Here is a 72089-nt window from a genome sequence, read left to right as displayed (position 1 = left end):
TTTTGTGTAGCTTTAGCTAGACCACATGGGGTCCATCTCCTTATCCTAATACAGGATAAAAGTTTGACACGTGAGCTGATCCCCTAGTTTGTACCTGGAAAATAAAAATACATGGAAAACTAGTCCAATTCAAAACTTGTATATCGACCCAATCAAAAATACATGACACGCTCAGTCGAGTGACGTCGACTTCTACGGGCCTATATAGTTGTAACCAATTATTTGATGTCAACATAAAAGATATATACAACTATGAGGTACATGTAGCCATGTTCTCTAAGGTAAATTTATATGGCTGGAAATAATTTTAAATATCAAGTACCCGCGTGTTGTACATGTAAACCTGTTACGGTGACGGTAATAACGAACGAGTATGCTCAAAATGAGCGAAAATCCATTTACAACGTGTTACAAAAATCTGATTGAAAGTTTCCATAGAATTAAACTTCGTTACAAAATACATCAGTGGTATTTGGGGCCAGATTATTTGTCACTTTACATTTGTATATCAGAGACATAAGTAGTATGAATGAAAAGCTACATGTATCTAAATTTTCTGCTTACATGAAATAAAATTATTTCAATTGAGTAAATTGATTAATTTACAGTGGACGATACCAATCTACAGGATGTATACAATGTACATTGATGCATCCATGGTAAAATGACGATGTAAGGTACAAAATCAACCAACCGTGAAATACACATCCGTGTCAATGGTTGTCGCATGCCATGTCCCCCTGAGGCGTTTACAGGTGTGAAGGCTACGTTACGTAATTTCACCGAGTCGAGAAGATGTGCAACATGAATCTAGAACTTATAAATCCTTAAATTAACACATATTATATTATTTATTCGGTTTGCCGAATATGCTCTCTAGAAAGATGCCGATATTTATTTTCTCTTTTTTTATGATCTGATGAAACGACCGCGGCTTATAAGTACATATGTGTGTAGGCTAGTGCATGAATCAAGAACTTATAAATCCATAACTTAACACATATTATATTCTTTTTTAAATTGCCAAGTACGTTCTCTATTTATAATTACAACATATATCTCAAGTCATCTCAAATACTTTTTTTAAATTTATATATATTGTATATAATAGACTCCCGTTGTATAAAAAGCATAGCGTACAGTATCGAGAATTCTAAAATACTTAAAAGTGTTGCTTAAAACTATGATGAAATGTACCTATCAACTGACTCTTTTGCATATCATAAAGAAAAATTCAAAAACATCTGACGAAAAAAACGTTGTTCAAAATACTAACTGTTTGCTTGCAAAATGGAGGAAATTTTAGATTTTAGACACTACATTTTGTATTTAATGGCTGCCGTTCACTTGGAATACTTACTACTAAGTAAGAATCGCACAGCATTATATTTTGGCGACTTGTTTACTTAATATGTTACGAAAAGCTATTATTTGTGTAATCCCCGACTGTACATCCATTCCGCGATGAGTTTTTATTATGAAATACATGAATATGCGAAATATATTTAGTAAGGACATAATCTCGACTATGCCCGTAACAAGTAAAATTTGAAGCTCAAACTTTTCAATGGTGGTAATGGTGTAAACTAAGTAACTTTTGTAACAGAAGAGAAATACTAAATCGTCTGCTCCTGTTTTTTGATGGTGAAAAAAATACTATTTGTCAGCGGTGGAGCATCTTTAGTCTTACGGCTTGTACAATATCAACAAACCGACGACCCTTGAACAATCACGTTTCTATTGTTGTTTGATGATACAATATATAAAACGCGGAGCCGTTTTTGAAACGTAAACATACTTTAATACACAAATAATGACATATGGTACAAAAAAAAACCTAGTGTACATGTACATGTCATGTTCAGATAAAATACAAAACAATGGATTTGAGTTCAGAAACGGGACGAAGATCGATCCGTGGTTTTAACACGTTGAGAAAGTGTACACAACTAGATATTTAATAGACTCCCGTTGTATGATTACCAACAAATCAACGTGACTTGGACCATCACGGTTATAATACAATAAAAACACGGAGTCGTTTTTTGAATGTTAGACAGAATTTAATATACAAAATTAATGAAATATGGTACACAAAAAAAACAGTGTAAATATGTCATGTTCAGATAAAATACAAAACGATTATTTGAGTTCAGAAACGGGGCGAAGATCGAACCGTGGTTTTGTGATTGGTAATCCCGTACCGTGTTTTACATTTACAACTCGCTGAGAAAGTGTACACAGGATTATAATAGGTCAACTAGATATTTAATAGACTCGCGTTATATGATTACCAACAAAACGACGTGACTTGGACCATCACGGTTATAATGTAATTAAAACACTGAGTCGTTTTTTAATATTATACATACTTTAATATACAATTAATGGAAATATCGTACACAAAAAAAAACAGTGTAAATATGTCATGTTCTGCTTCAGATAAACTACAAAACGATGTATTTGAGTTCAGAAACGGGGCTAAGATCGACTCGTGGTTTTGTGTTTGGTAATCATGTACCGTGTTTTACAATTACAACTCGCTGAGAAAGTGTACCACAGGATTATAATAGGTCAACTAGTTATTAAATAAACTCCCGTTATATGATTACCAACAATCCGACGTGAGTTAGACGATCACGGTTATAATATAATAAAAACACTGAGTCGATTTATGAATGTTAGACATACTTTAATACACAAGTAATGAAATATGGTATACAAAATACCCAGTGTAAATACGGTATGTCATGTTCAGATAAAATACAAAACAATGTATTTGAGTTCAGAAACGGGGCTAAGATCGACTCGTGGTTTTGTGTTTGGAAATCCCGTACCGTGTTTTAAATTACAACACGCTGAGAAAGTGTACACAGGCTTTTAATAGGTCAACTAGCTATTAAATAGACTCCCGTTATATGCCGACGTGACTTGGACGATCACGGTAATAATGTAATTAAAACACTGAGTCGTGTTTTAATATTAGACATACTTTAATATACAATTAATGAAATATGGTACACAACAAAACCCAGTGTAAATATGTCATGTTCAGATAAAATACAAAACGATGTATTTGAGTTCAGAAACGGGGCGAAGATCGACCCATGGTTTTGTGTTTGGTAATCCCGTACCCTGTTTTACAATTACAACTCGCTGAGAAAGTGTACACAGGATTATAAAAGGTCAACTAGATATTTAATAAACTCCCGTTATATGATTACCAACAAACCGACGTGACTTGGACCATCACGGTTATCATGTAATAAAAACACTGAGTCGTTTTATGAATGATAGACATACTTTAATACACAAGTGATGAAATATGGTACACAAAGTACCGATTGTAAATATGTCATGTTAAGGTAAATTACAAAACAATGTATTACGTTTAGAAACGGGGCGAAGATCGACCCGAGGTTTTTTGTTTGGCAATACCGTAGTACCGTCAGTGTTTTACATACAAGCTGATTTTACAACACGCTGAGAAAGTGTTCACAATATAAACAAGTAAACTAAATAGAGAGTTTGTGTAGATATTTAATACCAGTACGAAATTATCAGCAAAACCAATGTCACTTGTCACAATTTTGTTGGTTGATAATAATACATAAAATTGAATCGTTTTTAATCAAAAGATATTGTAACTGGATGATATATAGTTAAATAATTATATGTTGCTATTTATTAACACAAATCCACCGTTGCTTTCTTAAATCGATCGTACCAGTATATAGAAACAAAACGTACGGAGCGATATATTGTATATTGCAGTAGGCTAACTAGTGACCGTATAGCTGGGTCTCTGATTTGGCAGTCAGCCAGCCAGCCAGCCAGCTCCACAGGTAAATCTGGCGATGTGGGCGCTCAACCGTGACCTAGTTTGGTACGATTTTACTAATGACATGGTACGATTTTACTAACGACATGGTACGATTTTACTAACGACATGGTACGATTTTACTAATGACATGGTACGATTTTACTAAAACGGTACGATTTTACTAAAACGGTACGATTTTAAAACGTCATATACGATTTTACTAATACTGGTTCGATTTTACTAGCGCCAGTCCGATTTTAACTTGAAAGTACGATTTTTCCGGATCCGCGCTAGTAAAATCGTACTTTTATACTTCGTTATGACCATTTTGTGATATTGTATACTTCTCACGTTCGAATAGCTTTTCCCATTGTGTGTCTTTATAAAGATAACTCTATTTTCGAAAGTTTGGTTCCCCCTGTTATAATTCGGGCCGCTTCTGTTTGAGACATTTTCTAACCTATCAATTAAGTATTTTGGTATATTGTCCCAGATTACATCCGCATATTCTAAGATGGGTCTAATGAATGACATGTAAATGTGTTGTAAAGTGTCTCTATCAAGTGTAAATTTTAATTTTCTCAGTATGTTTAATCTTTTAGAGGCTGATTCTATAATATGGTCTATATGTATATTCCAAGAAAGATTTGAAGAGAACCAAACTCCAAGATGCTTATGATTGGTAACTTCAGAAACAAATTGTTATTTAAGTAAATGTCTCCGTGATCGGGTCCTAATAATTTCCGTGATATTATTAAACTTTCTCTGTTTTGTTTGGGTTAAAGGTCACCAACCACGTATCAGCCCATTTTTGAATGGTTTCAAGATCATTATTCAACATTGAATCTGGGCTACATTTGGATTAATGTGTGTTGGTTTGTGAAAGCCAAAGTCAATAAATGGTTTGGCCTGGTCATTAGCTGTGGCTGTTGGGGATTATCGGGGAGATGGGGGAGTTATATAGGGAATATACACCACAGCTATTTATAGATCGGCATATCTATACTCTGCCCAGCTCAGCTATGTAACACTTCCAGTCTTCCTCTTACACTCTGTACATCATCACTCTTATTTGTTTGTCAGACGAAGGATTCAGAAGTGCTTGTCCTTGGCAAAAGTATATCTGTTAATAATCTTTTCACAGCTGTAAGACCTACAACAAGCACGTAGCAACTCCTTACCGAACATATAATGCTATATTGTTAAATTCGCTCTAGTTAAAAAAAAGGATTGTGAAATGAAGAAATCTTTGATTCATTCTAAAGCTTGGCCTGCTGACCTGAATATAGCAGACAGATGTACCAGGGCCTATTGGGAGGGGTACCTACACATATATCTACAAATTTAATGGTTTATGAAATGGGTCGTGGTTCACATAGGTAAATAGGTTGGTGTGTAATGTCAATAGGAGGCTAGAAGTATGTTTGAGCTGTTGGGAGTTAGTGCCCATAAACTAGGGATAAAGATTACAGTATGGCTTCGATACCCCGACCCTGGATCATACAGTTGATATTACTTCTTTGACCTATGCAGAAAATGTCACTGCATGGTGACTTTTGTACCCTGATCATCCTAGATATTATCCTCTGGGTATACCAACAAAATTACTTCATTATGAATATAGTATTATATATATTCCCCTGATAAGCAATTTTATAAGCATAGTTTTGTCATATATACATAAACAAACATCTTCTTGAAAGCTTGATCATGATGAGTCGAATGAAAAAGACTACGTTAAAAATCAAAAAAATATTTGAAGAGATTCAAGGTATTTCTATATGCAAAATCTTTATTTGGATTTTATAGGGCTCGATTTAGATTTTAAGCTCACCTGGCCCGAAGGGCCGGTGAGCTTATGTCATGGCGCGTCGTCCGTCGTCCGTCCGTCGTCCGTCGTCCGTCCGTCAACATTTCCTTTAAATCGCTACTAGTCATAGAGTTCTGCATGGATTGTAACCAAATTTGGCCACAAACATCCTTGGGGGAAGGGGAACAGAACTTGTATAAAGTTTGGCTCTGACCCCCCGGGGGCAGGAGGGGCGGGGCCCAATAGGGGAAATAGAGGTAAATCCTATAAATCGCTACTTGTCCTAGAGTTCTGCATGGATTGTTACCAAATTTGGCCACAAACATCCTTGGGGGAAGGAGAACAGAACTTGTATAAAGTTTGGTTCTGACACCCCCGGGGGCAGGAGGGGCGGGCCCAATAGGGGAAATAGAGGCAAATCCTATAAATCGCTACTTGTCCTAGAGTTCTGCATGGATTGTAACCAAATTTGGCCACAAACATCCTTGGGGGAAGGGGAACAGAACTTGTATAAAGTTTGGTTCTTACCCCCCGGGGGCAGGAGGGGCGGGGCCCAATAGGGGAAATAGAGGTAAATCCTATAAATCGCTAATTGTCCTAGTGTTCTGCATGGATTGTAACCAAATTTGGCCACAAACATCCTTGGGGGTAGGGGAACAGAACTTGTCTAAAGTTAGGCTCTGACCCCCGGGGGCATGAGGGGCGGGGCCCAATAGGGGAAATAGAGGTAAATCCTATAAATCGCTAATTGTCCTACAGTTCTGCATGGATTGTAACCAAATTTGGCCACAAACATCCCTGGGGGAAGGGGAAGAGAACTTGTATAAAGTTTGGCTCTGACCCCCCGGGGGCAGGAGGGGCGGGGCCCAATAGGGGAAATAGAGGTAAATCCTATAAATCGCTACTTGTCCTAGAGTTCTGCATGGATTGTAACCAAATTTGGCCACAAACATCCTTGGGGGAAGGGGAACAGAACTTGTATAAAGTTTGGCTCTGACCCCCCGGGGGCAGGAGGGGCGGGGCCCAATAGGGGAAATAGAGGTAAATCCTATAAATCGCTACTTGTCCTAGAGTTCTGCATGGATTGTAACCAAATTTGGCCACAAACATCCTTGGGGGAAGGGGAACAGAACTTGTATAAATTTTGGCTCTGACCCCCTGGGGGCAGGAGGGACGGGGCCCAATAGGGGAAATAGAGGTAAATCCTATAAATCGCTACTTGTCCTAGAGTTCTGCATGGATTGTAACCAAATTTGGCCACAAACATCCTTGGGGGAAGGGGAACAGAACTTGTATAAAGTCAGGCTCTGACCCCCCGGGGGCAGGAGGGGCGGGGCCCAATAGGGGAAATAGAGGTAAATCCTATAAATCGCTACTTGTCCTAGAGTTCTGCATGGATTGTAACCAAATTTGGCCACAAACATCCTTGGGGGAAGGGGAATAGAACTTGTATAAAGTTTGGCTCTGACCCCCCGGGGGCAGGAGGGGCGGGGCCCAATAGGGGAAATAGAGGTAAATCCTATAAATCGCTACTTGTCCTAGAGTTCTGCATGGATTGTAACCAAATTTGGCCACAAACATCCTTGGGGGAAGGGGAACAGAACTTCTATAAATATTGGCTCTGACCCCCCGGGGGCAGGAGGGGTGGAGCCCAATAGGGGAAATAGAGGTAAATCCTATAAATCGCTACTTGTCCTAGAGTTCTGCATGGATTCTGACCAAATTTGGCCACAAACATCCATGGGGGAAGGGGAACAGAACTTCTATAAATGTTGGCTCTGACCCCCCGGGGGCAGGATGGGTAGGGCCCAGTAGGTGAATTAGAGGTAAATATTCGAATTCCTTCAGAAAAGAAACAATGATCCTGTATTTAGAACATTACTTGGCATTACAAACCAGGTGAGCGATACAGGCCCTCTGGGCCTCTTGTTTGTTTGTCATCAGTTTGAAAGGAGATCTTAATAAGATGAAATAAAATGGGGGATCTTTTTGTGGATGTATCTCCCATAAGAATGATTATGTATTGATAATCAGGGTAGTAGGGAATCTATAAGATAAATGTAAGTTAGTACATGTATGTAAGTCTGAGTCCGTGTGTTGTTTGTTTACAGTAAGTAATTTTTGCCAGATTGGTAGATATGTAATTTTACTTTAGAGAATTTACCTTCATTCCTGTAGATTCGTGAAGTAATAAACATGTACCTACTTTATTTGGAAGTAAGGCTAGAAACCTGATGTAGGACTCTGCTGACCTGGTCATTTAAACCTATTAGGGTCCACATAGAAATTTAAGAGGTGCTACTGGAGACAGGGTATTGTATGTGTTCCACCTCTATACATTCTACGATGACATCTTCTGATAAACATCGCCCTATTGAAGGATTTTAAGGATTTATAGAACCTTACAAATACCCTTTCTTGGCATATTTTTCCACCTGTCGTCAATCTGAATGCTTCAATAGAAAGTACAACAGATAATGAAAAACACTTTCTATTTAGTTGGAAAATAAAGACATTTGTAATAAAATGATTTCATTGTTATTCAAGAAATGTAGTAATAAACTTGTGTATTTAGGGATTTTGTGTTGGAAATATTCAACTCAGCACATCTGGAATATATAGGAGGTGGCCTAGATCTGACTCAGCTATAGTCCTTGATATATGGCTAAAGGGTTATATTCTCCTTTCTCAGTTATAATACGGAAGAGATTCATCCTCAAAATCTGTCCTGTAGGTTAAAGTTTACTGGCTTGGGAGACTGTAGTACCAGTTAACAAATTGGTAACTTATTGTACAGTGCACATCTGGTAGACTGTACTAAATGATTTACTCATCCCAACTGGCAAAGTGGCAGCCATCAACATACATGCAGAAATCATCCTTTTCACAGAAAGTTGAAAACCCATATTCTGTAAGAGACTGTCTACACATTTTAACAGAAATATTCAAGCATTTTTCAACCTTGAAAATTTTACCTTAAATACGATTCCAGCAATAGTTGCATTTTCTTTATATATAATAATTGATATTTTTGCCATAATTAAAACTTCAGAAATAAGTATGTTGAAAGTGTCTATTCTCATAAAAAAAATAGTTAAAATTTTAACTCATCCTCTTGTTTTGTTTAGATTTACCGTATATGAATGTTTGTGTAAATCGGGATTTCATTTCCTATAATTTCACCAAAGATAATCAGAAAATAAAAAAAGTGTGTGTACATTAGCGGTAAGAAATTCCCAAGAATAAGTTTTTTAGAGGATCTCATATTGAGTTTGTATGTCTATCTAACATGATGAAATGCACTTAAATTGTCTCTTCAGAAGACTGACATTTAGAATAACTATTGATTGTACTCTAGTTTTTACAACATTTTACACTCCCATAATATAGCTGGCCTATGAGCAGACAATGCAGGATTATGACCTTTTAAATTACAGCACAATGGAAACTTTACATTAATTCTGAATGGCAACTATTATAGATTGGAAAGAGGGAATGAATTTGTAATTATATATAGAAATAAAGCAATTGCAAATTATATATATAATTAATACTTGTGAAAATATTGCTTAAATCATCTTAGAAGATGAAAAAATGACATGTCATATATAAAATAATATACAGTCAAATCTGTCTTTAAAGATCTAGACCTGCACCCATTAGGGACAAAAGAAAAGTGGTATTATAATGTAAGGTCAAATTGTACATGTACTATATAAAAATGGCTATTTGGGACCCTAATGATATGAGGATTTGGGTTTTATTAATTTGACATCCTATCAACAGCCAGGGTCATGTAAGAATGTGCCAGGTTTGTTGGTGGAGGAAAGCCGGAGTACATGGAGAAAAACCACCAACCAGCAATCAGATTTGAATGATCTATATCAAGGTGGAGGGCTTGTGGTAATATGTCGAGGTATCTTAACACTCAGCCACTGCGGCCAGAGGGCCCTAGGAAAGTGGTTGACTTAGCTAATAAGTATCTGGTCTTTGTACAGGGGTGGCCACTAAAGACAGGTTTTTGCTGTTCTGTATCGCAATAGACATCATGTAGCTCTACAGATATCTTTAGGTCAAATTTTTTACCATCTGCAATGATATATTTGTTTACCATAAATATGATAAGGAATTTCCGGTTATCAAAGTTCAAGATTAAACGGATTGATTATGATATTGTATGATATACTCGGTATATTACACAAGTTATAAAACTTTATTATATTGATTAGTGTAAAGCAAATTAAAATTGATAGGTTTAGAATTGTCTATAATGCATAATAGGATTCATATGAAAGTCTCATGACAATTAATATAAATTGTCTTAAAAAGTAAATACAAAAATATCTAGTATATTTATATGGAGAGAATACAAAAAAAAGTAAATATAAAAATATCTTGTATACTTATATGGAGAGAAAACAAATGAATGTCATCATTATATATAATGCTGGCATACTTCACAATTCGCATGGTCAGTAAATTATTCCCATAATATATACACATACCAGGATAAAATATGTATGTTCTCAAAACAATAAAGTAAAAAAACAAGGCTAAATAATCACCAACAGAAACAGCTGAAATGTCAGTTATTTATACACATCCTGGATCGCCGACAAACATCCCGATAAGGGCTAACACGGAGGCCAAAACAACAGCAAAAAATTAACAGATGTCTGCACATTAATACACTTGTCAAAATATTTCTAGGTAAACTTATCACTGATTGTACAAAATTAATTAAATAGATGTTATATTTTGTCATATAATTAGTAAAAGTGTATACTCTGAATACCTTTGTGATAATAAACCTTTTATTTACGCTTAAAGAGGACTTTAAAGCCTGGATTTCTACGCCTATGAACATGACACCTGCCATAAGATTAAAATGGGGGAATTAATATTGTGTCAACCAAATAAATTTTGTCTTGTCTTTGTCCCATCCTGTCCCATCCTGTCTTATCCTGTCTTATCCCATCCCACCAACTCATCTCTTAATATTGATTATGATGTTAATGTTGTGCATTTCTGTTTTGCCCAAATTTATAAGTATACGTATAATAGTATACTGGTAAAAGCCTGTCTATAAAGGACACCAAAGGGTCAAAGAAAAATGGTCATTATAGATAGATTTTCTTTATACAGAGGTCAATTATAAAGTTAATTGCACCCAATGATGATGACGAGTCTGTCCTTTAAATGTAGACAGGTATCTTTGATATTGTGGTTTTCTACTGTACAACTGTTTTGTAAAAAATACAAAAAAAAATCTTCAAAATATTTTACGTAATAGAAGGTGAATCATAAAGTAAAACGATACTCCTTTAAAAACCCTATTTAGTCTGCAAAATTATTCACAATTTCATTTGTCCAACGTAGAATATTCGTGAAAACGCGCACATGTTAATAACTGGCGAGTATAAATTTAGGCGATTATAACCATGCCTGCCATCATTAATTGGTAGAACTCTCATTGTGGCATCTGGCTTGTATATGTTGCTGATGTAGAGAATGTGTGAGTAAAGCCTGCTGTTATAGAGACTGACTATTGGTGTGAGGATTCACATGGTGTCAAAGGTCACACGTCTGACACCCTAACAAGTCAAGGGTATTTCCTACTCTGTGTATTGGAGTTCCTCTAAGGTTAGCTCCCTTTGATCTTGTCACCTTGGATCAGTAGTCTATGGTATTACATCATGTAGTCTGTGGTACACACACCTTACTCATTAATTTGTAGGCGCCATACTTAATAGGTCAGACAACAAAAAACCAGGTAGGATTCACGGTCTCCTAGAAAGTCAAGGGAGATAATCTCTTCTGGTGGACACATGATTAAGGTGTTCTGACATACCTAGCCCTCCACATTAAGTCTGCCTGTATAAGATTTCTTGTGGACTGAGATTTAAAAGGATACTTATTTAAAAGGATACTTATTTAAATAAATAAACCTGCAGAATTTTTAATTTAAATGTATAATTTCAAAATATCTGCATTCAGTAGTTGACAAAATGTTAAATTTTGATCTGGAATTTGACATAATGATGACTAGCTATATACACTATGTTTTCCTCACTATTATTGGTTTTCCAAAATTATTATTGATAACTGGCAGTCCCCAAAAACCTATGTGTCAGGTCAGGGCAAGTTTGATTGAAATAAATGATTAGCCTATAGTCATAACAAAAAATAATGTGGCATTGGATGACATAGAGTTTAAGAATCAACTTCACTATAAAATTGATACCTGTAGTTTTGTGCTATCATGTGTTGATGACCAAACATACTAGCTTCTTTAGTCTGTAGTTACAGAGTTATCTGTCCTTGCAGGTAGTTATGGATTGTGACATCAAGATGTGTGTCAGAGAAAATTATATGAGTCGCCCTCAAAATAATGATGTCACAATGAATACCTACCGGTAAGGGAGATAACTCTACAATATGCAAAGATTGGATACAAACATGCTTTTGGGTGCCTTAACTAATTTACAAGAATATCATTAATCAGTTTTAAGTGAATCATTATTACTGCAACAAATAACATATCAATAGAAATCCTATGTCTGCTTCAAAGGAGATGAAGCAGTTGATATTTTATAATATCAGTGAATATTTAATAACACCAGTAATTTCTGTTACAGGTTATTTTCCGTGTACTGCCCCCATTCATTCCAGTCCGTGATCCTTACAGTGTAAATGTTCAGAACCTGCTCAAGTTAACAAACCTCCGAGTCAACTTTACAGAGCTTCACACACTTGGTGAGGAATTCATTGTGAAATATAGATAAAATTCAACAGGAAATGCTGATTGAATCAGCATAAGATATAGATATCTTCCCTTTGCCAATAAATTTTGACAATTAATCATTTTAATGAAGCTTTAATTAAGAATATAATCTAAAGCAGATTTGTAAAATGACTTTCTAATTGGTAATTATACAATCTCCATAGCAATTATCTTGATAAATCCATACATTTCTACTTTATTATTGTGAAAGAAAAAGATTTTGTTAGATTTTAATAAACTTTCGTCTGATCAGACTTTTAATCTGTCATGTAAACATTTGTTTTTTTCAGGTGACACCCTTTTGGACAGCCGTCGTGAAATCAAAGAGAAATATTACTATGCTATATATGATATGACTGTAAGAGGAAGCTGCAGTTGCTATGGTCACGCATCTAACTGTGTACCAGTACCCGGCTACAACAACCACTCGGGAATGGTAAGGGGGTAGAGATAACAACTTTTCACTATGATGCTCTTGGATACGCTCAAATACAAGATCTAACAACTCTTTGTTCGGGGTCACCTCAGCATGATCTCTGGCCAAGAATCAAAACATCTTAGGACTTTCTAATAGCCATTTATATTCAAGAGAGAATTTACCACACTGAAGATTTCATGGGCAACTCACTGATTGGTTAACTATAGGGGTCATGCTGAGATAACCCAGAACAGGGAGTTGTTAGTTCTTGTATTGGAGCGTATCGTAGAGCACTGTAGTGGAGCGGAATCACAAGTCTTATTTCAATCAGATTGAGGTACAAAGAAAAATCCTATTTACATTACAATTTTGAAACTTTTATTATCTTTTATTATTAATAAATGATTAAGTGATGAGAGCAGTTCCATAAATGTTTGTTAAGAGATGTCATTATTTGTAATATTACTGTATGTTTTGTGTAACAGGTGCATGGCCAGTGTGAATGTACACACAACACCATGGGCAGGAACTGTGAGTTATGTAAGACAGGATACAAAGATGTACCATGGCAGCCCGCCAGACATAACCAACCATTCGAGTGTCAGAGTAAGTCTGTCCTCTCAAGTGTTACACATGTCTGTCCTGTCCTGTACTGTCCTATTCTGTCCATTCTTGGCCTATCCTGTTGCATACCATTCCAATTTCATATGGAGGCTGCAGGCCAACTCGATTTGCACTCTTCCAAGAATAGAAGTGAATAGAAGTCTGCTCTAGATCTTAAACTTACAGATGGAAGAGCTTAAAGAAGCTGACGAGCTACAGATCAAGTGATCAGAAGCTATATTCTAGAAGTAGAAGAGGGCAAATCAGTTTAGGGACATTTGTGCCTTAAATATAATTCTAGTTTCTCAGAAAGCTTGTTGCAGTAAAACATGCCTATAACAAACAGGCTTACAATAAGATATCTACAATATGTGTATAACAAACTATACTTATAACCAATGTGATTTTGACGATCCGTAGAGGTTCATTTTAATCATGTTTTACTGTAAAGCAGCATGATAAAATGAGGATTCCAACCCACTTTAGATCTTTCAAAAGTTAAATCTATTAGTAAATTGTACATGAATTAACAATGATGTGTAACAGTGTCGTAGTGGTGTAGATAAATGAGATATCTTTTAGACAGCCAGAGAGTATCTTTATGGGATACCTTCTGCTTGTCTTTGGATAGTGAAAAACTGTTATTGTAACTTAGTTCTAAAGAAAATTAAAGAATATTTTTGTGTTTTTCAGAGTGTAAGTGTAACAACCATGCTGAAGACTGTAAGTTTGACCCGGCCGTGTATGTACAGTCGGGTAAGATCAGTGGTGGCGTGTGTATCGACTGTCAACACAATACCATGGGTAAAAACTGCCAGGAATGTCAGACGTTTTACTACCAAGACCCCAACAAGGACATCCGAGATCCAGACATCTGTCAACGTAAGTAGCAGGAATATATTATTCAAATTCCTTGAATTCTTGTAATATTTCTTCACTTTTACAAGAAACTGTAAGATAAAACTTCTTCATGCTTATCACTGTTGTATGATGGGATAGCAGTGTGAGAGTAGTCTTAAAGGATAAATAAAATAAATTTATTGTAATGATATATGTTATCCCAAAACCTGTAGGATGGGAAATCATCAATCCATCTTCATGTAACAATATTACTTCATATCCAATTAAGTTTTATACCAATCTTTTATTGATCAAATTTGGTAGGTGTTCCTGGCTGGAAAAGAAATCTAACTTTATGATCTTTTGATGATTATTTTATATTTTAACCTTGATTAATATTTGGTATTTTACCTGAGATGAATTTTTATAATTTTACCCTTAATATGTTGAAGATTTGGTATTTTAACCTTGGGTTAAATATTTGGTATTTTATTTCAACCTTGAGGTAATATTTGGTATTTTACCCTTGAGTTGAATATATGGTATTTTACATGAGTTAAATATTTGGTATTTAAACTTGAGTAGAACATTTGGTATTTTGACCTTGAGATGGGTATTAGGTTTCTTGAGGTGACTATTTGAACTTTGAGAGATATGTTTTGCTATTTTGACCTTCAGCCTGTGACTGTGACCCTGATGGATCCCAGTATGGTGGTAACTGTGATAGCCACACAGATCCTGCCTACGGACTGGAGGCCGGACGCTGTACATGTAAACAGTACGTCACTGGTAAACGTTGTGATGTCTGTAAGGATGGACACTTCAACCTGACTGCTAATAACCCTTATGGATGTGAAAGTAAGTATAGATAGCATCTGGGCCTTGTTGTTCTAAAGGTGATTAGTGAAATTTTCATTTCTTATTTGCTGCAACACCTGTGATTATATCTTCACCCAAAAATCAACATATAGCTCTTATTAAAAGAAATATTTTACCTTGATATGAAAATTGTAATGAAATTTTAATTAGCCTAATTACCTTTGAATATTCAGAGAAATATTTTACCTTGATATGAAAATTGTCATTATATTTTAATTAGCCTTATTACCTTTGAACATTTAGAGAAATATCTGACCTTGATATGAAAATAGTCAATAAACTTTAATAAGCCTAATTACCTTTGAACATTTAGAGAAATATTTTACCTTGATATGAAAATTGTCATTAAATTTTAATTAGCCTTATTACCTTTGAACATTTAGAGAAATATCTTACCTTGATATGAAAATAGTCATTAAACTTTAATAAGCCTAATTACCTGTGAACATTTAGAAAATATTTTACCTTGATATGAAAATTGTCATTAAATCTTAATTAGCCTAATTACCTTTGAACATTTAGAGAATGTTTGTATGTTACATAAGTAAGAGGTTATATAGAAAAATAAGAATGGTATTCACATTCAAAATATGCATGACATTATTGTATTTTTGATACCAAATTAAATTTTAAATTGTTAGTTTCCTATCTTGTGTGTAAGGCTATCAACATTTCATTGTTTATTTTATTACATCCGAACGAAATTTCTATTAATCAAATCAGTTATTGTTCAAAAGAATCTTATTTGTGAACATCGATGAAATATGGACTTTATATTTGACTTTGCTGTGTTTCAGCTTGTATTTGTAACACCCTTGGGACCATTGGAAACTACGGCTGTGATAAGGATTCTGGCCAATGCTTCTGTAAACGTTATGTTACTGGCATGAAATGTGACTCTTGTTATGTAAGTTCTTGATGTATTCAGTGGTAAAATAACAAAGGATAGAAACTTTGTGGTGCTTTTGAACAAGTTAAGATGATGATAGTGACAACATAGTGATATTACTTAAAATACATTGTATTCACATAAATTACAAAAATCAACAAAACAAGTCAAAATTTTTAAATTGTGCCGAGAACAATCAAATCTAAGTACAAATGGTAAGGCTAAAAATATTAAGATTCTAAAATAAGATTACTGTTTAAAAAGGTCGTTACAAGGTCAAGAAAGTCAAACATATATAATACATGATAAAAGTTATGTTTCTATTGTCCAGCTGTCAGGATTGACATATAAATCATTAAAATATAGATGTTAAATCATGAATTACTTTTATTGTTTCTCATACATCTTTTTTTGAATACATGAATGGCATCAAAGAACAAATAAGTAGCAATCTTCGCTCTTTCATGTAAAACTCAAATAATTTCTTAGCTCATATAAGCTAGAAGTATTTCTGGACGACTGTTGTCCTTGGTAACCCATTGTCAGAAATATTAATCATTTACCGATATGAACGATAGTGTATCTCCTAGTATACAGAGGATAGACGAGTGTAAACCTCCATGTTGCCTGTGTATAATCAGGATTATATTTGACGATATCAATTCCTTTCTGTTGTAGCCCGGTTTCTGGAACCTCAGCGGTGAGGTGACTGGCTGTTCCCCGTGTGACTGTGACTTGGGAGGGGCCGAGTCCGAGGTCTGTGACTCCCAGGACGGTCAGTGTATCTGTCGACCCAATATTGGTGGACGCCAGTGTAACAGGCCAAACACTGGCTACTATTTCTCACTACTGGATTACTTCAGATACGAAGCCGAAGATGCCAGGGGAATCGGGGTAAGAATTGTCATACCCTTTTTAATGGAATGGTGGTTACCTTTGATATTAATTAATGTCGTGACCTGAAATAGAATTTTCATTTAAAGCTGAAATGACTCCTCCCTTCAAAAACCAGACATGGTAGGAGTGGATGCTTTGGTCTTTCTTATACATTATCAAGCAAGAACCGAAATATTTTAGTGTATGATGGACTTTTTAAAGCAATGGCATTTGTATTCAATCAACATATGGAAAAATTCATAAAATCAGTGTTAGACCACCTGCTCAATTAGACCGCCAATGGTCAATTTCAACTCAATTTAACATGCATATAAACCTAGCTTTTAAGACAATTTTTTTCTTTTTGTCCCTTAGGTGGTCTTTATAAACAGATTTAAATGTTTGTTGTTAAGACGAAAGAGACTTTATTTTCTTTGTTTAAATTGTAGTTATTTATTACATTAGAGAACAAGACCTCATTTTCTTTGTTTAAACTGAAGTTATTTGTTACGACAGAGAACAAGACAATTTCTTTGTTTAAACTGCTGTTATTTGTTACGACAGAGAACAAGACAATTTCTTTGTTTAAACTGCTGTTATTTGTTACGACAGAGAACAAGACAATTTCTTTGTTTAAACTGAAGTTATTTGTTACGACAGAGAACAAGACAATTTCTTTGTTTAAACTGCTGTTATTTGTTACGACAGAGAACAAGACAATTTCTTTGTTTAAACTGCTGTTATTTGTTACGACAGAGAACAAAACAATTTCTTTGTTTAAACTGCTGTTATTTGTTACGACAGAGAACAATACCTCGTTTTCTTTGTTTAAACTGCTGTTATTTGTTACGACAGAGAAAAATACCTCGTTTTCTTTGTTTAAACTGCTGTTATTTGTTACGACAGAGAACAAGACAATTTCTTTGTTTAAACTGCTGTTATTTGTTACGACAGAGAACAAGACAATTTCTTTGTTTAAACTGCTGTTATTTGTTACGACAGAGAACAATACCTCGTTTTCTTTGTTTAAACTGCTGTTATTTGTTACGACAGAGAACAAGACAATTTCTTTGTTTAAACTGCTGTTATTTGTTACGACAGAGAACAAGACAATTTCTTTGTTTAAACTGCTGTTATTTGTTACGACAGAGAACAAGACAATTTCTTTGTTTAAACTGCTGTTATTTGTTACGACAGAGAACAAAAACAATTTCTTTGTTTAAACTGCTGTTATTTGTTACGACAGAGAACAAGACAATTTCTTTGTTTAAACTGCTGTTATTTGTTACGACAGAGAACAATACCTCGTTTTCTTTGTTTAAACTGCTGTTATTTGTTACGACAGAGAACAATACCTCGTTTTCTTTGTTTAAACTGCTGTTATTTGTTACGACAGAGAACAAGACAATTTCTTTGTTTAAACTGCTGTTATTTGTTACGACAGAGAACAAGACAATTTCTTTGTTTAAACTGCTGTTATTTGTTACGACAGAGAACAAGACAATTTCTTTGTTCAAACTGCTGTTATTTGTTACGACAGAGAACAAACAATTTCTTTGTTTAAACTGCTGTTATTTGTTACGACAGAGAACAATACCTCGTTTTCTTTGTTTAAACTGCTGTTATTTGTTACGACAGAGAAAAATACCTCGTTTTCTTTGTTTAAACTGCTGTTATTTGTTACGACAGAGAACAAGACAATTTCTTTGTTTAAACTGACGTTATTTGTTACGACAGAGAACAAGACAATTTCTTTGTTTAAACTGACGTTATTTGTTACGACAGAGAACAAGACAATTTCTTTGTTTAAACTGCTGTTATTTGTTACGACAGAGAACAAGACAATTTCTTTGTTTAAACTGCTGTTATTTGTTACGACAGAGAACAAGACAATTTCTTTGTTTAAACTGACGTTATTTGTTACGACAGAGAACAAGACAATTTCTTTGTTTAAACTGCTGTTATTTGTTACGACAGAGAACAAGACAATTTCTTTGTTTAAACTGCTGTTATTTGTTACGACAGAGAACAAAACAATTTCTTTGTTTAAACTGGTGTTATTTGTTACGACAGAGAACAAGACAATTTCTTTGTTTAAACTGCTGTTATTTGTTACGACAGAGAACAAGACTGTACACATTGCCGTCCTACAACTACTCCATCCTGCCCTGGAGACAACAGTGGACAGGACAGGGATTCATGAGGGTTACTGAAGGAGACAGCATCGAGTTCACCGTCAACAATATCGACTTCCCGATGGACTACGATATTGTCATCAGATACAATCCAGCGGTACATATCACAATTCAGTTTATAATATTTCATTATTGAAAACAAAATATTGTTACATATATCAGTGATATCCAAATGCTGTGAATAGTCTATGACATGATTCTGAAGAATAACTACAAAAGTTCCTTCTTTACATTTAAAAGAAAATTTGAAAGCATCTGTAAACCAACTTACTAATTAGTGTGCCATTAAATTTTGGTTATTTCACGAGAAATAAGAAGTCGCAAAAATTGATATTTAAAATATAACCATATATTTCTAAATCAGGCATTGAAAAAATGTCGCTAGGCATATAAAACGTGAAATTAAGTCGTAAAGAAAAAAAGTTGGTTTACAGTATATTATCAATATGGAAAGATTATTTATAGAAACAGGAACTGACGCTGATTATATTGATGACCTACATTTTAATCTTCTTTGTATGTAGTTGTGCGAATATTTAATCAAAAACTCTTACTATCTATCCTTAATGCACAAAGGAGTAGGGTAAGTAACTTGTCACTACGTGTTCTGTCAATCCTGGGTAGGCTACACACGAGTGGTCCCTGTAAGTGGCCTCTTTACATGGGCAATTCCTCAACCCATTCACCCCCTGAAGATATACTTAGATTCTTCTAGATCAAAGGCTGGAATAGTCCATTTTGTAATTTTCAGGGGTGAATGAGTAAGTGTTGGTTAAGTCCTCATCAGATTAAGTACAGCAGAACCTGACTTTATTGACACAGAAACTGTGTCAGATTTTACAGTGTGTCAGTAAACTCAGGTTTTGTTGTTAATCCCATTCTTTATTTTCTTATTTTTACTTTTATTTGTGTCCATTTTGGGTTTTCATTTATGTTGTGTTTTATTTTGAGTTCAGTATATTTCATTTTGTTAAATATGTTAAAAATAAATGATTTTGAAGAAGCTAAATGAAATCAATTTAGAAAAAAATATAATATTTGCTAAAAATTAATTGAAAACTCAACACCGCAACAATGATCACTACAGAATTACTTGGTAATTAATGGAATTTTGGCATTGTAAAGTTCAGTTTTGACACATTACAATTAAGAAAAACCTATAATTTTCATCCAGATGATGAAAGAGATCATATAAGATAATCATTTCATTAACGTTTTTGATTTCTATGTAACAGATGCAGGATATTTGGGAGGATGTCCGTGTGTACGTTGTCCGTCCCGGCCCAGTCAACGAGTTTGGACCATGTGCTAATCACATGCCTTCAGATGATGAAAAAGTCACCAACCTCATGACTAGTAAGTATCAGAGTTCATGTAAAAAACAGAGTGGTTTGAAGAAGCCCTGAATTTAATGGGCTGAAAATGTAGAGAGGATTAAAATCAGTGACTTTAACGGGCTGTAAAGGAAGTAGAGAGGGTTAAAAAGCCCTTTCTCTAAAAGGCTTTAAAATGTATAGAGTTAAAAAGCCTGGACTTTGATGGTGTAAAAAAGTAGAGAGGGTTAAAAAGTCCTGAGTTTAACACCTTCCTGTTCGGGTGTTTTTGATCTGCTAAATAAGTGAGATTAGCACTTTTTTGTATATCTTATATTCCAAACGTTGGCTGCATAGAACCATAAAGTGTTATGCATCATTGATTAGTATATCACCTGAATTTCATTTTCCTAAATATAGTTTTCACCTTTGACCTTTATGGTAGTAAAGGTCAAAGGTCAAAGATCACCAAAATCACCTTTTTATTGAAAAAAAATCACCATTTTGCTTTTCTGGATCATTTAACGGGCGGAACAACAACACAATCTGTATATTTGAAGATTCAATGTAAACTACAGATAATTCTGAAGATAATCCTATGAGATAGCCCATTAATTACGATCAACAAAGTTTTGGCAAAGAGATTATCAGTGTGACCTTTGAAGAAAATAGCAGCTAAAATGACAATAATGGCAGCAAAATCATGTATTGATTAAGTAAGTAGTTACACATAACATAGTAAAACCTTGGATTGATAAAGATATGAGTTACCTACGGTAATTGAAAAATCAAAGTAGTATAAAGAATAAAATACATGTATATAATATTAATATTATTATATATGTACATCGGCAAGACACAAGGGAGGTAATTAATATTCTTGCACACTACTCATTGTTTTGGAGGAAACGTTTGCATTTACTCCCAATTTGTCATGAACTTGGAACATGAAAGATGGTGTAACATCTTCGTCGCAAGACTTTGTTTCCATTCATATTACAGAGATGACATGTTTATTTTTACAAGTCGACATAAAATGTATATAGTATGTACATGTATATATTAAAACGGGAGATTACTTTTGGTATTAATTGAGAAGCAGAAGCAATAAAAGTTTTGTTGTAAGAACATTTTAATCCCGTGGGAACGTTGGAGATCTATGGTTACGACCAATTGTTATGTATATGTTTGCATGAGTATACACTTCAACATATATCATAAAATAAGCATTGTCAAAGCATTGCTGAATAGTATGTAGGCTTAACTCATACATACTACTAGAGTGGGTTACCGCTATTTCTCAGAAAGATCTAAGGGATCTTCTTTCAAATTTCATATGTAGGTTTCCCTAGGGCCCTAGCTGTGCATATTGCATTTTGGGACCGAACGGTCAACAAGATGGCCGACGGGCCGCCATCTTGGATTTTGATATCGAAAAGCAGCGAAAAAGATCCCTCTGCCATATGTCAGACAAAGACAATTTTTTGTGGGCGGCAAGATCCCTCTAGAATCATTTGTTTCTTTGTAGGAAAGGAAAACACGTGATTAAACAGTACCGACATTCTGATAACCAGTACCTACATATGTATATCGTTAGTTGACATCTTTGTGACCGACAGGTTTCTTATTATTGTGGTAAGAGCGAGATAATGCACGACCAGAACCGTTTCAAACCCGGGACCATCCGAACTCTTCCCGGATGCTCTACCAATTGAGCTGCTTGGTTGTCGGCTTTCGATCCGATCCAGAACCATTACATTAGTATTATCTCCTTCCTTTTCACTCATCGCCCCTCAAAGATTCAACATACTAACCGGGGTTTTTTATATTCGCCTTTTTAGATTCCGAGACACTCCAAACACTATCCTGATGCTCTACCAATTCAATTGAGCTATATAAATAATATATATATTTCAAACAGATGAGCCGAAGCTCAGCATAATAGAAAGCCGGAGCAAATGGGAAAAAAATACTCTTGTGTTATAGATTAAGAGGAAAACATTCTTTTTTATGCCATGATATATATATGATAAGCAACCAAGTCTGGTTCTGATTTTCTGTACATATATGAATTTGACTCAAATTCAATTCAAATCACTACATTTACGAATTAGTATCAATCAAGTGTTGTATTCATCTAGATCCAAGAGAAAACCGTATGTTTAAGAAAATAGCCGCTGCCCTTTGGTCAGTTCCTTAGAGCTGTGTAACCATTTATAATCACATGTACACATTAAACATTAAATCGTTTTATTTACTGTTAACCGTTTTCATATGGATGCTGTCGATCAATTGTGAGAAGCATTGTTGTAAATGATATCTATAAATATAAACCAAACTCTTTATATATTTCATTACAGGCTGTTATTGCGAAATAAGATTTGTAATCTGTTTTCTTTTTTTTTAAAAACTATGTAGCAGAGTCATCCATGATTTTTCATTTGGTTGTGTAAAATAGTGGAAATGACAGATCTGACTTGTAATCAGTATGACTTAATTATATGTTTATGGAGTTATGAACCACAAGATTTCTAGTATATAATCTATATTTTACATATGAACCACAAGACCACAGGGACCTGACAAGAACATTTTAACCAACAGTATACATATATATATTATAGATACTATAATATGTATGTACAGTTGGTTAAACATTTTCGTGCCAGGTCCCTGTGCACAAGACTACATTTTTTATACTGATTCTGATACTAGAGTCAACATTTTAAAGCAAACAGATTAAGAAAGCATTATAATGTATATGCATATGAACAATGTATATACATATAATTATAATGCACCGGTCGTCACTCACAAAAAAAGGCGATTTGATTTTACCGACCAAAACGTGTATTACAAATAGTTCGTATGTCAATCTATTACGAACAGTTCTATATTCATCCTATCCTAAGACTATTTCAAAACGGATCCAGAGCCCCTGTTAATTTGTGCACGAGGTCTACATGTACATGTACACGTACGTACAATAGAACTATGGCTATCACGACTTACCCGTCACAACAACGTACATGTACACTGTACACGTATTACCTACGTGTGCTGCACATGTACCTGCTACTAGTCCCGCTATTTCATATATTTAAGTAAACAAGTTGAAATCTATCCGTTTCATAAAATGTTTTGATTGAACTGGTTTCAACGACGTCTAAACCTAACATTAATTGCTAATGCTTCAAAAATTGATGAGAATTTATTATGCATCGTTTCTATGGACGCTCAAGGGACAATACTCTAGATTGATTTTTTTCTATACATGTACAAAATTTGAAGTACTTTCACAGACGCTTTAGCTTAAGGATTATTTACAGTGGTAATAATTACCTATAATTCCATCAAAAAGGAGTTTCCGGGGCCGCAACGTTGACCGTCCGAGGTCAGAATCACCGTAATCTCACATTTAACATCCCATAATATGAAGGCGATGATATTTTCAGATTAGTGTATTTTGAGTAGTTTCTTTAAATTCTATATCTGTAATCTTCAGCAGCATTACATATATATACCGGTATATCTATTTGATTTAGATAAACAATCATCCAATGTGCTTCTCCAGGATCATGATCATAACGTTACGATAAACGTAAATGAAACGTAACGTCATAATGTTACACATTTGTAAGTAACGTCGCGAATTTTAGTTTGAGTAGGGTAAAGTAAAATCGCGATAATTTCGTTTCAAGAAAACCAATTTTCAAATCTAAAGCTGATTTGTAAAGGAATTTGTCTGTGGCATTAACACACTGTATTTTCATGAAGTTATAATCTTAACTGATATATATATTCCAGCTCTGAATACATAAAAACGTTAATTTTTAACGAAAAACATCGCATATGTTTTTCATTTGAGAAAATTTTCTTTAAAATAATAAAATAAAGACATATGAATAACATCTTTTTCTTGCTTGCAATCTAAGCTTTTCAGTGATATATGTCATTTCAACACTGCAATATCTCATATTTACTTTCCGAGCGGTTTTTTCACGAATAACGCTGGCAAATTTAACGGCATTTTCGGCACTTTTTAACGGACGTTTTTTTGACGGAAACTTACAGCGCACTAATTCATTCTAGCAAACCAACTTGTGAAATTTATATGAACATAAAATAGAGAAATCACTGATTCCGTTGATATAAATATTTCGTTTCTACGAGGAATATAAAGGTTAATGTGACGCCTTCGAACTTGGTAGATGACGTTATCAAAGTCATATCGGTACAAATGTACCGATGCGAACGGGAAGGTGTTAATGGGCTGAAAATGTAGAGAGGATTAAAATCAGTGACTTTAACGGGCTGTAAAGGAAGTAGAGAGGGTTAAAAAAAACTTTCTCTAAAAGGCTTTAAAATGTACAGAGAGTTAAAAAGCCTGGACTTTGATAGTCTAAAAAAGAAGAGGTCTAAACACTGACTTTAACGGACCCTAAAGAAATTAGAGAGGGTTAAATAAATGGGCTATAGAGGAAGTAGCAAGGGTTAAAAAGCCCTTTTTCAAAAAGGCTTTAAAATGTACAGAGAGATAAAAAGCCTGGACTTTAATAGTCTAAAAAAGTAGAGAGGGTTAAAAAGTCCTAAAAGGCTTTAAAAAAATAACAGAGGTTTAAAACCATTGACTTTAATGGGCTTTAAAGGAAGTAAAGAAGGTTGAATAAGGCTATATAAAGGGAATGGAGAGGATTAAGAAGCCCTGACTTTAATAAGCTAAAAAATAGAAAGGGTTAAAACTCTGATTTGAAGGGTTTCAAGCAATTTTAAGCAAAGTAGGAAGGATTAAGAAGCCCTTACTTCAGCTTATCAAGGAAATTGAGAGCTTAAAAAAATCTGACGTTGATAGTAGGTTATTATCCCCCGCCCAACGAAGTTGGCGGGGGATATACAAATGGGTTCCGTCCGTCCGTCCGTCCGTCCGTCCGTCCGTCCGTCCGTCCGTCTGTCCGTCCGTCCGTACGAATGGTTTCCGGAGCATAACTCTAAAACCAGTAGAGATATTTCCACGAAACTTCATACACATATTGGTATTATGGTCTAGTAGTGCCTTTTGCTAATTTTAGGTTTTCAGTTTTTGCATTTTTTCCGTAACCATGGAAACATTGCTGAAAATATCATATTTTTGTACCAGGTTCGTTTCCGGAGCATAACTCTAAAACCAGAAGAGATATTTCCACGAAACTTCATAGACACATTGGTCTTATGGTCTAGTAGTGCCTTTTGCTATTTTAAGGTTTTCACTTTTTGTACTTTTTTCTGTAACCATGGAAACATTGCTGAAAATGGCAGATTTTTGTGTAAGAATCGTTTCCGGAGCACAACTCTAAAACCAGCAGAGATATTTCCATGAAACTTCATAGACACATTGTTCTTATGGTCTAGTAGTGCCTTTTTTGCTATTTTTAGGTTTTCATTTTTTGCACTTTTTCCGTAACCATGGAAACATTGCTGAAAATTTCATATTTTTGTACCAGGTTCATTTCCGCAGCATAACTGGAAAACCGGTTGAGATATATGCACGGAACTCCATAGGCACATTAGTCTTATGGTCTAGTAGTGCCTTTTGCTATTTTAAGGTTTTCACTTTTTGTACTTTTTTCTGTAACCATGGAAACATTGCTGAAAATGGTAGATTTTTGTGTAAGAATCGTTTCCGGAGCACAACTCTAAAACTAGCAGAGATATTTCCATGAAACTTCATAGACACATTGTTCTTATGGTCTAGTAGTGCCTTTTGCTATTTTTAGGTTTTTCCTGTTTTTTTTCATACACATAAGTCTCCACAATCAAACTTACTTCAGCTTTGATATCTCCATTGGCGGGGGATCTGAATGACTATGTCCTTGTATGGGTTTAAAAGGTTCTTATTCTGTCTGGAATCCTTACTTATTTATGAGGTATATATCTATTTTACTCCCAAGTAAGGCACAGTTGGTCTTCCAAATTTTCAAATTTTCTAAAAAAAAATCTGTATTTACTTTACATGTTTCCTTTGTTTATAGACCGTAGCTACACCATCGTTTCTCCTCCTACTTGTCTGGAGCCTGGCAAGGAGTATACTATCAGACTCGAGTTCCGCCGCTTTAAAACCAATGCTGAAACACCTGACGCAGCCCTCAATATTGATTCAGTAAGTCTTTGTAAATATGTGGAAAAATTAAGTTTTACGAAGTCACACCTTCAACGATTGTGACGTATTATTTTGATATGATTTTTGTGATGTCACATTCGCCAGAAGGTGGGACTAATTGACAGTAAATCACACTTTATCTACATCAAGTTGGTCAACACATTGTTCACATACAAATCAAACAGTATGTCTGTTTTAGAAGAGAATGCCTTTAAATGGGGAATAAGTAAACTGTTAAAAAAATCAACTTTTAGCTGTCTTTTTCATCTATTTTCATGTGAAAATCAAAACATTAAAACTGTATAACACAAATTTCTGATCTTCTGTTGTTAAATGACTATAATCAACATGTTTTAGTCGTGTCATATCTTGAGTAATTTATAGTGTACATTTTAAGTATTAGACTTTGATTACACTAATCAAAGTTTTACAATGCATTATATTACATTTGCACAGCATGTCTTTATGTCTTTTTGACCAAATTTTATATAAATATAATATATATTATATATAATAAATATGAAATGTTAACAAAATAAATCCAATGTGTGATAACATTTGTGTTACAGCTTGTCCTGATCCCTAACATGGATACTGTACCAATTTTCTATGGGCCTGGCTACCCCAGTTTCCTTAAGGAGGAGTTCATGCGATATGGATGTTACAACTCGCAGTTAAAGGCATTCCAGGAGGAACCGAGAGATTTATGTTACAACCTCACTTTTAGTATTTCTTCTGTACTTCACAACGGAGCCTTGGGTAAGGGCAGATTCACTTTTAACTCATTCACCCCTGAAATTTCATAATGGACTGGTCTAGTCTTTGATTTAGAAGAACCTAAATGTGTATTCAGGGGTGAATGTGTAAATTAACATGTCACTTCTCAAATCAATCCAAAAAAAATAATAGAAATTTTGCATTGTAATTTTGTGCAAAAGCAGAGAAGATATTTTTTCTCAGATATTTCATTAAATGTTGTCACAACAAATGTTAAAAAAAAAAAATTGATTTTATGGATTGAATTTACACAGAATAATACCTGCTAATAAAGATGACCAGTACTATACACATATTGCAAACATCTTATAAGAACCTTGACAGGGAATGAAAAGTACTATGTTATAGCTATGGATTTATAGTTGTAAGTATGTTCATTCTGAACATGTTTTACTCTAGTTGTCATTTGTACGTTTTACTTCTATGACAGAGTGTAACTGCGACTCAACGGGCTCAGAAAACCTTGAATGTAACGCTGCTGGTGGTCAGTGTCGTTGTAAGCCCAATGTCGTCGGCCGTCAATGTGACAGATGTGCACCAGGAACATACAACTTTGGACCTGATGGTTGCAAACGTGAGTCATTTGATTTAGCATCTAATTGATGTGCCTTAATAATATAATCCAGAGCTTTTTCTGCTCCAACCATGAAATGGAGACATTTAGTGTTACTCACGTCCATTCCGTTCTCTGTCCCATCCTATCTTGTTTATCTCTATGAAGCTGATTAGCAGTTACATTTCGCAGGGAGGTTATTTTTGCTATATTGATGTTTTCATTGAAATCACAGATGTACCAGATATTAAATATTCAGAAATACACATATGTACCTAAGAACAATAGTTAACAGAATCATAGGAAGTAGTAAAATTAACCTCTGAAAAATGTTCTGCAAAATTACTTTGATCTTACAGTATATATTCTGTAACTAGTTTTAGCTTTCCTGCTACAGCCAGTAAAATAGCCACTGTTTAATATTACGTTCAATAATCTTTTAAATCTACTGTTCCTTACAGCCTGTAACTGTGTTGGAGAAGGATCTCAGGACAACTACTGTGACAAACAGAGTGGACAGTGTCTCTGTCGACGTAACATTGGTGGTAGGATCTGTGACCGATGTGTCGATGGTTACTATGGTTACCCCAGCTGTCGGCCATGTCAGTGTAATGGTAATGCTGACATATGTACCAATGAAATTGGTGCCTGTATCCAATGTCGTGACAACACTATAGGAAACAACTGTGAATCGTAAGTCTGTTTTCAAAAATGTGTGAAAAGCGTATTTAGAATTTTTGAAATGTATCATATATTTAAATTTTCATAAATTCTTATTCTTTCATCGTTGTTCTAATCATAACTTAAAATGTTAACTTGGGGTCAGACAGGGAAAAAGGAAAGAGTGTTTTGAAATTAGGTATCATAAATGACAGTAGAAGAATTCTCTTTATAATGTGAGTTAGTGTATCTTTCCTGTATTATTACATTTATGAATTTCTCTCCTTTTCTATTATAAATAGCTGTGCCCCAGGTTACCATGGTGACCCCCGTATCAGTTACCGTATTCCCTGTGAGCCGTGTATGTGTCCAGGAGGACCAGACAGCCCTATACAACACGCTGACTCGTGTAGCGTTGACCCCTACAGTCGTAACCTACAGTGTAACTGTCGACCCGGATATCAAGGTTTGTTAGCGTTTACACAATTTGTGTAAATTTCTTGTATTGAAAGAAAATCAGTGTAATGGCTGCCTGCTTTTCTTGACTCATTCACCCCTAAAGATACATTTGGACTCTTCTTCTTTAAGAACTGGAAGAGTCCATTATGAAATTTCAGGGGTGAATGGCACATCAAAAAGTACACCAATGAATTATGACATCCTTCTGTTAATCTTGAATAACATGCAGAGCTGAAATACTTCTAAGCGTATAGTAAAAAACATTGACACTGTTTTATGAGAAAAAGAAAATCAATACTAAAAAAAATGTCTGTTTTAAAATTTTGCAATGTGACTAAAAATGTATTATGTATTTCATAAATTTTCTAGAAATTTTGTGAATTGAAATTTTGTTATGATAGCAATGTCCTGGTACACTTATAATGCATTGTACTTGAGCGCATAAAATATAATTCAAGTCATGTCATTATTTTTCTTTCCTTGAAAATATGCTGTCAGATAGACACTGTAACGAATCCAGATTAGATTATCTTTGTTTCTCATTCAGCTCCCAGATGTGACCGCTGTGCTGACAACTATTTTGGCCACCCCAGCAAGCTGAACGGTACCTGTGAGCCGTGTATCTGTAACAACAATATCGACCCCGACGTACCAGGAGGCTGTAATACCACCACGGGACAGTGTCTCCTCTGTCTCTTTAACACTGAGGGCTTTAACTGCGAGAGGTGTAAACCTGGTTACTATGGTGACGCTACTACACAAAGCTGTAAAGGTAAGATATTTTACATAGGAATACATTTCACTGGTGTTACTAACGGAAATTTTGATAAAATAAGTTATATGCTTTTCATGGGTCTTCAGGAAATATGATGCTTACAGTACTAACTATATCCATCCAATCCTGTCACAGAAAATTGTGGAGACAGTTTTGTCTCACTGGCAATTCAAGTAGAAAAGATTTCAAAATATATGTGGATGAATGGTGGATCCCTACCGTATATACATTTGTTTGTTCTGTTGAAAACTTTAAACATTGATTAGATCCTTGTTCTTACATTAAAGGAAGGATAAGATATTTGAATTCTCACTCTACTTTTAGATATCAAGATTAAAGACTATAAACATTGTTTGCTTCTGTTACAGAATGTGTGTGTGATATTTATGGTACGGATCGTAATAGCGGCCCATGTGACCGAGAGACTGGCCAGTGTCCTTGTCTGCCCAATGTGGAGGGTACTAGTTGTGACCGCTGTGCTGCTGGATTCTGGAACATCACCAGTGGGGAAGGTTGTTCGTCCTGTGGTTGTGACGTTGAAGGCTCTCTAGGCCCCGAGTGTAACCAGGTAGGATATTCATAATCTCATATATATGTATATATATATGATACTGTAAATCTCTTGGGGCTAATATATTTTCTAATTTCCAATTCAATACAAGTTTGCGAAAATCAACTTAAGCAGATAAAAAAAAATTCCTTGGAACTTCTGAAACTTCTGAAAATGTAAAATCATTTTAGAAATAATTTATACAGTTCATTGTAGAACAGGTTGTTCATGATTGTTGCTTCTAAAGCTGTATCTAAGTTTGACTTTGACTTGGTATAAGTTATGGGAGTAAATATCATGCTTCCTTCGTAACTTAGTCTGTGAATAATAATTTCCCTGTTTTGTTACAGTTTGATGGCCAGTGTCAGTGTAAAGATGGCCGCGGTGGTTTAGACTGTAGCGAGTGTCCAGCTAACTACTGGGGTGACCCGACTAGAGAGTGCTATCGTAAGTGTTTTATTACGTAGTGTCATTTAGCGATTCAAGCAAGATCAAAATATTGTTTTGTTTGAATATATACACATAGTGTATGTACCAACAAGTACTATTCAAACTTAATTTATTGACAATTACCTTATCATCTATCTACATAATCATGACATAGGATTAGTACTATAATCATGTAATTGATTGAAGGAGTCATCTGGAAAGCACATGGACACGGGGATGTCTTTTATGACAGAAGTAGAGTCACCAAAACTAAATATTTGGTGATTACATCTGTTTCTGATAGAGAGCTAGTCTAGCCAAATTTTTAATATAAATGTAAGAGTATCTGCGAACTCATTCACTCCTAAAAATTCATAATGAACTGTTCCAACATTTGAATTAGTAAAGTCAAATGCATGCGTCGCCATTGATGAATAAGTTGAAGCATTGTACATTATTTCATATATTTGTGTTACAGCTTGTGATTGTGATGGTCAGGGCTCCAGTCAGACCCAGTGTGACCGCCGCACTGGTCAGTGTATGTGTCTGACCGGTATCACTGGCTACAAATGTGACCGCTGTGCGAGAGGCACCACTGGAGAACTGCCCAACTGTAAACCATGTGGAGACTGCTTCGACAACTGGGACCGTATCATCCGCGATCTCTCTGGTAAATGTTTTACATGTGGTAGATGAAGAGGAGTTGGGTTAGTTGTTATCAATCATTCAATGAACGATTCTTATCAAAATCTCCAAATCAAGAAATATAATCATAATACCCTCCCTATGGACACAGATGGTTTCAAAATAAGGACATTTGGATCTACCATATGTACCAAACATAGGGTATTATATTTTGTACATCTAATAACTTTAGTAAACAATAGATTTTAATATTAATGTTGCAATTGGTGCAAATGAAAATCACAACAGTGAAGATCAAGTTAATAAAAAGTTTAAATTCAGAAGGAAAATGCCATATAATTAAGCCAAAATACTGAAGGATTCAGATTACACAAAAACTGGTTTTGACACGGTATTCTGTAATGGTTAATAAAACAAAAATCACTTCTCTTTCCCTTCACATTTAAATTATTTTAATGCTAATTTTTTCAGCTCAAACCTCCCAGCTGTTGGATGATGCTACAAGGATAAAAACTACAGGTGCTGAGAGGGCCTTCGACAAGGAGTTCAGACAGATGGAGCAAAACATGGACGAGATCCGACAGATCGTCAACAATGCCAGCGTAGCGTCTACCGATATGAAAGATCTCGACGATATTCTTCAGCAACTCAGGTATATAGCCTTAAAGTCTGACAGAGAGGAATTCAGGCAGGCTGATTGAAGTTGTACTCACACAAACTAGTATTTATAATGTTGGATGATATATCTTTGTATTATTTGCAGAACTTGAACAAGTATCAGATGTATGTTTCATCACATCTTCCACATGATAATCTAATTATCTTATAAATGTAGGCAAAAGGAAATTAATTTTGGTGAAAATTGGCTTGGTTGAAAAGCTGATGAAAAGCTATTACAATTTTCTTTGCATAATTCATTCATTCATGGTAACCAGAGTTAATTCATTCATTTATGGTAACCAGAGTTAATTCATTCATTCATGGTAACCAGAGTTAAATATGCTCAAGATATTCATGGTAAATGGAGTTAAATATGCTCAAGATATGAAAGTACTTTTCAGAATCTATGGTATACTGATTAGACCTGATGTAACATGGTCAGCAAGATTCATGTTGAATATGTTAATTGAAGTTCAATAAATGGTGGTTTATAGGAAGTTTAACAGTAAACGTGTATGCAATTATTGGCAACGTGTAAGCAATTATTGGCAAAAAACTGGCTTAGACAAGGCAAAAAAGGAGTATATTCATGTATGTACAGTAAGATATGATTATAACAATCTCTGTGGACCAACAAAATCACTTCGTTATAAGCATAGTTTATTATACACATATTGCAGACATCTTCTAGGAAACTTCGACGGGGAATGAAAATAACTATGTTAAACCATGAATTTGTCGTAACATATTTGTCATACCGTGACAAAAGCCCAAGGGCCTCTTGTTTGTTATTCATATTCAGATAGTGTATACTATTACACTTGTAGACAAAACTTTACACTGAGCATGGACAGATTGGACAGAACAGAACAAGGCCTGGACAACAGGATGGACAATATCCGACTGGGCAACAATAACATCCGGGCACTTCAGACACGCGTCAATGACCTCAAGTTAAAGGCTGACCAGCTCGTCAAAAACGCCTCGGCCATCCGTGCCAAGGATGTGGAAGGTTAGTACTCAGTGATAGAACAATCAGTGACTGTTACAGTTGAGATGTGATATCTAAAACACATGTTTGTCTTTTATGGAATTTCAGTTAATTGGCTTAATGCAACATTTAGTGAAGATATACTGTAAATATTACACATTTTGGTGCAAACCGAATTTTAGTACAAAATTGATTTGAAAATGCTTATTGCAGTGATTAATTTGTGCATTACTAATACATGTAATAGGTTTGTACCATATACTTATGTTATGTAGAGAATACAAACAGTTTTATATAGAATATGAATAGACTAGCACTAAAATAGAAAAATGAAAAAAAAAATCATAATCTATATGAAATATAAGCATCTAGTATTTTCTGATTAAAAGTCACATTGATTTTTGTATCACCTGTGACAATAATTCGCGAAGGCGATACTACGTTGTTACTTTTCCGGCAGCGGCGTTGTCGTAAACATTTCATTTTAAAGTTTTGTGTTTAGCTCTGTTTTTCAAAAACTATAAATCCAATCCTCATCAAACTTTAGATATAGCTGAATGACATCATCATCACCTCAACACACCTAATTATTGCAGGATTCATTTCAGGCCCAGGGATGCAGGAGCTGTTAAACTAAGTGATGCTAAACTATACTTTGCTCTTTTTCTCAAAAAGTATAAGTCTAATCCTAAACAATCTTTGAATATAGATAAAGGCAATTATTATCACCTCAACACACCTAATTGTTACAGTATTCATTTCAGGGTGTGGGATTCAGATGTTTTACTTTCATATGTTTTAAAAAATTCCATTATAGTTATGTAATAAATCGAGAATGCAGTAAGGGCGATACTTATAATAACATGTAATTCTTGGGGTTTTTTCAGGTGCCTTTAACATCACAAAAGAAGCTCAGCAACGCTCACAGATGGCACAGGCCAAAATCGATAGCACCGAAAACACCATGAGGGAATCTGAACGTATCCGCCAGGAGACGGAACAGCTGCTGGCCGACGGACAGGACAGGTTTGATAACCAGATCGAGGAAAACAGGAACAACCTGGCTAGCCTTGATGCCTCTGTCAGTGGTTTGTCTAACAGGATAGCCGATATCAATGAAATGGTGAGTTTAATGTGCTATGAGGGGTGGGACATTTAATCCTTCAATCAAAATTGGAAATACACAAGTCAAAACTCATGTGAGCCCATGGTAAATCTTCTAATGATCTGAGTATTCAGGTTAAGCATACTTGAATAAATAGTAAAACGTCTGTTTGTACCAATGAAGCACCTCGGATAAAACAAAGTATTGAAGTTTTAGACTTGTGTGGACTCATCCCCGATACTCCAGCAGCGTCATGTCCACCCCTGGTCTATCTCGTAGTAGAACTGAAGGCACATCGAAGGAATTGTACAACAGTACAGTCAGCTAGTTGATTGTGTTGCTTTAAAGTTGGGTGTTACTCTCTCTGTAAAATTGAAAGGAAGTCTCTGCAGGCCTGTAATTGGGTGGATATAACGTCAGTGATAGTAACCCCTGGAGTATCATGGATGGTGAAGACTAGGTGCATGTACAGGGGATGTATATTCCTAACAATGTAAAAGAATGATAAATCTGTTGCAGAAATGTCTCAGAAAAAGTGTTCTTTAAATTTTTCATAAAATATTTTGAATTAATAAGAAGCATAAGCATAGTAATACATTGTAGATCAAAAATCATAAATTTTATTTAATGTACCGGTAAGTGGATGTTAATCCACTGTCATTGTGATATGTAAAAATGATGTCAATTCATTAGCGATAAGGCCATACAAAACATAACAATTTGTAACGATATTCGGTACTGTTGTAGGTTTGTGACGGCCGTGGAGATCCCTGTGACGATATCTGTGGTGGAGGTGGTTGTGATAAATGTGGTGGTGTAGGATGTGACGATGGGGCTGTAACTAAGGCCGAGGATGCCATCAAACTGGCCAAGGATGCTGAGAGTCTGCTAGCCATGAAAGAAGAGGATGCTAACAACCTCCTGAGTAGTGTAAGCTAACATTATATTAAGCATGTAGTTTATAATGCAAAAATAATTTCAAAAAATAATCCACAGTACAAGTGTGGAGTGGAATAAGCTAACATTATACATATATATGTATATCTGTTACATTTACGTTCAGTTTGTAAAATAAATTTTCAAATATGTTTGCTTGATTTCTCAGGATAATAAGCCATGGCTCAATGTGAACATAACTATACTTTCCCTACATACACTACAGATTAACACTGTACAGCGTGGAGCTGAGGAAGCTAAGAACGAGGCGACAATGGCCTACAACGCTGCTCTCCGTGCCAAGAACGAGACCGAGTCAGCACGTCTGATGTTAGAGACGCTCCTTAATCAAGTAGCCGACTTTTTATCACCCTCGACTGGTACTCCGAAACAAATCAGACAGGTAAGTGGGTCTTTATTCACAGATTTCACCTTCAAGTGGATCATAAACTGAACAAATCAGGATGGCACTGTGTCTTCAAGCTCAATTCTGAAATGTTTTCTGCTTAACAAATGATTTTACGCTAAAACCAATCAGTGACAGTCAACCTATATCTTAGAAATCTTTGATTCTACCATTACTCAAATCTTAAATACCTCAAGCAACTATAAATTGCATATCAATATGTACTACATATCATTGATAGTACAATGGTAGGTGAAGTAGCTGACCTAATGCCATACCTTTTGTTGAAGAAAATAAATATGTATCAAAGATAGATTGGTTTACAGTAGTCTGAGAAAATGGAGTCATTTTTATCCATGAACTACTGTACTGATATTAAAATCAAAACCTAAGATCAGAAAACTATGATTGTGAAAAGCAGTACGAGTGGCACATGCATGTTGTTATGGCAGCACAGCAATTAAATGAACACTTGAATATTTGCTGTAGATTGCTGAGGAAGTACTGGCCATGAGTATCTCCCTGAATCCAGAACAGATCCAGGCTCTGGCTGATGAAATCAACAAAACCATCCAGGGACTACAAAATATAGATGTCATCCTTGATGCCACTAGTGACGACCTGAACAAGGCTCAGAAACTCAAAAATCAGGCTGAAATGGCAGAGTAAGTTTCAGTTTAAATAAAATAAAAATGAAGTTTTAAGATATTTTCATTTTCGGATCATGAAATTGGACAGGCTTGTAGTGTCTGTTCTGTGCCCTTCAATTTTGTCCCATTTTATTCTGATTTCCTGATGTTTGTATTTGGTCTTTCTCGCTATTTTTAATGTGTCAATGTAAAAGCAAATGTTTCTGGAGCTGTCATTGTTACAGACGATATCTATGTATTGACGATTCTCATCTTCCAATACCATATTGATTTCTATTTTCCGAAATAGATACAATGACCGAAATTGTACTTGATGACCTGCCTATGACCTAGTAAATTGGAATTTCAAATGCTAACGAATTATATGTTATTTTTTACAGTAAAACAACTGTGTTTTTTAACTCTGACAATGAATTTTTCTCAATTACCACAAATGATATATGAAATACTCAGCAATAGTTCCCGAGTGACATGCTTTGTTTTCATTCATAAACCGATTATGTAATACACAAAACCACCGTTCCAGATTTCATCCTTTTCTCAAACAACACCATTGTTTCGATATATATCGATACATTGTGATATTTTCCTTTCAATATATTGATACTTGAAATTTATGAGAATGACAGCTCTAAGTGTTTCCAATATCTTTTTAAATCACTCAGACATTTAATTATTATATAAAGCTTGATCCAGTAATATAAAGCAATCAATACATTCATCATGCCATGAAATAGTGCGAGGAATAGGAATTGTGTAAACCTATATGTCAATCCTGTTGTGTCCCCTTCCAACTTTCATATATGGTGGATGTTGGCATTAATGCCAAGCAAACATTTTTAGTACCATTTATAACAGATGTTAAAATCTGACCAGGTTTTTCCAAAAAGATCTGATGGAAAAGCAGGAAAATTGATCAATTGTTTAGAATATTCATGGATCATTTCTATTTTACTTGTCCTTAGGGCTGATGCCAACTCCATACTTGGCAAGGCAGAAGATGTACTGAACAACCTACAGAGTGCTACTAGTGCCCAGGAGGCTGCAGATCGTGCCATTAACCAGGCTGACAGCGACATCTCGGATGCTGAGAGAGATCTAACACAGGTAAACAGGGATAAATTTAGTCAGCATGGTCAGAGGCTGATGTGTAGAAATTACCTCAGATTTTAATTGATAGCTGAGTGTTTTTTCATCCAATAAACATTAGACTTGTAAGTCTGCTCCACTACAATGCTCTATGTTATGCTCCAATACAAGATCTAACAATGCACTGTTCAGGGCTATCTCAGCATGACCCCTACGGTTAGCCAAACAGTGTATCGCCTACGAAGTCTTTGGTGTTGTTGATTCTCTCGGTAGTATAAACGGCTACTAGCTACATACAGTATGGCCTGAGATGTTCTGATGCTAGGCCAGAGTTCATGCTGAGGTAACCCCGAACGGGGCATTGTTAGATCTTGTATCTAAAGGAATTTCAAGTCTAATTTTAATTAGATTGAGTGTTTTATGTAATGATACTGTTATACAGACAGTGACGTTTCGACAAGTGGTACCTTGTGTATACCTTCATCAGACAATCACACATAATGTTCACTGGTTGTGTAACATCATTACACAAACCATACTTTCCAACCTGAACGTTAAATAATAGCTGAGTGGTTTTCATCATAACAGATGAGAAACATTAGGAAAACAATTTAGGAAAATTCTTTAAAACGAACAGTAAATTCTACTCAACTTGGCATTCAAAATTTTAAATAAGATCTAGTGCTGATTTCTCAAAATAGAAATACAGACTTAGGTCAAAAGTTTGTCTCCTTCTTTAACTTATATGAAAAATTATGACTTAAGTCAGTTTTTGACTTAAAGTGAATAGTCGGGTAAAGAAAACCAGTCTAAATGCGTTCATTGGCCTTCCAAAAGTTCTCACACATTAATACGACGGTCAAGTTCTGCTTAGTTTCCCAGTTCTGACCATTAAAGTAAAGAAAAGTTGAAATCATTGAAAGCGAGGCTGCGTGGAAATGTAACCACGGACATAGTGAGCCGGGAGGACGTTTTAGAATTTCCATACTTTAAATTGATTTCTTCGTACGAAGACAGATTTTAACGAGAGATTTTATTTTTCCATTTCATAAGAAATTATACTGGATACATTCACACCATTTTTACCGACTTTAGCCATCCTTGCCCGACTGTTCACTTTAAGTTTGTTTTGAGAAATCAGAGCCTGAACTAAAATACAGAATAACATCTCAAGTAAATTAAACCCTAAATTGTGTTAGGGAAGCATGATTTTGATGTTTTAAAAATGTTGAAATCACTGAATTCTAGATTGAGTCAGAAACAGCTGCTGCAGCAGAGAAGTCCAACAAGTCTCTACGGGTTCTGGAGGAGCTTCGTATCAGGCTCATCACACTCAGTAACAAATACATCGGTAACGACCGAAAGGTGATCACAGCTGAAGAGGCTGCTCGCGATGCCTCTACCCTCGCCACTACTGCCGAAATGGTAAGTGCTAATCCTGTCCACTTTTAGTAACCATATTTGATGAAATGTGTACGATGGATACATGTAGACTTAATGAAGCGGGATATTATTGATTAAAAATAGATGCTATTCCAGTTAAATATTTACATGGTATCCATACCCGGGTTTTCAATTCCTATCAAATGGTCAATTTTGTCTGTTGTTTGATTATTATTACTCCTGTATATTTACATTTTCACTGCGGTCCCACTATGTTACCTTACCAAACACAGTTTGCATTCATATAGTCTATTAACTTCAAACATTTATTATGACATCATTATCATTGTGACCTCACAATTGTCGTGCCAGCGATCACGGAAAACGGCTGTTCAAATGGTTGTTCCATCCATGACGATAACAAATGATTAATTCATTATAGATGCAAAATTCCTTGGGATTTCATCATAAAATTGAAACCAAATGTAAATATTTCAGGGAATTTGCCTCTGCCCAGTTTGCAATTCATATTCGCTATGAATGCCAACTGAAAGATGTTCAACACTTAAATGATTTGTCATAAGATCTTTAAATAGATTCTGTCTGTTGTTTGATTTTCTTTCGATTACTTTTGTATAATTTGTCATCAGATCTATGAATAGTGTCCATCTCCACTGTGCTGTATTGTTAAATATTTGTCTACTTTGTCCCGCATTTCTGTTCATATCCTTTCATGTAATCGGGTTCGTTTTGTATGTTTTGATAAAGGGGCAGATCGCCTCGAAAATTTGACAATTTTTTTGTCCACACAGTTAGAATTCCTTCCTTATCCCATAGTGTCCATAAAAGAAATAGATGTAAAATCATCCAATAGATGTGTGTATATTATTAGCAGATGCTCTTTCAAAGAAGTTATAGAAGATTCCTTATTTGAACTGCCAAGGTTTTATGTGGGTGTATATAGTAATAGAGTGTGATGTAATTATCTTTTCTCCATGTATGATTACAGAAAGCTGATGAGCTAGCCAACAAATACTCTGCCACAGCCAACGAACTCAACACCAAGTACAACCTGACGTCCGTAGCCCAACAGCGGGCTCAGAAGCTCAAGGATAAAGCTGACAGACTGGCAGGGGACACAACAACTAAACTCAGCAAACTCAGAGGTAGGGGATACAAAATATCGATAGCATGTCGAGGGCAAAATACATTTGATAAATCAATTTTACACTTACGATTAAATTTAGCATATTTCAAGGTCAATTGTAAATTGCGGAAATTCATCGCTGTGAAAATTTATCTTAACAGAGTGCAGTAGTCATACAGATATGAAATGTGAAATTTGATAGCCATGAACAAATTGTTAGACATAAAACACTAAATTTAGTTGCCATGATAACAAAAACACTGAATTGCTGTGGTCAGTGTAATTTTCGATTTAGTTACATACTGTACAGGTATAATTACCGTAAAAACTTGTATAATTTGCGCACCAGTGTAATTTGCGCAGGTACTTTTTAGGATTGAAAATGCTGAAAGAAATCTACTATCAGTATATTTTGCGCATCAAATTTTTTTGGGATAAACGATGTCCAGGGAGTCCCAAAATCGATGTATAAAGGTGACGATTTCAATGCAAAATATTCCCCAGAAATGCTTGAAAACTTGCACAAAGAAGTGTTGTATTAAGAAGAAATAACATATTAAAACCACATTGTGTTTGTTTTCTTTTATTGGCCACCGTAACCTGAAACTAAAATATCTTGCAGATGTCCAAAACATCGGCGGTCCGGTTCGCCGTACTCCATGCACATGTCAATGTTTTGAGATATTACACATGAATAGTAATCAGGAATATTCAAAAAGATTAGAATCTATTTGTTTAAAATTGTCACAATAAGTAATTAGGTGTGATTGAGATCATTAACAATCAACAGCAATCGGCTAGAGGATACGTTAGCTTGCAACAATCACATTGTGAGTAAACTCACTACCTGTACGGTACCAGATCCAAGCTGATGGCTAATTATATTTATCAATACGATTGAATATGTCACTAACCTTGTAGCTTGTTAATTCTACAGTAATAAAATTGCAAACCACTTATTGAAAGTCCTAAATATAGGTCAGTTTAGGCATCTTATAAATCCCATGTGTGTTTTGACTTTTTGCACACGGCCTGCAGTCGGGCCTTACGGAGTTTCATGTGCAAAGCTAAAGGCTAATTATATACACCAAAAAACGGTTGAATATGTCACTAACCTTGTAGCTTGTTAATTCTGCAGTAACAAAATTGCAAACCACTTATTGAAAGTCCTAAATATAGGTCAGTTTAGGCATCTTATAAATCCCACGTGTGTTTTGACTTTTTGCACACGGCCTGCAGCCGGGGTAAACATGTTTGTGTATACACACACACACTCTCTACAGACTTTCTCTACAGTCTCTCTCCCCTAAAAAAATACAGGTAAACTACATTGACCCGGCCAAAGTCACTGATTGTGGCTGTCCCATTACACTACGAGGTGTACAGGGTATACATCTCTTGCTGTCAGTAGAAGCCATGCTCTCAGTCAGTCGCCATTGAAATTCTCGGGGCAAATGTAAACAAGACATCATGTAAACAAGACATCGTGGTCATAACTTGAACACTTTAATTAGCCATAGATAATCCACTATAATAGGTGAGGCATTGTTTTTACAATCATTAATACCTTTTATTGTATAAAATGGCTACTATACACAGAGCGGTACCTCAACACTCATAGATCGCCAGCCCCTCAGAATGGACAGATTTTTCCCCCGTAAATTTTTTAAAACTACTCTATCAATGTAATTTGCGCACCCCCAACGTCAAATTTTATTTTTGTACAGAAAAAGTGCGCAAATTACACAAGTTTTTACGGTACACAGAATATGGCTCGGTATTTTACTACAAACTCACCAACTTATTTTTATGTGTTATCAAATTTTGCGGATGAGTATCCAAAAATACATAATTATACTCCCTTCAACAAAGATAAGTGGGGTATACTAGAATAGGGTTGTCTGTCTGTCCGGCAAATTCCTCCTAAAGGATTTGAAAGATTTTGATAAAATTTGGTACAGAGAACCGTGACATAAAGGGGAGTTGAGTAAATTATATAGGGCTCTGTAATATCCCCTATTGATGGAGTTATTACTAAATTTGTGCAGCTGGGGGGTATTAGTAATTCACTCTGGCGACAGTTCTAGTTATAAACCTCACCTATTAATAGGTTTAATAGTGATGGAAATTTTTGAATGTTTGATATATAAATATCTTATTTATTTCCCTTGAACATTTGATTTATAATTTCTTCTTTGATTTTCAGAAATGAATAGCAACTTTAACACAAACAAGAAAAGATTAGAGAAACTTTCTACAGACATTGAAGTGTTGAATATTCGAATGGATGAATATCTACAAGCAATACGGGACAAGTCTGATAGTTATTTCAAGTGTAAAACTTAGTGATGTGTCTTCTCCCTAGCGATATGTGAATGCTGTATTATTAAGCCTATACCTTCAATTGCATGTGAGGAGTTGTAGGTTCGTATTGTGCCATGGTACTCCCCCTGTTTATCCCGTCTTTCTTCTGTCCCCCAGTCTACGATGATTGTTCACGACAGACTCTGGTTGTTTATAATTATGTTATGTTGTGAGAATGTCGCGGATCTTTTAATTTTATATATATATATGTGTTTAGCGCAGTTTTTTGTAGAGGAGAACCTGTTGTGATGAGAATATTATTTATTTCATCATTTTGTTGAACAATATTTTTAACGACAGTTATTTTAGCTGCAGTAAAGCGCAGCACTCCCCTGATATTGAATGTCAAGTTCCGCTATGTGCACAAATTTTTAAAAAATTCATCGTTTAGATTTTGCTGTGATACAGAGTATCAATGTCTTGCGAAAGAGAACAACATTTCGATCATGAAAGCTATCACTTTACACATTGGTTTGTTTTATCATCCTTTGTTCGGGTAATTTTTTTTTATTTCTGGGGAAGTTTTACATTTACTGGTTCGTATGATCAAGGATGTTTTTCCTACGGCGCATTTTAGTGGTTATTTACAAATATGTGCATTTGTAGTTCAAATTATTGACAAAATATTTATGAATGTCACGATTTGTATGAAAAGTTTCATCAATGCATGTATGTTGTATATTTTAAGAAAATCCTAGTGAATATCCTGTTCAACGGGTTACACCAATGGTACTGTGACCTATATTACTGAGGAGTTATAAAGTCTTGTATAAGGGGTTTCAACAGGGAAACAGTAACCTAGATACATAATCTATAGTCATATTCAGCATATAGGTCATGTCAGGGAAGCAATGACCTAGATTCAGAATATATATAGTACTATCCAGTATATAGGTGATGTCGGGGAAGCAGCGACCTAGATTCAGAATTTATAGTACTATCCAGTATATGGGTCATGTTGGCGAAGCAGCGACCTAGATTTAGAATCTATAGTTATATAAAGTATGTGGGTCATGGCAGGATTACAGTGACCTATATATACCATTTGCTGTTATGATGGAGCGACCTAAATACAAACACTTGTGACATCAGGGACTCTAGATGGATATGATATAACAATAACACTGTAACCATGCTACAGGTATAACTATACCTTTATATTAGAAAGGTTAAAAACGGGACATGTCGACCTAGTTACATGACCTGTAGTCATACCTTATCTCGGGTCATGACTGTGCTGCTGTAACCTATATGATCATTCTATACTCCATACCTTAGTAATCGGTGATTGTCAAGGTCACCTCGACCTCTGATGCCTCCCCTTGTACCCCGGGTATGACGTAGCACTACATTATCGTAGTGGCCAGTGAATGATATTATATCTCATGGGGCTGTGTAATTAATATGTATGATTATCAGTTTAGTGTATATACTTATGACAATTTTTATTACCATTTTTAAAGTCATCAATTTTTATATATATATATAATCATCGTTTTGTATTGTATGTTATTTCTGCTGTGTTCATTTAGCTCACGTATCTCATAATTAAGTATGTATGTATCCCTCTTATACCTAGGACATTGTGTGTAAAAAGTAATTATTATAAATCAAAAGGTTAAGACAAATCCAATGTATTATCAAGAACAATTCATCCTCTCATAATGTCAGTGGGTTTTTTTAAATTTTTTTTATTCTTTTCTATTTATCAGACAAATTCTAGCTCATCTTCCATAGTACATGTGTGTGTCTGTCAGTCCTGTGTTTAAAGCACCTTGCTGAAAAAACAAATATTTCGGCGCGGCAATTAAATTATGAATAAGTGTATATAATTTTTTTATTGAATATTTTATTAAACGAACAAAATTTAATTTAAATTGTAATTTCATTCTTATCTTGCTTCAAGACTCAAGATCTTCAAGACAGAAAATGATGTCTTTAAATTGAATTATTGTTGCTCTTGATAAGGTTGTACAAATAGCATGTACCAGTAATTCATAATCTGATGGGCATAACACATTACATTGATGTAACACAAGTACAATAGATGAAAATGTCAATCTCTTCAAATACAATGGTGCTAATGTTCTTTTGTTGTAGTAAAATGATAATTCATTTTTATATGAACAATTTTGATACATCTGTATTTTTAAACTGGTTTCAAATGTTTGATTATCTGTCAGGAAAAAAAAGGTGTTTTGATTCTTTTGATTTCGCCAAGTTATCATTGCCCACCAAATATTTTAGTGTCTCTTTTGTAAAACAAGTTATTTGTACTCATTTCCTACCAATATTAAGTGTATAATTACGTGTAGTATTTATTCTAGATCTGTCTGCATAATATAATGCCAATGTTCAACTCTCTCTAAACAATGAATTAATCTTTGTCCTTTCTCGAGACCATTCACTCTGTTTTAAAATTCAGAATGATACCGGTGTTAATCTCACTTTGATCTTTAATTGTAGATTTGCCAGTCAACACATTTAATGTCTCATCTGTCTGTTACATTGACCCCTTCCCTAAAACCTACAATACTGATACATAGAAATCCATATACCCATTTATAGTGGGGCGCTGATGCTCAAATTAATGATCATAGCTGTGCTGTGTCTATTTGTTTTATGTGATGGAAAGTAAAGCAGTTTCTTTTATCACATTATCAATTTTCTTCTTCTTTTTTTTTTACCTCAAAGCTTTAAATTTAAAACTTTTAACTGTTAAAATTGTTTACATGAAAACTGGTGATTTTTTTTTTTATACCAAATTGAAATAAATAAAAAAAATACAAGAAAACTGGTGATTGATGTGTACCAAAGAATATTATAAAATTGATACTATAATGTGTGTCTAAAGAATTACCAGTGTGGTATTGGAGGTCCTAGTGTGTGTAGGGGACCCTAGGGAGTCCTTGTATACGGATGACAGACCCTCCAGTACCTATGGTAATATATTTTATACATGTCTGGTCTATATGTCAATATTACCTGTGTTTAATCATCCCCATCATGTGAATTCAGTTGTATTAAAATACCAGCTATGACTTATCATACAATGTGGTTTGTTGTTTATTTTCTGTTTGTGATGTTTGATCCTCTGGACACACTAAGCATTGGATACCATATAGCTGGTTATTTTCGCTGACCAAAATTTTCGCGATTTGATCTAAAAATTTGGAAAATCCTATGTTAGCGATTTAAATGTTCCTGATATGGATTTAAGGGAAGTATCATCATTTAACCGTTTCTCATTATTTTGCAGATCAAATTTTCACAATCATAGCAATGAGCATTGTTGTCGCTATTTTTTAACTTCATCTGGGTATGAAAGAAATTTTGTTTGCAAACTGTGTGAATCCGTGTAGCAGATTCTCACAAAAGTTTGCATTAAATTTCTTTCATTACCCGATGAAGTTAAAAAATAGTGACATCAATGCTTATAATTAATTTTTCAGACTACCCAGTACTGATAACACCACATACTTTTAAACGTACAATTCCATTGATTTTCCAAAGGATTATTTTTTCTAAATCAATATGCAACGTTGACTTCTCTATTGTGATGTCATATTAATGTCAAGTTTTAACGCCATTTCTTGGATTTTTTCTTTTTAGTATACAAAGAAAAAGAAATCTGTCAGTCAGAAAGTCAGATTTGGTATGAAAACAAATGAAACTTAATTATAATCCCTGCAAAACAACCAGCTATACCATATACAAAGTTGGCTCTTGTTTTGGAAGTGTACTTACGGGGCTGCAGGGGCTAAATGGTCAAGATTTTGATGCTATAATTATATAAGACTTTTTGGCTATATCAATTTAAATGTCTTCTCGGAACCTTGGTACTGGATATCACTCATCAGACACATCATTTTGGATAGTGATTAACTGCTATGTGTCCTGAACAACTGAAGAATTGGAATCGAGCATGAAGAGGTGTGATTGTTTGGTTTCATTTTCAAAGGAGAGACGAGTCTGATGTGGAATTCACATAGAATACACAACATGTACAATGCATTTCCATGATATTGTAACCAATGTTTTAACTGTTTTGTATATGGAATAAAGTTGAATAACCTTTGATTCAAATCAACAGTGGTTATATACAATCAACTCACCACTAACGGTATATATCAAATAATAAAAGAAAATTCAAAGATAGTTTTCACATTTTATTACAATATACCAATAAAATGCATTGATTTCACTGATCCATTATCTTGGTAACAATATTTTCACTTCAATTAGAGTTAACAATAAAAGAAGACAGCTTTGTCCCAACATTATATACCAGGGAAATAGAGTTGGGCCTATCTAGTTGTACATCCCAGCCCGGCCCCGGCACTGACAACCAGACTACAGCATACAGAATGTCGAAGCCTGACACTAGGAACTGAGGAAACTTTGGCTGGTACAACTTGTAATCTTCACAAAACAACAAACCAGCCCAAAATATATAATTATACATGAAAGACAATAAAGGCAGCAATGATATATAAATGGTGGTATGAAAAGTGTATTCATAAAAAGCTAATTCAAATTACTGTTATTTGATAACTCGACTAACTAAAAAACTAAAAAAAAATCTTCACTACAGTTGTATGTCATGTTATCAAAATACCACAGCTATTTTAATCCAAAATTTAAAGAATATTTCTATATTCGTTGTAATCACCAATGACTATTTCATTTACCATACATAGTAGATAGTCTATATCACATGTCATAGATGCTAAATTATAAAGTTCTATCATTAGGAATTAAATTCGTCTGCCAAGATATGTCTATAATCTTAACCTGTATTGTCAGATGAGTTTAATACCTTAAGATCTATAAGTGATGGTGTTCTTCCTGAATTACCACAACATTTGAAATAACTAACTATACTTAACTTAAATAACTATAAATGTAGGTGAACTCTCTACATAAAAACTAGAACTATTGTCCAGAGGGCCAACTTGTACCTAGCTACTGTTGTAGCGGAAAAGATATTACCTTCTGACTGGAAAAGTCAGTCAGAAGGTGATATCTTTTCTGCTACAACAGTAGCTAACTTGTACCGTCCTCCACAGGTATATGCTACAAAGGGGCACAACTCTGAAAAATGTGGAAGTACTGAAAGTACTAAATGGCTCGGTCTCAATGATTGGAGGATATATTTCTAAAGTCAACATTTTTTTGGACAATAAGAAATAAAGTTTGCTAGTGTTCCTTCCAGTTTGGACTTTTGAGGATTCCTTGGACACCAAGGTGTTAAATAAGAAACATATACTAAACTCTTAGGAGCCCATTCTTATATTTCCTGGTATTTTCCTGGTGTTATATGCCAAATGACTTTATAGCATCTTTAACCTTTTCCTTGTTAATTTGATGTCAATTAAAAATATCCATTCTGAATTGCTATTCTCATTAAGTTCCTGGGACCAAAGTATCAGTTAACAAGTATTGTTTTGCAGCAGAGATCAGACAAGAGGCATATTTTTCTATGCCAAAATGTCTTAAATATAGAATATGTCAGTCCTCAAGAAGACTTATCAATATATAGTCATATCCATTGTCTGAATAAACTGGTCAATTGGTCTACTTTTAACAAGTTTTTGTAATTAGTCTTTTGTAAAACAGCAAGTTGATTGATATATCCAAACATGATTTAAACTAGCTCTGATAAAATATCTTAAACATCTTACAGCCATTTAAACAAGAGCTGTCGGAGAACAGCAAAGCTCGCCTATTCAGAAGAAGTTGTTGTTCAAGTATTTACTATTTAAACATGGAAATATGACAAATTAACAGACTAAAAAAAAACCTAAAGGGCCCCAAATTGGTTGTATTATCACGTTCAGCATCCATACACATTAGGAAAATAAAATCATAAACATTTATGATGACTTAAGCTTAAACAATAGACAAAATAGAAACTTGCTCAAAAACTTTAACGTGAAATATGACAAATTAACAGACTCAAAAAACCCCTAAAGGGCCCAAAATTGGTTGTATTATCACGTTCAGCATCCATACACATTAGGAAAATAAAATCATAAACATTTATGATGACTTAAGCTTAAACAATTGACGAAACAGAAACTTGCTCAAAAACTTTAACGTGAAATGGGACGCCAACGCTGACGCCGACGCCGACGCCGGGGTGACAACATTAGCTCCCCCTATTCTTCGAATAGGCGAGCTAAAAGCCGTTTCGGAAAGGTAGTGGTCCTTTAAGTATACATTATGCCAAAAAGTAATCATTCTACATTTTATTCCAATATCAATTGGGTATCTTGTTAGCTCGCCATAAACCATGAATTGTTTTATACACTTTTTTAACTTGAGGAAATTACAAATGATTTTTTCTACAATATTTGTATTTTCAAATCCCCATACTTCTGATGAGTATAATAAAACTGGCATTACAAGTGACTAAAATATTTTCAGTTTAAAATCAACAGGAAGGGATACATTCCTTTGTTTCTTAAAAATAGTAGACACTGATTTAATTGTTTGTTCAGCAGTTTTTTTTTTTTTTCCTTTTCTTTAAAAACGCTACCATTAATGTTAAAAAATATATACATAGATATGTATACTCTTCTTATCAAAATAATTCTATATCCCATAACGTAAAACTGGTGTTGATTGGGCCAATTTTACGTTTTGAGAATATTACAACTTTTATCTTTCTGATATATTAGATTATAATTTCCATGTAATTGTCAATAATGTAATGCAATTATTATTCAAATCCGTTTAACATTTGTTGTAGAAACAGTGTCATCGCCATATAAAATGATAAAATAAGTTTGGGATACATTTCAATATTATCTGTAAATAATTTGTCAATAGTTGTCAGACAATTAACATTCTTTTTCCGCCAGGGATAAGATTCCAAGTCATCAAGGTATATTGAAAATAGGAAATGGAGATATAAATAAGGTACCATACTGTGCATGTATATGTTCAATGTAAATTAACAATGTAAGCTGATCTTGCAGAATTGCCCCCCTTACAGCGTTTATAATAAATGCAGTTGTCTCATTGCATTGGATATAATTGATTTAAGGCAGTTCATGTGGCGACCGAAAAAAGGTAAAATCACCATTTTTCAGAGTGATCAGAGAAGATTGATAGTCAAGGAGGGAAAACATAAGACAACCTGTGTTATGCAAATTAATATCTAATTTATTTTGAATAAAGTATGCCGAAGATGATGATTAGTGTATTATTAACAATAATCTTAATATGTTTTCTAAAAATATTAACAACTAATGTCATATTGTGTTATAAATTTAATGTTTTATTTATTCTTTTTATTTCAAGCATGTAGATGTCATAGAAAATAAAACAAATACCAAGTATATGCATATTAAAGTAAAATTCACTCAAATCACAACACTAATGTGTATTGTATATATGGAATGAAGATGATGATGGTAATTATTTGGATCAAAAAATGTTTACAACATTAAATGTATTATATATATGGAATTTGAATATGATGATAGTAATTATTTTTTCAGATCAAAAACTATTACAGTATTAAGCTACCACAGTTGAAAATGATTTATTTCATTTTGTTCACACATTTTTTCTCCTGGACTGCGTTCCAATTGAAATGATACTTGCATGTAGACATTCTGTAAAACATAAGAAAACAATAAATGTATTAACAGAGTAATTACCGAAAAGGCTAATATCATATAATTAAAACATTTTTTTTTTATAAATAACAATACCAGTTTAAGGTAAATATTATTTGAAATTTATTTTTATGTTGTTCTTTAGTCCTCCTGTTCTTTGGAGTTTTGTCCTTCATTCAATTGATTGAAATACAGCAGTTGTCAATATAATGTATCTGATAATGTGGGGCACACAGAAGTATAAGTATTATGCATATGCATGTAGTGCATGGGCACGGTGATAAGTTTATTTTGCCGAGTAAAAAGTTCAAAGAACTAGTATTGTTCATACTCAAAGATGTAATCGCACTAAAAACAGTGATCGTGTAGGCTTTTGTGTGATTGCATTTGTAAGGGGCCAATAGGTAAATTTACCTGTAAAAAGTTACCTGTGTTGATACTTATCTGAACGTTGTTCATATTTAATATCAGATACATATATGGCAGGTATATTTGTTTCTTTAATATCTTATGAAACAAATAACAAAGACCGATCTTGAATGAAATTAAATTAAATTTTCACAATCTGATTTTATTTCAAGAATTTTAAAGGATTTAGCTCTTGACATTCTAAAAATCTTGGTATAAATTCAATAGTTGATTTTAATTAGATTGATACTAAAATCAAGCAAAAAGTTCTTTGAAACTTATTTTTCACATGGAAGGAAAACTTTACCATTCATAATTCAAAGAAAAAATCCAAAAAGGAATTATCCAATTTCAACTTTAGTGTAACACTAATTTGATTAAAAGTTTGAAATAATATAAGCCTTTTGCCTGTTTGAAAAAAGTGATATATTTTGTGTCGGCAAGGTCTTCCATTATGTTGTTAAATGATTTAAATATAATATTTTGTACATGTAAACATCTGCGTTAATAACCTACCAAAGAGTAAGTGAATTTATGTCAAATTGTTTAAATTTTATTTACTTGTTCAGCAGTTTGACCTTTTTTTAAGTTAACAGAACATACAATATATTTTGAAAGTTGCATAGGATGCATCATTTATCATAATTATATTTTTACCTGCTTTCTTATGAAAGATGGTATTTCTAGATCAGCGTGAATGTTACATTATAATGAAATGTACATGTTCATTTGTATATCATTATAGTAAAAGAGCACCCAATAATTAAATGTTGTCCGTTTAAAGATCGCAGTAAAATTATATATTTTTGTGCATGTTAGAAATTACATTATAAATTTCTTTCCTATATGGTTGAATTTGGTCAAACATTGTTACTAGATACAAATTGGTATATGTACTAAATTGAGCCTAATCTTTAAACAAACCATAAAAAATTAGGAAAACTGTTAATTTGGTATTATGAGCACTAAAAGTTTGCAACATTTTGAGAATAACAAGACCTTTCAACATTGGACTTGAAATAATTTTGCCAGTATTGCAACATTTAACATCTATAATGTGTATTAAAATGAATATGGTTTAAGACCCTAAGTAACAGTATTAATCTCATTTCATTTAGTATTTTTACATTATTAAGTGACTTCTAAAAATATTTTGTATCAAAAATACATATAGAGCATTAAACCCCAATGTGTTTATTATTTACCAATGTTTATAAAACATACATAATGTGTGTTTGTGTCGTATTCAATAGATTACCAACTTAAACTATAATCAACAGGTCAAAATTTCCGACAAAGCTATTAATTTAAAACTTTTGTGATATTGTTTTGGAATCCACTCATTTTCTAATTGAAATACTTCACGGTTGTACGTCTATGCGATAAGAGAAATCATTAAATCGCAACTATTGCACGGTCACAAGAAATGAAAGTTGGCTAAGAATGTAGCCCTACTGGCTAGGCTCTCCTATGTCAAACAATAAATTGTGGTATTTACATTAGAATATACACTGATCAAGTAAACCTGTTTGTGATAAAATTGAGATGTTATTAGTAAAAAAATATTTCACCTGGAATCAAAATGCATCGTTCTTATATAATCCACATGTAGCTCCATATTGGATTCTGAGCATATTAAAGCACTGATTATCTTTGATTAATAATTTACGTTGTATATAATACGGAATATATTGAAGGAAAATTATCCAAAACCTGACACAAAATGTTGACAATGATTATTTTTAGAATACCAATTGAAAGTGATTTTAGGGAAAAAACTTTCCCGTACATGAAACAGTGTCTAATAAGGGTATTTTGTCCTTCATAGGGATTTTATTTAGCTTAAGGTTGTGTATTTTTAGTTATTTCTATCACACAGAATTGTATCCTCATTAAAAGATCACAGGTAAATCTGGTAAATCAACTCATCTGATCGAAGATGTAAAAGTTGTAAATCATAACAGTATTAATTCTTTACCAAGCTGTAATGAAGAAAAGTGTAATACAACAGTGGCTTATTTCAGTGATGGTAATGTTAGGCATCTGTAATCTCTTTGAACCAATTTTCTAGTTATATTCTCTTGTAGTTTGTAAATCTGATCAGAGTGGTTATAGTCTTTTTCCTAACGAGACAGGTCACTATTGTAGATCACAGGTAATTTTACCTGTAAAAGTTTTGTTGATAGCTTTATAAGTGTAAATTTTTGAACTGATTTTTATTTTTTCATTTAGGAAATATTTAATCACAGATATATTGTAATAAATATCTGTAATAGACTATGTAATCCCAAAAATATCTATTTCTTACTGATTTAATTTCACTTTGTGATTTTAAAGATTTCCAGTTTTAAGTGTAAAAAATTTTATAGAACTACCTTAGTTTTTCTAGATTTTTTAATTTCTCAAATTTTTTAGAATTTCTGATTGATTTTACAGTTTTCATTTTAGGTAATATAGATTTTGCAAAACAAAGGTAACTATAGAATTTTCCAATTTAATGTAATATTCATTTTATCAATAAATTAAATGGCAAACGCATGATCAACGTTAATTCATCTAACATAAAATAAGCTTGACGTAATATGACGGCTTCATATTGACCAGGAAATCCGATAAAAAGGTCTTCACATGTATAGGACCTGTCTATGTGCCTTATTTGACTATGCTATAGCCTGTACATGTTCAACGATCTGCGTAATAATACCAATTAGAAATGTTAAGCACCGTAAATTTATGAAGCCTACTTATACGCAGATTGCAACGTCGTATTCTTGTACTTGAATTGATTTTGCACTAATCTAACAGAAAAGTTACAATTTTATAGGGTTGAAAGTTCACGTGCTTTAGGAGCATATCCAACTTGAATCATAAATTCTGCTTTACTGTCCTTTGACCTGATTTTAACCGGATATACATAATGTATTATACATGAAGTGTCATTTTGAACATAGATGTACAAAGAATGGTTTTTTTATTTCCACTTCATCTCAATTTTGCATATGGTGGTATAAAGAAAGGTTCATGTTACATCAAAGGACATATCATATACTGTTAATATGTCGATTGAAAAAGTTTATGCGCAATAGCTGCTTATTTTTGTGCATGTTAGAAATAATGATATAGATCCTTTATTTTTATATGGCTATGTTAAGGATTTCGGTCAAACAATTTACTAGATAAGAGAAATTGGTATATAAAGTATATAAACTTTCAACAGAAAAAAATTAGAAAACTGTTAACAGATGGGTAATTCTGAGCACTAATTGTTTGCGACATTTGGAATTACAAGACCTTCAACATATGGACTTGAAATAATTTTGCCATATTATACAAATATGGGAATGTAACTAATGTGTATTAAAATGAATATATTATGACCCTAAGTAACAATCAGTCTTCCTAGGAATCTATTTCATTTATTTTTTACAGATTATCAAGTGACTTCTAAAAATATTTGATTTGTGGAATACCATTACAAACCCTCGCAAGAAGAAATACAAATAAATTTACCCGTTAACCACCAATGAAAGACTATACCAGGATTATATAAGTGTGTACTTAGTATGTCGGCTTCATAGATTTTACCAAATACTTATGCAGACTTGGTTTGAATATTTTACAACATAGTGTACAAAATTTCCGACAATTTATATTAATAACATTTGAAACATGCATTTTTTTGTTCTACATTCATTTTGTAGAATTCATCGCCATTGAATTATTTTTATAAAATCAGTCTTAAAGATAATATATGAAATCATTTCGATAAAATTATGTCACAAGAAATGAAAGTTTTAAGATTTTAGCCCTATTTATGGATTTCCTATGTCATAAAAAGGATTGAGAATTGATTAAATTAAATTAATTACATTGTAAAAACCTGTTTTTCATTGATATTAAATTGAGATATGATTTGTAAAAAAAAATATTAAATCACCTGGAATCAAAATTGATCTTTCTTATAAATCTTACATGTAGCTCCATATTAGTTAAGTAGCATATTAAAATTCACTGATTATCTTTGATTAATATTAGATTTACGTTGTTACTAAACTTATAATTCCCTACATAAAATATGATTGAAGGAATTTTTATGTAAGAACCCACCAATGTTACCGTCATGTACTGCCATTGAGGTTTCTAATTGACTTTACAGGTGAAAATAAAGACAGCTCAGTATATAATTGATTGTTTCCTAAAACAACACCTACCTGTTGTTGATAAAATGTTGGCGTTAAGAGAACACCCCTTTGTATGTGCCAGGTCCGCTCGAGTGATCAACAATGCAAGTGCGAGAATCGGGAAGATATGTTTATGTAAGTTCTTAAAATACTAATCTCTGATGAATGTTGATAAACATATAACTCAGGAAATTTGCTAAACAATTAATAACCGTTTTCTCCACGTTTGTTGTAGATTGAAACAGCTTATTAAGTGCCGTTCTACTACGGAAGAATTATGAAAAAGAAATCGGCCATTTTCATCGATCTTCTACAAATGAAGTAGTCCAAAAAAATCTCACTTCGAGTTATACGAACATTTTTATGTATGATTTTTGTCATTCGGACCAAAAATTTACCTTCGTTAATTACGTAGTTTACTGAATACGTTATAATATATTATAGTCAGAACGTCAAAACTCCTGTAGGCCTACATGTGATGAAAGTGGCTAAAATGTTTTTAGTGACAAACCTCTATACGTGCTTTAATATGTATATATAATCTGATAATGTATACATGTGCTTATAAAATTATCGATAATTATGGATGTGGTAAATATTCATACCTTATTAACTGCCGTAAGTTGGACGATGAAAGAAGATTACGCCACCAGCTTGGACATTTAGGGGAAAATGTTCATCGTCTCTCACGCGCTATTTGATCAGTTTACAAAGTGTTATCCTAAATTTTCTTCTTAGAGTTGTTCTTTCTTCCATTGTGGATTTACACGTAACATGTGGATAATAACGCAGCCGTGATAAACAAATTCTCCATTTCGTCCTGAGATTTATTTGCTCCCGAACTAATATTGATATTGATTCAAATTACAAAAATCATTATTGTAAAAATTTTGATGTTTGAGGGTGAAACATTGATTTCATTTTTTTCCGTTGCGGGATAATTGTCACTAGTAGGGACAAAACGCGTGGGGCGAAGCGAAGCATTTTCGGGACGAAAAAACGTCTTCATGCATTGTTAACAACATTTTCGGGACGGAAAGTCTAGATACATTGTAAACAATTCAACGTGAAAAAATTTTCCCAACCTAAGATCATTTGGATAGTGTATATGGTAAGGATATGAAAGCAGTTATCTAACTTCTCCTATTTTCAACATTACAGATACGCTTATTTCAGTAACTTTCATATTCAAAAATTTGTATTTAAAATTCGTATAGTATCTGCGAGCAAGTTCTAAGCCAATCATCGTAGGTAACAAGATTTGACACTGTTTTATGAGAAAAAGAAAATCAAATACTAATAAACAAAAAATGTCATGTATATTAAATTTTGCAAAATGTGACTAAAAACAAAGTAATTATGTATTTCATAAATTTTTCTCGAAATATATATTGTTAATATGAAATTATTTGTTATACAATAGCAATGGCCCTGGGGTACTACTTATAATGCCTTGTAAACTTAGAGCGCAATAAAATATAAAAGTTACAAAGTTCATGTCCATTATTTTTCTTTCCTTGTAAAATATGGCTGTCAGATAGCACCCAAACCAGTATACGAATCCAGAATTAGATTAATCATTTGTTTCATACAATCCAGCACCCAGAAATGTTACCCGCTAGGTGGTCTGACAACTAAAGTTTTGGCAGGCCACCTCCATCAATCTGAACCGCGTTACCCTGAGGAGGCCCGAGTAATAATCTGTAACAACAAAAATCCAACCCCCGAGTGACCGTAAACCAGGAGGACATGTAACCAACACACCACGGGACAGTGGTCCCCCCCCTCCTCTGTTCTCCTAAAACACTGATGGCTTTAAACTCCGCGGCAGCTGAGACGTGTGTGTACAACCTGGTTTACTAAAGGGTGACCGCTACTCACACAAATCGCTGTAAACGTAAAGGATATAAATTTCTCATAGGGAATATCATATCACCACTAGTGTGTTAACTAACGGAAAATATTTGGATAAAATAATTTATAGTTCTTTTCCATGGGTCCTACAGGAAATTCATGATGCGTTTACCGTAAACCAAACTATAACCATCCCCAAATCCCCTGTCACAGCAAAATTGTGGAAGACAAGTTTTTGTCTCCCACTGGCACAAATTCAAGTAGAAAAAGAAGATTTCAAAATATATGTGGAATGAACAAATGGATAGATCCCCACCCGTATATTACATTTGTTTAGTTTCTGTTTAAAACTGTATATAAAACATTGATTTTGATCCCTTGTATATTCTTAACATTAAAGGAAGGATAAGACTATATTGTAATTCCACACTCTACATTTTAATATATCAAGATTTAACAGACTAGAAATAAAACATTGAGTTTGCTTCTTGTTTACAGTAATGTGATGGTGATGGAATATTTTATGGTACGGATCGTAATAGCGTCCCATGGGTGACCGATAGAACTGGCCAGTGTCCCGTTGTCTGCCCCCAAAGAGGGAAGGGTACAAGTATTGTGTACCGCTATGTGCAGCTGGAATCCTGGAACCATCCACCAGTGTGGACGGTTGTTTTCGTCCTGTTTGGTTGTGACGTATGAAGGCTCTCTAGGCCCCGAGTGAAACCAGGGAAGGATATTCCCATAATCTCATATATATTTGTAAACATAATAATAAGAATACTTTGTAAAAAACCTCTTGGGGCTAATTATAATATTTCAAATTATCCAATTCAAAATACCAGATTAGCGGAAAATCCAACTTAAAGCAGATAGAAAAAAAATTTTCCTAGGAACTATCTGAAACTTTAAATACAAATGTAAAAATCAATACAGAAAATAATTTATAACAATTAATTACCATTACATATTTAAACCTTTTTTTATCAAAATTTCAGTTGGTAAACCAGGATTGTGTTCAAGGCTTGATCATGCATAACAAAGGCTGTCTAAAAATCTAATTTTGACTTTGACTTCGGTTAACAGGTAAATAGGGAGTAAATAAACATTCTTCCTTCGTAACATATATCAGTGAATAATAATTTCCCTGTTAATTTGTATTTATACAGTATGAATGCCATTAGGTCCAATGTAAAGAAAGGCCGCTGTGGTTTAGACAGTAGCCAGTAGTTCCCCAGCTTAACTACTGGGGTGCGGACCCTAACCAAATAAGTGCAAACGTAAGTGATAAAAATATGTAGTGATATTAAAAGTGCAATTCAAAGCGACAATCAAATATTTGTTATATTGAATGAAGTTTATTTAATATACACATCGTTGTATATTGTACCAATCAAGTAACTCTACAAACATAAATTATTGACCAAAACCTTAACCCAACTTATCTACATAAATCATGTACCCCAAGTATTAGTACATTATAAACAAATTAATAATGAATTTGAAGGATTTCCAAGTGACCACGGGGGAAATGGTCTTTATAAGACAGAAGAAAGAGTCACCAAAAACAAAAAAAATTGGTGAATACAAACTGTGTATTTCAAGAAATAGATGCTAAGTGCCCTAGCCAAAAACTTTATTAAAATAAAATGTTAAGAGTTAATCTGGCGAACTCAATCACGGTTCCCTAAAAATTATCATAAAGAAGAACTTATATTGATCCAACATTTAGAATTAGTAAACTGATGTCAAATGTCATGCCGCGCCATTGAGTGAGTAAATAAGTGATATTCGGAAAGCATTGTCACATTATTAATCCATACTAAATTTGTTGTTATATACAGCTTGAGATTGTGAATGGTCCAGGGCCTCCAGACAAAGACCACAGTGAGTAGAACCCGCCGCACTTGTCAGTGTTGTGTGACCTGACAGGTATCACTGGCAAACAAAATGTTACCACGCTGTGACCAGAGGCTCCTCGCCAGGATACTGCTGCACCCAACAGTAAAACCAAGTTTGTAAAACCGCATTTTCGACAACTGGGACCCAGTGATCATCCGTCGAACCTTTACAGGTAAATGTCTTATTACAAGTTGGTATATTAAGATGGATATGAGGTTTAGTTGATTATCCAAACACACAATGACTGATTCTTATCAAAATCTCCAAAACCCGCGAAATATAATGCATAATACCCTCCCTATGGGACACAGGATGTTTTCAAAATAATAGACATCTGTGATCTACCATAACTGGGTAACAAACAACTTAGGGTATATATATTTATTGTAGCATCTAAAAACATTAAGTCAAACAATAGATTTTAATATTAATGTTGCAATTGGTGCAACATGAAAATCCACAACAGGTGAAGATCAAGTTAATAAAAAGTTTAAATTCAGAAGGAAAAATGCCATATAATTAAGCCAAAATACTGAAGGATTCAGATTACACAAAAACTGGTTTTAGACACGGTATTCTGTAATGCTTAATAAAAACAAAAATCACTTCTCTTTCCCTTCACATTTAAATTAGGTTTAATGCTAAATTTTTTCAGCTCAAAACCCCTCCCAGCTAGTTGGATGATGCCTACAAGGATAAAAACTACAGGTCTGAGAGGGCCTTCGACAAGGATTGTTTCAGACAGATGGACACAAAACAAGGACGATATCCGACAGATCGTAGTCAAACAATGCCACGCGTAGCCGTTCTACTGATTATGAAAGAAAAGATCTTGAGATATTCCTATCAGCAACTCATGTATATAAAGTATGCCAAAGAGGTCACTCTGACTGGAGAGGGAATTCAACCTGGCCTGCGCTATGAAGGTTGCCACTCTCCCAAACTAGTATTTAAAATGATGGAAGAAATATACTTTTTTATAATTGCAAGCACTCTTGAACAAGTAACATGTATTGTTTATTTATCAAAAAACATTTCTTCCACATGAATAAACTAATTATCTGATAAAAAACGTATGCAAAAGTGTACATAATAATTTGGTGAAAATAATTTGGGCATTGGATTGAAAAGCTGATAGATCAAAGCTATATTACAAGTTTTCTATGCATATTTCATATCAGATCATTCAGCGCATAGCAAGGACGTATCAACTGCGCTTAATATCTTGATTTTTGATGTGACCGTTGACAAAATGAGAGACCACGACAACCGGAGAAATAAAGAACTTAGTATCCTGGATAATATCAGTTACTCGTGGTCCACGCCAAACAGAATGCGTAAACAAGAGTTTAACAATAACCAGAACGTTTGACAAATAAACAAATTGTTAACTCACCTAGCCTGCATCGTTTAAATTGATACCCAGATAGTTATGAACTAACAACACCAGTCAGCCCATTGATGGTAATAAAAGGAAGATCTTAACAGTAAAACGTGTACGCAATTATAGGCAACGAGATAATCAAATTAAATTAGCAACAACACTGTGCTAAGAACAAGGTCAAAAAAAGGAGATAAAAAAACCATGTAAGTACAGTAAGGAAAAGATTATAAACACTCCTCCTGAGGACCAACAAGAATCACTCAGATAATCAAAGCAAAGTTATTATAATACACCGAAAAATGCAGACAATCATCTAGTAGAACTTCGAGACGGGTAATGAAAAATTAACTATGTTAAACCCATGAATTTGTACGTAACATATTTGTCATACGCCCCGTGTTTTATTAACCGTAAATATATTTAATTTAGAACCAAGTGACAAAAGCCCAAGGGGCCTCTGTTGGGAGTAAAAGGTATTCATATTCAGATAGTGTATACTATTACACATTGTAGACAAAAGACTAAACACATGAAGCATGGACAGATTGGACAGAAACAGAACCACTAACCAACAAGGCCTGGACAACAGGAAACAGGACAATATCCGACTGGGCAACAATAAACATCCGGCACTTTTTCAGACACGCGTACAATGACCTCAAGTTAAAGGCATGACCCAGCTCGTCAAAAACGCCTCGGCCCTCCCGGTGCCTCGGCCATCCGTGCCAAGGATGTGGAAGGTTAGTACTCAGTGATAGAACAATCAGTGACTGTTACAGTTGAGATGTGATATCTAAAACACATGTTTGTCTTTTATGGAATTTCAGTTAATTGGCATAATGCAACATTTAGTGAAGATATACTGTAAATATTACACATTTTGGTGCAAACCGAATTTTAGTACAAAATTGATTTGAAAATGCTTATTGCAGTGATTAATTTGTGCATTACTAATACATGTAATAGGTTTGTACCATATACTTATGTTGTGTAGAGAATACAAACAGTTTTATATAGAATATGAATAGACTAGCACTAAAATAGAAAAATGAAAAAAAAAATCATAATCTATATAAAATATAAGCATCTAGTATTTTCTGATTAAAAGTCACATTGATTTTTGTATCACCTGTGACAATAATTCGCAAAGGCGATACTACGTTGTTACTTTTCCGGCAGCGGCGTTGTCGTAAACATTTCATTTTAAAGTTTTGTGTTTAGCTCTGTTTTTAAAAAACTATAAATCCAATCCTCATCAAACTTTAGATATAGCTGAATGACATCATCATCACCTCAACACACCTAATTATTGCAGGATTCATTTCAGGCCCAGGGATGCAGGGGCTGTTAAACTAAGTGATGCTAAACTATACTTTGCTCTTTTTCTCAAAAAGTATAAGTCTAATCCTAAACAATCTTTGAATATAGATAAAGGCAATTATTATCACCTCAACACACCTAATTGTTACAGTATTCATTTCAGGGTGTGGGATTCAGATGTTTTACTTTCATATGTTTTAAAAAATTCCATTATAGTTATGTAATAAATCGAGAATGCAGTAAGGACGATACTTAACATGTAATTCTTGGGTTTTTTTCAGGTGCCTTTAACATCACAAAAGAAGCTCAACAACGCTCACAGATGGCACAGGCCAAAATTGATAGCACCGAAAACACCATGAGGGAATCTGAACGTATCCGCCAGGAGACGGAACAGCTGCTGGCCGACGGACAGGACAGGTTTGATAACCAGATCGAGGAAAACAGGAACAACCTGGCTAGCCTTGATGCCTCTGTCAGTGGTTTGTCTAACAGGATAGCCGATATCAATGAAATGGTGAGTTTAATGTGCTATGAGGGGTGGGACATTTAATCCTTCATTCAAAATTGGAAATACACAAGTCAAAACTCATGTGAGCCCATGGTAAATCTTCTAATGATCTGAGTATTCAGGTTAAGCATACTTGAATAAATAGTAAAACGTCTGTTTGTACCAATGAAGCACCTCGGATAAAACAAAGTATTGAAGTTTTAGACTTGTGTGGACTCATCCCCGATACTCCAGCAGCGTCATGTCCACCCCTGGTCTATCTCGTAGTAGAACTGAAGGCACATCGAAGGAATTGTACAACAGTACAGTCAGCTAGTTGATTGTGTTGCTTTAAAGTTGGGTGTTACTCTCTCTGTAATCTTGAAAGGAAGTCTCTGCAGGCCTGTAATTGGGTGGATATAACGTCAGTGATAGTAACCCCTGGAGTATCATGGATGGTGAAGACTAGGTGCATGTACTGGGGATGTATATTCCTAACAATGTAAAAGAATGATAAATCTGTTGCAGAAATGTCTCAGAAAAAGTGTTCTTTAAATTTTTCATAAAATATTTTGAATTAATAAGAAGCATAAGCATAGTAATACATTGTAGATCAAAAATCATAAATTTTATTTAATGTACCAGTAAGTGGATATTAATCCACTGTCATTGTGATATGTAAAAATGATGTCAATTCATTAGCGATAAGGCCATACAAACCATAACAATTTGTAACGATATTCGGTACTGTTGTAGGTTTGTGACGGCCGCGGAGATCCCTGTGACGATATCTGTGGTGGAGGTGGTTGTGATAAATGTGGTGGTGTAGGATGTGACGATGGGGCTGTAACTAAGGCCGAGGATGCCATCAAACTGGCCAAGGACGCTGAGAGTCTGCTAGCCATGAAAGAAGAAGACGCTAACAACCTCCTGAGTAGTGTAAGCTAACATTATGTTAAGCATGTAGTATATAATGCAAAAATAATTTCAAAAAATAATCCACAGTACAAGTGTGGAGTGGAATAAGCTAACATTATACATATATATGTGTATCTGTTACATTTACGTTCAGTTTGTAAAATAAATTTTCAAATATGTTTCCTTGATTTCTTAGGATAATAAGCCATGGCTCAATGTGAACATAACTATACTTTCCCTACATACACTACAGATTAACACTGTACAGCGTGGAGCTGAGGAAGCTAAGAACGAGGCGACAATGGCCTACAACGCTGCTCTCCGTGCCAAGAACGAGACCGAGTCAGCACGTCTGATGTTAGAGACGCTCCTTAATCAAGTGGCCGACTTTTTATCACCCTCGACTGGTACTCCGGAACAAATCAGACAGGTAAGTGGGTCTTTATTCACAGATTTCACCTTCAAGTGGATCATAATCTGAACAAATCCAAATGGCACTGTGTCCTCAAGCTCAATTCTGAAATGTTTTCTGCTTAACAATTGATTTTACGCTAAAACCAATCAGTGACAGTCAACCTATATCTTAGAAATCTTTGATTCTACCATAACCCAATTCATAAATACCTCAAGCAATTATAGATTGCATATTAATATGTACTACACATCATTGATAGTACAATTTAATACCATACCTTTTGTTGAAGATTATAAATATGTATCAAATATAGATTGGTTTACAGTAGCATTTTATCCATAAACTACTGTACTGATATCAAGATCAAAACCTAAGATCAGAAAACTATTATTGTGAAAAGCAGTACGAGTAGCACATGCATGTTGTTATGGTTACACAGCAATTAAATGAACACTTGAATATTTGCCATAGATTGCTGAGGAAGTACTGGCCATGAGTATCTCCCTGAATCCAGAACAGATCCAGGCTCTGGCTGATGAAATCAACAAAACCATCCAGGGACTACAAAATATAGATGTCATCCTTGATGCCACTAGTGACGACCTGAACAAGGCTCAGAAACTCAAAAATCAGGCTGAAATGGCAGAGTAAGTTTCAGTTTAAATAAAATAAAAATGAAGTTTTAAGATATTTTCATTTTCGGATCATGAAATTGGACAGGCTTGTAGTGTCTGTTCTGTGCCCTTCAATTTTGTCCCATTTTATTCTGATTTCCTGATGTTTGTATTTGGTCTTTCTCGCTATTTTTAATGTGTCAATGTAAAAGCAAATGTTTCTGGAGCTGTCATTGTTACAGACGATATCTATGTATTGACGATTCTCATTTTCCAATACCATATTGATTTCTATTTTCCGAAATAGATACAATGACCGAAATTGTACTTGATGACCTGCCTATGACCTAGTAAATTGGAATTTCAAATGCTAACGAATTATATGTTATTTTTTACAGTAAACCAACTGTGTTTTTTAACTCTGACAATGAATTTTTCTCAATTACCACAAATGATATATGAAATACTCAGCAATAGTTCCTGAGTGACAGGCATTGTTTTTGTTCATAAACCGATTATGTAATACACAAAACCACTGTTCCAGATTTCATCCTTTTCTTGACAACACCATTGTTTCAATATATATATCGATACATCATGATATTTTCCTTTCAATATATTGATACTTGAAATTTATGAGAATGACAGCTCTAAATGTTTCCAATATCTTTTTAAATCACTCAGACATTTAATTATTATATAAAGCTTGATCCAGTAATATAAAGCAATCAATACATTCATCATGCCATGAAATAGTGCGAGGAATAGGAATTGTGTAAACCTATATGTCAATCCTGTTGTGTCCCCTTCCAACTTTCATATATGGTGGATGTTGGCATTAATGCCAAGCAAACATTTTTAGTACCATTTATAACAGATGTTAAAATCTGACCAGGTTTTTCCAAAAAGATCTGATGGAAAAGCAGGAAAATTGATCAATTGTTTAGAATATTCATGGATCATTTCTATTTTACTTGTCCTTAGGGCTGATGCCAACTCCATACTTGGCAAGGCAGAAGATGTACTGAACAACCTACAGAGTGCTACTAGTGCCCAGGAGGCTGCAGATCGTGCCATTAACCAGGCTGACAGCGACATCTCGGATGCTGAGAGAGATCTAACACAGGTAAACAGGGATAAATTTAGTCAGCATGGTCAGAGGCTGATGTGTAGAAATTACCTCAGATTTTAATTGATAGCTGAGTGTTTTTTCATCCAATAAACATTAGACTTGTAAGTCTGCTCCACTACAATGCTCTATGTTATGCTCCAATACAAGATCTAACAATGCACTGTTCAGGGCTATCTCAGCATGACCCCTACGGTTAGCCCAAACAGTGTATCGCCTACGAAATCTTTGGTGTTGTTGATTCTCTTGGTAGTATAAACGGCTACTAGCTACGTACAGTATGGCCTGAGATGTTCTGATTCTAGGCCAGGGTTCATGCTGAGGTAACCCCAAACAGGGCATTGTTAGATCTTGTATCTAAAGGAATTTCAAGTCTAATTTTAATTCGATTGAGTGTTTTTATGTAATGATACTGTTATACAGACAGTGACGTTTCGACAAGTGGTACCTTGTGTATACCTTCATCAGACAATCACACATAATCTTCACTGGTTGTGTAACATCATTACACAAACCATACTTTCCAACCTGAACGTTAAATAATAGCTGAGTGGTTTTCATCATAACAGATGAGAAACATTAGGAAAACAATTTAGGAAAATTCTTTAAAACGAACAGTAAATTCTACTCAACTTGGCATTCAAAATTTTAAATAAGATCTAGTGCTGATTTCTCAAAATAGAAATACAGACTTAGGTCAAAAGTTTGTCTCCTTCTTTAACTTATATGAATAATTATGACTTAAGTCAGTTTTTGACTTAAAGTGAATAGTCGGTTAAAGAAAACCAGTCTAAATGCGTTCATTGGCCTTCCAAAAGTTCTCACACATTAATACGACGGTCAAGTTCTGCTTAGTTTCCCAGTTCTGACCATTAAAGTAAAGAAAAGTTGAAATCATTGAAAGCGAGGCTGCGTGGAAATGTAACCACGGACATAGTGAGCCGGGAGGACGTTTTAGAATTTCCATACTTTAAATTGATTTCTTCGTACGAAGACAGATTTTAACGAGAGATTTTATTTTTCCATTTCATAAGAAATTATACTGGATACATTCACACCATTTTTACCGACTTTAGCCATCCTTGCCCGACTGTTCACTTTAAGTTTGTTTTGAGAAATCAGAGCCTGAACTAAAATACAGAATAACATCTCAAGTAAATTAAACCCTAAATTGTGTTAGGGAAGCATGATTTTGATGTTTTAAAAATGTTGAAATCACTGAATTCTAGATTGAGTCAGAAACAGCTGCTGCAGCAGAGAAGTCCAACAAGTCTCTACGGGTTCTGGAGGAGCTTCGTATCAGGCTCATCACACTCAGTAACAAATACATCGGTAACGACCGAAAGGTGATCACAGCTGAAGAGGCTGCTCGCGATGCCTCTACCCTCGCCACTACTGCCGAAATGGTAAGTGCTAATCCTGTCCACTTTTAGTAACCATATTTGATGAAATGTGTACGATGGATACATGTAGACTTAATGAAGCGGGATATTATTGATTAAAAATAGATGCTATTCCAGTTAAATATTTACATGGTATCCATACCCGGGTTTTCAATTCCTATCAAATGGTCAATTTTGTCTGTTGTTTGATTATTATTACTCCTGTATATTTACATTTTCACTGCGGTCCCACTATGTTACCTTACCAAACACAGTTTGCATTCATATAGTCTATTAACTTCAAACATTTATTATGACATCATTATCATTGTGACCTCACAATTGTCGTGCCAGCGATCACGGAAAACGGCTGTTCAAATGGTTGTTCCATCCATGACGATAACAAATGATTAATTCAACTGAAAGATGTTCAACACTTAAATGATTTGTCATAAGATCTTTAAATAGATTCTGTCTGTTGTTTGATTTTCTTTCGATTACTTTTGTATAATTTGTCATCAGATCTATGAATAGTGTCCATCTCCACTGTGCTGTATTGTTAAATATTTGTCTACTTTGTCCCGCATTTCTGTTCATATCCTTTCATGTAATCGGGTTCGTTTTGTATGTTTTGATAAAGGGGCAGATCGCCTCGAAAATTTGACAATTTTTTTGTCCACACAGTTAGAATTCCTTCCTTATCCCATAGTGTCCATAAAAGAAATAGATGTAAAATCATCCAATAGATGTGTGTATATTATTAGCAGATGCTCTTTCAAAGAAGTTATAGAAGATTCCTTATTTGAACTGCCAAGGTTTTATGTGGGTGTATATAGTAATAGAGTGTGATGTAATTATCTTTTCTCCATGTATGATTACAGAAAGCTGATGAGCTAGCCAACAAATACTCTGCCACAGCCAACGAACTCAACACCAAGTACAACCTGACGTCCGTAGCCCAACAGCGGGCTCAGAAGCTCAAGGATAAAGCTGACAGACTGGCAGGGGACACAACAACTAAACTCAGCAAACTCAGAGGTAGGGGATACAAAATATCGATAGCATGTCGAGGGCAAAATACATTTGATAAATCAATTTTACACTTACGATTAAATTTAGCATATTTCAAGGTCAATTGTAAATTGCGGAAATTCATCGCTGTGAAAATTTATCTTAACAGAGTGCAGTAGTCATACAGATATGAAATGTGAAATTTGATAGCCATGAACAAATTGTTAGACATAAAACACTAAATTTAGTTGCCATGATAACAAAAACACTGAATTGCTGTGGTCAGTGTAATTTTCGATTTAGTTACATACTGTACAGGTATAATTACCGTAAAAACTTGTAAATATGGCTCGGTATTTTACTACAAACTCACCAACTTATTTTTATGTGTTATCAAATTTTGCGGATGAGTATCCAAAAATACATAATTATACTCCCTTCAACAAAGATAAGTGGGGTATACTAGAATAGGGTTGTCTGTCTGTCCGGCAAATTCCTCCTAAAGGATTTGAAAGATTTTGATAAAATTTGGTACAGAGAACCGTGACATAAAGGGGAGTTGAGTAAATTATATAGGGCTCTGTAATATCCCCTATTGATGGAGTTATTACTAAATTTGTGCAGCTGGGGGGTATTAGTAATTCACTCTGGCGACAGTTCTAGTTATAAACCTCACCTATTAATAGGTTTAATAGTGATGGAAATTTTTGAATGTTTGATATATAAATATCTTATTTATTTCCCTTGAACATTTGATTTATAATTTCTTCTTTGATTTTCAGAAATGAATAGCAACTTTAACACAAACAAGAAAAGATTAGAGAAACTTTCTACAGACATTGAAGTGTTGAATATTCGAATGGATGAATATCTACAAGCAATACGGGACAAGTCTGATAGTTATTTCAAGTGTAAAACTTAGTGATGTGTCTTCTCCCTAGCGATATGTGAATGCTGTATTATTAAGCCTATACCTTCAATTGCATGTGAGGAGTTGTAGGTTCGTATTGTGCCATGGTACTCCCCCTGTTTATCCCGTCTTTCTTCTGTCCCCCAGTCTACGATGATTGTTCACGACAGACTCTGGTTGTTTATAATTATGTTATGTTGTGAGAATGTCGCGGATCTTTTAATTTTATATATATATGTGTTTAGCGCAGTTTTTTGTAGAGGAGAACCTGTTGTGATGAGAATATTATTTATTTCATCATTTTGTTGAACAATATTTTTAACGACAGTTATTTTAGCTGCAGTAAAGCGCAGCACTCCCCTGATATTGAATGTCAAGTTCCGCTATGTGCACAAATTTTTAAAAAATTCATCGTTTAGATTTTGCTGTGATACAGAGTATCAATGTCTTGCGAAAGAGAACAACATTTCGATCATGAAAGCTATCACTTTACACATTGGTTTGTTTTATCATCCTTTGTTCGGGTAATTTTTTTTTATTTCTGGGGAAGTTTTACATTTACTGGTTCGTATGATCAAGGATGTTTTTCCTACGGCGCATTTTAGTGGTTATTTACAAATATGTGCATTTGTAGTTCAAATTATTGACAAAATATTTATGAATGTCACGATTTGTATGAAAAGTTTCATCAATGCATGTATGTTGTATATTTTAAGAAAATCCTAGTGAATATCCTGTTCAACGGGTTACACCAATGGTACTGTGACCTATATTACTGAGGAGTTATAAAGTCTTGTATAAGGGGTTTCAACAGGGAAACAGTAACCTAGATACATAATCTATAGTCATATTCAGCATATAGGTCATGTCAGGGAAGCAATGACCTAGATTCAGAATATATAGTACTATCCAGTATATAGGTGATGTCGGGGAAGCAGCGACCTAGATTCAGAATTTATAGTACTATCCAGTATATGGGTCATGTTGGCGAAGCAGCGACCTAGATTTAGAATCTATAGTTATATAAAGTATGTGGGTCATGGCAGGATTACAGTGACCTATATATACCATTTGCTGTTATGATGGAGCGACCTAAATACAAACACTTGTGACATCAGGGACTCTAGATGGATATGATATAACAATAACACTGTAACCATGCTACAGGTATAACTATACCTTTATATTAGAAAGGTTAAAAACGGGACATGTCGACCTAGTTACATGACCTGTAGTCATACCTTATCTCGGGTCATGACTGTGCTGCTGTAACCTATATGATCATTCTATACTCCATACCTTAGTAATCGGTGATTGTCAAGGTCACCTCGACCTCTGATGCCTCCCCTTGTACCCCGGGTATGACGTAGCACTACATTATCGTAGTGGCCAGTGAATGATATTATATCTCATGGGGCTGTGTAATTAATATGTATGATTATCAGTTTAGTGTATATACTTATGACAATTTTTATTACCATTTTTAAAGTCATCAATTTTTATATATATATAATCATCGTTTTGTATTGTATGTTATTTCTGCTGTGTTCATTTAGCTCACGTATCTCATAATTAAGTATGTATGTATCCCTCTTATACCTAGGACATTGTGTGTAAAAAGTAATTATTATAAATCAAAAGGTTAAGACAAATCCAATGTATTATCAAGAACAATTCATCCTCTCATAATGTCAGTGGGTTTTTTTAAATTTTTTTTATTCTTTTCTATTTATCAGACAAATTCTAGCTCATCTTCCATAGTACATGTGTGTGTCTGTCAGTCCTGTGTTTAAAGCACCTTGCTGAAAAAACAAATATTTCGGCGCGGCAATTAAATTATGAATAAGTGTATATAATTTTTCGTTATATTTTATTAAACGAACAAAATTTAACTTTAGCGATGGTAATACCATTCTTATTTTAGCTTCAAGACTCAAGATCTTCAAGACAGAAAATGATGTCTTTAAATTGAATTATTGTTGCTCTTGATAAGGTTGTACAAATAGCATGTACCAGTAATTCATAATCTGATGGGCATAACACATTACATTGATGTAACACAAGTACAATAGATGAAAATGTCAATCTCTTCAAATACAATGGTGCTAATGTTCTTTTGTTGTAGTAAAATGATAATTCATTTTTATATGAACAATTTTGATACATCTGTATTTTTAAACTGGTTTCAAATGTTTGATTATCTGTCAGGAAAAAAAAGGTGTTTTGATTCTTTTGATTTCGCCAAGTTATCATTGCCCACCAAATATTTTAGTGTCTCTTTTGTAAAACAAGTTATTTGTACTCATTTCCTACCAATATTAAGTGTATAATTACGTGTAGTATTTATTCTAGATCTGTCTGCATAATATAATGCCAATGTTCAACTCTCTCTAAACAATGAATTAATCTTTGTCCTTTCTCGAGACCATTCACTCTGTTTTAAAATTCAGAATGATACCGGTGTTAATCTCACTTTGATCTTTAATTGTAGATTTGCCAGTCAACACATTTAATGTCTCATCTGTCTGTTACATTGACCCCTTCCCTAAAACCTACAATACTGATACATAGAAATCCATATACCCATTTATAGTGGGGCGCTGATGCTCAAATTAATGATCATAGCTGTGCTGTGTCTATTTGTTTTATGTGATGGAAAGTAAAGCAGTTTCTTTTATCACATTATCAATTTTCTTCTTTTTTTTTTACCTCAAAGCTTTAAATTTAAAACTTTTAACTGTTAAAATTGTTTACATGAAAACTGGTGATTTTTTTTTTATACCAAATTGAAATAAATAAAAAAAATACAAGAAAACTGGTGATTGATGTGTACCAAAGAATATTATAAAATTGATACTATAATGTGTGTCTAAAGAATTACCAGTGTGGTATTGGAGGTCCTAGTGTGTGTAGGGGACCCTAGGGAGTCCTTGTATACGGATGACAGACCCTCCAGTACCTATGGTAATATATTTATACATGTCTGGTCTATATGTCAATATTACCTGTGTTTAATCATCCCCATCATGTGAATTCAGTTGTATTAAAATACCAGCTATGACTTATCATACAATGTGGTTTGTTGTTTATTTTCTGTTTGTGATGTTTGATCCTCTGGACACACTAAGCATTGGATACCATATAGCTGGTTATTTTCGCTGACCAAAATTTTCGCGATTTGATCTAAAAATTTGGAAAATCCTATGTTAGCGATTTAAATGTTCCTGATATGGATTTAAGGGAAGTATCATCATTTAACCGTTTCTCATTATTTTGCAGATCAAATTTTCACAATCATAGCAATGAGCATTGTTGTCGCTATTTTTTAACTTCATCTGGGTATGAAAGAAATTTTGTTTGCAAACTGTGTGAATCCGTGTAGCAGATTCTCACAAAAGTTTGCATTAAATTTCTTTCATTACCCGATGAAGTTAAAAAATAGTGACATCAATGCTTATAATTAATTTTTCAGACTACCCAGTACTGATAACACCACATACTTTTAAACGTACAATTCCATTGATTTTCCAAAGGATTATTTTTTCTAAATCAATATGCAACGTTGACTTCTCTATTGTGATGTCATATTAATGTCAAGTTTTAACGCCATTTCTTGGATTTTTTCTTTTTAGTATACAAAGAAAAAGAATCTGTCAGTCAGAAAGTCAGATTTGGTATGAAAACAAATGAAACTTAATTATAATCCCTGCAAAACAACCAGCTATACCATATACAAAGTTGGCTCTTGTTTTGGAAGTGTACTTACGGGGCTGCAGGGGCTAAATGGTCAAGATTTTGATGCTATAATTATATAAGACTTTTTGGCTATATCAATTTAAATGTCTTCTCGGAACCTTGGTACTGGATATCACTCATCAGACACATCATTTTGGATAGTGATTAACTGCTATGTGTCCTGAACAACTGAAGAATTGGAATCGAGCATGAAGAGGTGTGATTGTTTGGTTTCATTTTCAAAGGAGAGACGAGTCTGATGTGGAATTCACATAGAATACACAACATGTACAATGCATTTCCATGATATTGTAACCAATGTTTTAACTGTTTTGTATATGGAATAAAGTTGAATAACCTTTGATTCAAATCAACAGTGGTTATATACAATCAACTCACCACTAACGGTATATATCAAATAATAAAAGAAAATTCAAAGATAGTTTTCACATTTTATTACAATATACCAATAAAATGCATTGATTTCACTGATCCATTATCTTGGTAACAATATTTTCACTTCAATTAGAGTTAACAATAAAAGAAGACAGCTTTGTCCCAACATTATATACCAGGGAAATAGAGTTGGGCCTATCTAGTTGTACATCCAGCCCGGCCCCGGCACTGATACCAGACTACAGCATACAGAATGTCGAAGCCTGACAC

At 34.3% G+C, this 72089-nt stretch overlaps 2 protein-coding genes across 2 annotated transcripts; both read left to right on the top strand.

The window, feature by feature from the left end:
* Positions 1-12267: 12267 nt before the first annotated feature.
* LOC138304808 (laminin subunit beta-1-like) lies at positions 12268-45198 on the top strand. Its single transcript, XM_069245108.1, has 28 exons — positions 12268-12389; positions 12708-12853; positions 13321-13441; positions 14132-14320; positions 14957-15136; positions 15955-16064; positions 16725-16940; positions 19044-19214; positions 20353-20473; positions 26439-26566; positions 27136-27325; positions 27774-27917; positions 28358-28589; positions 28859-29022; positions 29563-29787; positions 30159-30358; positions 30691-30787; positions 31248-31439; positions 31886-32066; positions 32902-33086; positions 33953-34188; positions 34918-35100; positions 35333-35509; positions 36002-36177; positions 37128-37269; positions 38500-38676; positions 39644-39800; positions 41988-45198. The coding sequence occupies exons 2-28, from the start codon at positions 12770-12772 to the stop codon at positions 42125-42127; spliced, it is 4518 nt and encodes a 1505-aa protein (XP_069101209.1). The 5' UTR covers positions 12268-12389; positions 12708-12769; the 3' UTR covers positions 42128-45198.
* A 14169-nt stretch (positions 45199-59367) lies between these two features.
* Positions 59368-70761, top strand: LOC138336471 (laminin subunit beta-1-like). Its single transcript, XM_069285972.1, has 10 exons — positions 59368-59452; positions 60180-60239; positions 61101-61336; positions 62066-62248; positions 62481-62657; positions 63114-63289; positions 64241-64382; positions 65615-65791; positions 66649-66805; positions 67561-70761. The coding sequence occupies exons 1-10, from the start codon at positions 59368-59370 to the stop codon at positions 67698-67700; spliced, it is 1533 nt and encodes a 510-aa protein (XP_069142073.1). The 3' UTR covers positions 67701-70761.
* Positions 70762-72089: the final 1328 nt, after the last annotated feature.

This window comes from Argopecten irradians, chromosome 12 (genome assembly GCF_041381155.1).
Source record: "Argopecten irradians isolate NY chromosome 12, Ai_NY, whole genome shotgun sequence".
NCBI classification, from domain to species: domain Eukaryota; kingdom Metazoa; phylum Mollusca; class Bivalvia; order Pectinida; family Pectinidae; genus Argopecten; species Argopecten irradians.
This window is presented reverse-complemented; position numbering and strand designations above follow the sequence as displayed.

Excerpts from the sequence above, each read along its gene's own strand:
- LOC138304808 (XM_069245108.1), top strand. The coding sequence starts at position 12,770 with ATGACTGTAAGAGGAAGCTGCAGTTGCTATGGTCACGCATCTAACTGT. Across the intron at positions 20,474-26,438 it reads AGTCACCAACCTCATGACTA|ACCGTAGCTACACCATCGTT; the intron begins GTAAGTATCAGA and ends CTTTGTTTATAG. Across the intron at positions 34,189-34,917 it reads TAGCCGATATCAATGAAATG|GTTTGTGACGGCCGTGGAGA; the intron begins GTGAGTTTAATG and ends GTACTGTTGTAG.
- LOC138336471 (XM_069285972.1), top strand. The coding sequence starts at position 59,368 with ATGAGAGACCACGACAACCGGAGAAATAAAGAACTTAGTATCCTGGAT. Across the intron at positions 60,240-61,100 it reads CCGTGCCAAGGATGTGGAAG|GTGCCTTTAACATCACAAAA; the intron begins GTTAGTACTCAG and ends GGTTTTTTTCAG. Across the intron at positions 62,658-63,113 it reads CTCCGGAACAAATCAGACAG|ATTGCTGAGGAAGTACTGGC; the intron begins GTAAGTGGGTCT and ends TATTTGCCATAG.